The 72,089-nt window shown below is 37.5% G+C and overlaps 2 protein-coding genes and 1 pseudogene across 8 annotated transcripts in view; all 3 read right to left on the bottom strand.

Moving 5' to 3' along the window:
• The window catches only part of LOC139146182 (dehydrogenase/reductase SDR family member 11-like), a 6,220-nt gene extending 5,575 nt beyond the window's left edge, over positions 1–645 (bottom strand). The window contains exon 1 of the mRNA XM_070717591.1: positions 507–645. Within this exon, the coding sequence (XP_070573692.1) occupies positions 507–638 (132 nt within the window). The 5' untranslated portion in view covers positions 639–645. The remainder of the gene's footprint in view (positions 1–506) is intronic.
• A 16,656-nt stretch (positions 646–17,301) lies between these two features.
• Positions 17,302–43,506, bottom strand: LOC139146181 (dehydrogenase/reductase SDR family member 11-like; annotated as a pseudogene).
• Positions 43,507–44,424: 918 nt separating this feature from the next.
• On the bottom strand, positions 44,425–68,353 carry LOC139145386 (dehydrogenase/reductase SDR family member 11-like). Of its 7 annotated transcripts, XR_011554913.1 has the most exons (13): positions 59,327–60,378; positions 56,396–56,605; positions 55,297–55,391; positions 53,037–53,166; positions 52,498–52,593; positions 51,058–51,123; positions 50,545–50,795; positions 47,193–47,402; positions 46,599–46,693; positions 46,155–46,284; positions 45,676–45,771; positions 45,353–45,418; positions 44,425–44,632 (listed from the first exon to the last, which is right to left on the bottom strand). XR_011554913.1 is itself a non-coding variant. In XM_070716522.1 (8 exons), exons 1-7 carry the CDS (start codon positions 68,289–68,291, stop codon positions 50,754–50,756), a joined length of 780 nt encoding a protein of 259 aa, XP_070572623.1. In that variant the 5' UTR covers positions 68,292–68,353; the 3' UTR covers positions 47,269–47,402; positions 50,712–50,753. The 7 variants fall into 7 exon arrangements, 6 of the variants coding, with proteins under 6 accessions (XP_070572621.1, XP_070572624.1, XP_070572620.1 ...); XM_070716522.1 differs by lacking the exons at positions 44,425–44,632; positions 45,353–45,418; positions 45,676–45,771; ... (1 more) ...; positions 46,599–46,693; positions 59,327–60,378 and adding an exon at positions 68,151–68,353 and having other exon boundaries at positions 47,269–47,402; positions 50,712–50,795; XM_070716521.1 differs by lacking the exons at positions 44,425–44,632; positions 45,353–45,418; positions 45,676–45,771; positions 46,155–46,284; positions 46,599–46,693 and having other exon boundaries at positions 47,269–47,402; positions 50,712–50,795; positions 59,327–60,377.
• Positions 68,354–72,089: the final 3,736 nt, after the last annotated feature.

The raw sequence follows: 72,089 nt of genomic DNA, 5'->3' as shown, positions 1-72,089 counted from the left end.
CATGCAGTGACCCTTTGGCAGACTTGGATTTCAGTTCCTCAGAATGATTCTGCGGAAGAAATGAGGGCATTACTTTTATGCCTGGAAAGTATCAATCCCCTTCTCATTCTCTGAAGTACATTTATTCAAGCCTCTTTAATGATACTTTTGATATTGCGTTGTCCATCTTTTAAAGTACGAAAGCAACATAGATGATTATAATGGTAAAAGTGGCATTATATACAATGGTTCATTTACATGTAGGTGTGGCAGAAGTATATTTAACACTGTGGTAAGAAACACACTATATCTGCAACATGCACTTTATCGCGTGGACAGATGAATGTCTTCCACTCCTATTCTGAAAATCGTGAATCACATCCGATTCCCATATATGCACAATTCCTTTCCTTCTAAGCTAAAAAACTACCTATGAATTCTTTCGGTAATCATATATCTCGAAGACCACTGGGTCCCATGTTAACGCGTGAGCACAAAATATCTGGATTATTCGCCTCACAGCTCACTTTGATTTTGTCACATTCTCTTGCGCAGCCGTACACGATCATACCATGTTCCACTAAAGCTTGTGAAATTGTTCTTCCGAGACCGACAGATGCGCCGGTGACCAGAGCAACTCGACCGACCCAACGTTCCATATTGTTATGGCGTACTAACCTGTTCTATCTCGTGAATGAAACGGATTACCAACGGAGCTTGTCTTTCATTGTTATAAGATATAAATAGCATACAAACATGTTAGCGATTGTTTCTTCTCCCACTATATGTGGAAATGATTTTTTAATCATTAGAGTAGCTAATTATATCAAACATCTTTATCCTATGCCCCAGCAAAATGGCAACGTCACTTATTCTGCGAGATACCGCCGACAAAGCCAGACAGAAAGTGTTAATAAAAATCTAGCTCGTGTAGTTTGTTTCGATTAAAAGATACAAAATGTAAATTGGCGTCTTCGATATCATCAACGATGGGCGGGAGGGCTTAATTTTTAAATGTTGGGACGGTTTACGCGTACTTTTAGATGACTTGCTTGAAAAGTTAAACGAAATGCGACCGTTCCGGAATTGAACATCACTGTCAACCAAATGATTGCACAAACCACATCTTCACCAACACCGGTCTAGAGAACGCCCATTGTTTCTGGTGTAAATACGCTAACTATATTATTTGTATGGATTGATGGCGGAATGTGCCATGCCTTTTCTGGTCATCGAGAAGTGGACGACTTGCTAACCGTGAATAAACTGGTGATTCAAAGCTTTAAAAATGTATGGAAGTATTTTTGAATGTGCGGAATCAAAACTTTAGCATTAAATTGAGAAACTTTTGAATACTCGAATCGTTTTCTACTACTTGACATCCTTTGTAAAGTGATTACAATGCATGAATTTGATCATCCCTTATTTTTATGACGTGCAAGTGCAGTATACACAAAATTTGTGTTGAAGAAGAAAAGGCCCCAGTGTTGCGACATTTTACACACCATGGACCATGTTTGCCATTCAGCCGGTAAAAATTATCTGCGAATAACATGCACAGCATTCACTAATGTGCTGCCTATTGTTTTATTGTGTTACCCTTTATGTCTTAATCATATAACAATCTTGACAACAGTACTTTCATAATATCACTTTATTAAACAATGTATAACATTCTTCCTCCCTCCCAACATTTCTTAAATGCATGTAATTGCCTTACTACACTGTGCACAGAGTAAAATAACAGTGTTATTCTTGACACATGAATTATAGTCAAGACGATTTGTTGTCAACAATGACATTAGACAATTTAATGGTTGCCTTGATATTAGGAGTACGACAAGTAATGGTATTTAACAGACAGCAGAAAATACTGGATTGTACACCAGAGGTTTTTGAAATAGAGCCTAATTATCGGTCACTTTCATAAACGTCTGTTTTGGTTTCAACCCGACAGCGAATCACAGCTGCTGCACTGTATCTCTAATTTTTATATCATTGATCGAACATCAGAAATGACAATGCATGATTTGGGTGACAACAAAAATATGTGAAATATTTTTTTATGGCCGAACGTCATAAGTTATGAGAAAAATACTTTGAAGACGGCGCTCGAAATCCCAGTGCGGCCATCTTTATGTACTCGTACCCGTGAACAGAACAACATTAATTTTCTCACTTTCTTTCAGTTGCACATGATAAAATTAAAGATTGTGGTCGCGATGATACGTTCACTACACATTGACCTGTCAATGTAGCAAAAAACGAAAGATCATGAAAATCAAAATTTTCTGACTTCTGTGCGAACAGCGCCCTCGTCACTGCCCCGAAAGAACTGAGAGGTTGTCATTGTAAAACAGTTTAGTATCGCGCATAAATTGTACAAAGTTAACGCATCAGAGAGTGGGAAGATATCTTTTAAAATGACTACATGTTGTAAAAGACACCCCTTTGAATAAGTCTATGTCTACCCTGTCTCAGATCTACATCAAAAGAAAGCCAAACAGTCGGTTTTGCTTTTGTTTCTAATTTACATCTTTACTTGCTCAAAAGCCCCTTGATGAATCGGCGTGACAATTGTATTCATTGACCGTCCTGGAATTCTCATGTCAGATGACCAACCACCTGATTCTTGTATGCAATAGTTATTCAAATGTAAAACTACGCCACTGTTCCTAAACGAAGAGAATTGTGTTGGCACCATCAACGGTACGAACAAAGGAAATGCTATTAATCCCACCTCCATATTAGGCGGAGCTATTGACTATTATAAAACCATGTCAGCAATAACCTTCAATAAATCCATGTCAGCAATAACCTTCATTTTAAATGGCTACTTTCAAGAAAAATTATGACTTATTCTAATTGTATAACTAGGTTCACATTTGTACGCGGATACGAGTAAATCCACCATTGCCTGTATACGGATAATGCTTTCTTTTAAATTACAATTCGATACTGCTGACATGGTGTATTGCCACGGTTACTGTACTTCAAACGTATAAAAACATAATATTTTTGAGTACAGATAGACTGTTTTGATACAGGAAAATACTACGAAGCCGTAATGCTGTTTTGACATGTTCCATTGGATTGCAATTTGGAATTTTTAAAAAGTGCTTAGTGGCAATTATGAGGATACCAAGTAGACGGTCAAATTGAAGGGCCAACATAATATTTTACGTCATATGCTTTTCAGTCGAATAAGACTTTCGTAAATTGGCTCTTCTCACACGCAAATGCTGGCCTCACTTAAACATGTCGGTACCAAAGGCCGAGACACTTGATTGTATGTTCAAACTCTATATACAAGAAGAGCCTTGTGTCTTTATCCTAAACACTTCAACCTGCCATGACATTTCTCATTATTATCATTTTGAATACAATCAATGTTTTACGGAAAATTACAACTACGTTTTTGCAGATCAGTGATCGCTATATAAGTAAGAATATCTTCGTTGCCCAGGGTTGCAATTTTTCAGATTTTTTTACATTGACCAACGACAGCACCCCGAGATAAAAAATATCAACATGTTACTGATGATTATTACGAACACTAAGACTGTACTGTACTCGATCATGTGATGCCTCACAAGTGGTAACTGGAAGTGTGCGTCGGTTCCCGAGTCCTGTGGAACTTTGCTGTGTAAATAGTACGTTAGAAGACTCAAAAGGGTATAAATAGTCGGCTAAAGTCATCATCTTTGGACTGTGAAAGTTTGAGACCATGCGACAGAAAGGTTTCGGGAAAAAAGGCAAAGGAAGGAAGAACGGTAAAATAACAAACTTCATGGACAAGATGGCTGAAGGTGAAGACAATGAAACGCAGTCCCCGTTAGCAGACACCGACATGGTTGAAAACATAGACTGTGGAGATGAAGAAAATTTGTCAGTGGTAAGCTTGTTCAAGATGATGAGAAGAATTGAGAAGGAAATGGATAAAATTTTTCATGACCTCGGCAATATGCAACAACGGGTAGAGACAATTGAAAAGAAACAGACGGAGCTGGAACGTTCATTGGAATTCACAGCTGCAACGTGTAGTAAAAACCAGTCCATAGTGGAAGCACTGAGAAAAGAAGTGAAGGAGATGAAAATAGTGACTCGAAAGACCGAAGAAGAAAACTTGAGGTTGTAGAGGTATACTAGGAGTTATAATGTACGTATTTATGGTCTGAAAGAAGAGGAAGACGAGAAGGAAGAAGGCTGTTGCTTTGAAAAAGTACGTACTTTATTGAAAGAGAAATTTGAAGTTGAACCGAGTGAGGTTGAGAATGTCCATCGCATGCCACCGCGGCGCCATCTTGACCGAAGAAATTTGCGTAGTACACCGCCTCGACCAGTTCTGGTGAAGTTTATTTATTGTCAAACCAGACAGAAGATTTTGAGAAAATCGCGCAGAGTGCTTGAAGGTTCTGGAATTCGTGTCAAAGAAGATTTATGTCTACAGGACTTTGAGAAGAAAAAAGAGTATCTGCCGATAATGAACAAAGCGTATGCAGAAGGCAAGCGGGTAACGTTTCACGACGGAAAAGTTTTCATAAACGGTCGAGTGTGTAATCCAGACAGTAAGTCGGAGAATGCAGTTTGAATCTACTTTCGGATTCGGTAAACGATAAACATTGTACTCTGAATTTTTCTGTTTAAGGTCTCGTTAATAATATAGTTTCCACGGACTCGGGTCCGACTTGGGCGTGTTTCCTTTTTTTTGAATGAGCACGTGTTTTGTGGCATTGGTTTTTTTTGGGGGGGGGGAGTGAGGCGGTTATGGGTATTTTGTGTTGTATTGTAATTTGGGGATTTTCCACTCTTTTTTTTGCTCTCTATCATCTTGAGAGTGTGGTGTTTTGTGGAACTTTCCCAGGTTTTGTTTCTTGTCGTTTCGTCATGTCTGTTGTGTGATGCGTTTTGTGTTTCTTGTTGTGTCAAAATGCAGTCAATTGTTTTCTTTTTTCACTGGAAAATCATTAGAATTAACATCTATATTTTATGTCAGATACTGATATTAAACTTTTATCTTTGAATGTAAGAGGACTTGGTCTCCCAAAGAAACGTAAATCAATTTTCCGTTGGATCTCAAAAAAGAATCCAAATATCGTGATGTTGCAGGAAACACATAGTATAGTGTCAAGCGAAAAATTCTGGTCAATCCAGTTTAAAGGAAACATGATATTTTCACATGGTAAATCCAATAGTGGGGAGGGGGGGGGTAATTACTTGTTTGCGTAATTATGACTACACAGTTAACAAAGTTGTGTCAGATATTAATGGAAGATATCTTATTCTAGATGTTTCAATGAAAGATAGACATTTTCTTTTAGTAAATTCTTATGCACCTACGGATGAGTACCAGCATGCATGTTTTTTGAAAAATCTGTTTCAGACTGTTTTGGAAAATATGACTGATCCGGCTATTTCTATCATTTGGGGAGGTGATCATAATTTTGTTATAGATCAAAACAGAGATCGGAAAGGTGGAAACCCAAGAATTTGGAAAAAAACTCTCTTACCTTAATGCATGATTTTATTGAATCCTTTGATTTGTGTGATGTCTGGAGAACTTTACATCCTGAAGAATTGTCTTTTACTTGGAAAAGGTTTACCCTTCCATTATTCAAAGTAGAATTGATTATTTTCTTGTTAGTGACAATATTCTTAACATTATTTCTGATTCTTCTATTTGCCCTTGTATTTTATCTGATCACTCAGCAATTGTTTTAGAACTTAAAGTTGAACCAACTAACAGAGGTCCTTCATATTGGAAGTTCAGTACAAGTTTATTGCATGATGAACATTATGTGAAAATAATTTATGATAATTTTCCACATTGGATTGAAGAAAGTTCTGTCCTATCAAATATCTCCTGTGTATGGGATTGGTTGAAGTACAAAATTAAGGTACAGACTATCCAGTACAGTAAAGAAAAAAGTAAAAGAAGGAAAAATAAGATTGTTATTTTGGAAAAAAAAATATTTGATTTGGAGAAGGAATTGGCAGTCAATCCCTCTCCACTTGTTTTAACTCAGTATGACTTTGTTAAAAATGACCTTCAGATTGAATATGATTATGATATTGAGGGGGCAATCATTAGGTCACGTGCAAATTGGCATGAATTTGGGGAATAAAATTCTAAATATTTTCTAAATCTAGAGAAAGCAAATGCAAAAAAGTCCCATATTAATTTTTTGATTAGGTCAGATGGCTCTTTTATTTCCGCCACAAAAGACGTCAGTGTTGAAATTAAAAATTTCTATGAGAAGCTTTATTCTTCCTCTGTAAAAAATGAAGAAGGCAATTCTGGGCTGCATCATAAGTTTTTACAAAACACAGATATTCCAAAATTGAATGTTGGGCAGAAGGAATCATGTGAAGGTATGATAACGATAGATGAAGCTTGGCAAGCAATTAAGTTAATTCCTGCTAATAAAACTCCCGGAAATGATGGCCTTCCTACTGATTTTTACAGGTTTTTCTGGCCACTTGTAAGTCATTTTCTAGTGAATTCTCTAAATAACGCATTTCATACTGGTAAATTTTCTATTTCTCAAAGACAAGGTGTAATAACTTTGCTAGAGAAACTGGGCAAACATAAAAGATGTATTAAAAATTGGAGGCCTATATCTCTGCTTAATGCGGATTATAAAATTGCTACAAAGTGTTTGGCTAAAAGAATGGAAAAAGTTCTTCCCACAGTTATTCATAAGTCACAAACCGCTTTTGTCAAAAACAGATTTATTGGGGATACTGTCAGACTTACAGATAATATTTTGGATTATACAGACACAAATGATGTTCCAGGGATGTTGTTGACAATAGATTTTTGAAAAAGCGTTTGATAAACTTGAGTGGTCCTTTTTGTTTGAGGCACTCAAATCTTTTAATTTTGGTGAAAGTTTTATACATTGGATTAAATGTCTTTATTCAAATATCTCCAGTTGTGTTATGAATAAAGGTACAAGTACAGGTTATTTTAGTCTATCACGTGGTGTTAGACAGGGTGATCATATTTCACCATTATTATTTATCCTTGCTTTGAAAATTTTTCTTGTAAGTTTGCGTTCTAATCCAGATATTGGGGAATAAAATTTGATGGGACAGAGCTAAAGAGCTTCTTATGCAGATTATTTTACATGTGTTTTTAAAGATATCACTTCGGTCCGTTGCTTATTTAAACTTCTTGAAGAATTTCACTCAATTTCTGGTTTATCTGTAAATAAGGAGAAATGTGAAGCTCTTTGGTTAGGTAAATGGCGGGGGCGTACTGATAAACCTGTTGATGTAATATGGCCAACAGGCTCAATTAAAGTTGTGGGTATATTTATTTCTTGTGATAAGAAAGCCTCAAGAAGTTTTAATTTTGCCAAACCCATGGAAAGTTTACAGAAATGTTTGAAGTTTTGAAAAAATAGTCATATTTCACTGTTGGGAAAGGTTCAAATTATCAAATCTCTTGGCATTTCACGCTTTCTTTATGTTCTTAACCTTCCTGAACCTAATATTGATAGTCTAAAACGAATTCAAAGTTTGTTGTTCTCCTTTTTATGGAATGGACCTGACAAAGTTGCACGTAAGACGGCGGTTGGTAGTATAAATCAAGGTGGTTTGGGAATGCCAGATATTTTTGCAATCTACAAAGCTCAGAGGATAAACTGGCTCCGTCGTTTTTTTTTTGACGATGACTTTTCACATCCTTGGAAATTTTTCTTGAAAGAGAAATTAAAAAGTGTAGGCGGTATCAGTGTGCTTTTGAAATGTAATTTTGATATTAAATTATTGCCTGTCTCTTTGTCAGATTTCGAAAGAAATTTGTTTACAACATGGAGAGAATTAACTAAGGAGACTGAGTCAGGTAAGTATTTCTTGAATCAGTGCATATGGAATAACCAGCACATTTTGATAAATGGTAAATCTGTGTTTTATAAAGAAGTTTATGATGCTGGACTTTTTTATGTAGGTCAACTTTTTGATGATGTAGGCAATATTTTGCATTGGAATACTTTTGGGAACAGACTTCCACAATATTCCTTTTTGAAATGGTGTGGTATTATTCATTCGCTACCAAAAGAGTGGAAAAAACATACTGACATATCTAGATTTAACGCTGATGATATGAATGAAAATGATTACAATATTAATTTTTTAGATATTTCCTTAAGTTTACTTAAAACAAAAATTGTTACTCCAAGTATTATTTCTAAATTTTTTAAGGTTCCAACATGCGCAGCTCTATTATGATCATGTATTAGGTACTTCTGTTGAAAGTTGGAAAGAAATATATCAATTGCCTTTTAGAATCACACTTGATGTTAAGCTTAGAAGCTTCCAATGGAAATTGACCCATAACATTCTTATGACAAACAGAAGATTGCATAAAATAATTCCATCTAAAGTACCTACCTCAAATTGTACCTTTTGTAGGAGTGATATTGAAACTGTTCTACATTTGTTTTATGAGTGTGAGGTAACTAAGAAATTTTGGTCTACTCTTTTCCAGACCTGGGGAATATATTTTCACTGTATGAATATTGTCTCAGCCAGAGTTATTTTGTTAGGAGATCCCGCATTACCAGAGCTATTAAATTTTGTTTTATTAGTTGCCAATAGATATATTTACATTAGTAGATGTGAAGAGAAAACACCAACATTTGTCAATTTCAAGTCCTTTATTTTCACCATACAAAAAATTGAACGTTACATTGCTATTCGAAAGAGTAAACTCGACAAACATATTAAGAAGTGGGGAGACATGTTACAAGTATTGGAAGAATCTTAATTTTCACCTTTTTTATCTGTGAACCGTAATATTTGTAATCCAGTGAATAGTGAAGTATAATGTATTTTCTTTCTTTTTGATGACTGCAATAAAATAAAAAAAAGACTGTACTCAAAGCGATGCTGATTGCTAATGCGACAATGCTGAAATACACTTGGTTCTTGATTAGCTGCAATGCCGTTAAACATAATCGAATGGTGTATGTTTGTATCCACACATTTCATTCACCATTGAAGCAACCTTTACACAGCAATAATTTCTATGGTAAAGGCTATGTTGTCCAGTATTGTTCAGGATGCCACTAACGCATACAACTACATTGCGGAACAAGGAAATTTCTACATCTTTTTGTGTACCATCCACGCCTTAAATGGACACCGGATTGAAGTTAGTTTTTCATCAAGAGAACGTATGAAAAAATCCCTAACTTCGACTACATCTGGAGAAACACACTCTTAGGAAAGAATAGTAACTCTTTCATTGACAAATATGAAAACAATGTTCAACCTCAAAGTACTGCTTGAAAGAAATTCATTTTCTTTGCTTAGGCAAACTTAAATGAAGTTCAACTGAATGCAAGTCATATACGTCTGATAGGTCAGCGACATTAGATCTTATATCTACACATTTCGTCGGCATCTCTTTGTTCAAGTAGTAATTCACAGATGCAAATTAGGCATGACTGATATCAGTGAAATGTTCACCCTATTTTTCCAATGTTTAAAGCTTGGCACATGGTCATTTATGAACATCAATAGATGTGCATTCTATGCAGCTACTGAAGACAAACCAAAAAAGCGAGACCTAGCTTTTGTATAAAATCCTGCAAAAATTTTGTTCAAATCCCGAAATTTAAGTGACTCACTGAAACCTAATTCTGAATGATCTTTAGGAATAAACACGATTGGAAGTATAATTGTATTTTCATATTTTTCAAATTTCTCAAAAGCGTTGGGTGCTCTATAGCTGAATATTGAAATATTATAAATTACTCATCAAACAAGTGTAAACCCAAAAAAAGAAAAGATGGTTGCCTTACAATCCGTGACAAATTACGTCCACTCCTTCTGATGTCGTGATTCTTGATATATCATATTCTAAAACACTTGTTTTGACATTTTCGATTTGAAATTTTGATGATCTGAGTCGTGACAATGCCCCAGTCCTCAAACGTTCACAGTGAATAAAACAGAAGGCAGATGCACGACATCCTTCTTTTTATATATATAAATACAACGGCACCAGACTTTAAATCAAATAAGTCAAAACGTCGTTTTATCGTGACCAATCACGTCCAGGTGATGTGTCATCTTTCAGCTGTTCTGGGCTATCAACGGGCCAACTATATCATTGGCACATTGCTTTTATTCCTTCTGGCCTATACAAATTTAATATTCGATAAGGTACACCTTCTTGCATGTGAGTTTGACCCTGGTTTGACCCAGAGTTTGACCCAAAGCGCCCTCTATCGTTAATTTGATGGAAACGGGGCAGAATACATGGCAATCATGTTGCTAAAAGGCTTTGCTACAGCACCAACTTTAATCTTTCATTTTTTCAAATTGTAAAGATGTCATATATATAAAAATTATTTTATGAACGTCACATTACGACCATCAAGATTTTAAAAAACTAAAATTTCGCTAGTTATAAAATGTACCAGTCAAGCTCGAGCACGGTAATGAGATCACCCAGCACGGGCGGCCGGTCGCAGCTGTTGACCGGCTTTCATTGGCAGCACCCGCGTACTCGTGTGCGGGATACAGGGTAGCTGTACGTATCCACGGAGTTGTTGTGCGGTCGGTGTTAGTTTCCAGTTTTTATATGCTTGCTAGCTACCAGAATGCGAAAACAGCGAAAGAAAACACTCATAAACGAAACAGCACTGCTAAACAAATGTCAGTACGACGGGTGTCGTACTAAGAAGCTGCATGGCTGTGTGTTACGGAGTCATACGGCCCCCCACCACAGCCGGCTGACTGCCATAGACAAAATCGCTGGTAGCACCTCGGAAATACGGCCCGCAGTTTCTCCGCCGAAACAGCCGATTTTGAATCCAAAACTTGCATTGATCTACTTTTTCGAGCACACCCACCTCGCTTAGGTACATGATGACTGTGCTTAGCTGCGCTTGTAAATTTACGCAGAGCCCAATTTTCTCTCTAGGCCTATATGCGGGGGAAGCGTTCGTAATTAGTGTGAGCAGTTTTATTGCAGTTCACTGCAGTGGCTTCGATATCTATTACTGAAAATGGTTGTAATCTGATTCAACCCATGAGCACTCGGGCGAAAACCAGCCCTGCAAACAACATGAACAAAAGAGCATCGCGATATCGAACTTCTAAAGTCGACGTTCATCGAGGAGTGCAACCAGAGAAAATTATGAAATATGTAACAAATCTGATGAGAAAAAAGAAAAATATTTACAGGATAGAAAATGTTCATCGTCGATAGTAAATAGCCGAGTGGTTGTTAGAAATAATGTTAATTACAGACTGTTACATCGCGATGTTCATTTGTTTGCAAGGCTGGTTTTCGCGAGAGCTTGGCCAGATCTTTAAGGTTGCGAAATCATCGATATATATCAGAAAGTATTTACCGCGATTTGAAAAATCTGTAGTAACGTCCGTTTTTCGAAGTTGGGGTCGAACTGAGGAAGTCGTGCTTGCTCAGATCTGTAAAGTGATGAAATCTTCGATATAAGCTTATATTGGATATTTACCCGCGATATGGACAATCCAGTTATGAGTATCGTCTATCGCTGTAAATAATGTATTTCGTGGAAGACCAGCCAAAACTCCCGATGATGTCCGATCGGTCCTCTGTCCAAGTCCCGATCGTCAAGTAATTTTTTTAAAGCCTACATGTAAAGAATGTATTTCGTGCAAGGCCCTCCCGGAAACTCCCGATGATATCCGATCGGTCCTTTCGACGAAGTCCCGCTAGTAATTATGTGTATGAAGTTTCGTGTGGACATTTAATGAAAAATTGCTTTAAATGTAAAAATGTATTTCTTGCATGAATAAATTTAATAATGTAAAACATGCAGGATTCTTAACTACCGGCCATGGATGCTATTTTTGAACTAAGAGTCGGACAGAGGTAGTCGGGTGGTCAGATCTGTTAGGGAGCATTCGTTTTTTACAGGGAGGGGTCGGTGGAAATCAGGGGGGGGTTGACTTTTACGAAACCGTTTTTAAGGGGGGGTCAAATTTTGCAATCAATGATTGGAAGGGGGTCAAATTTTACAAAGGTTTGTATGGAGTTATGGAAAAATTTGACTTTTGAATTTCACAGAAATGTTACTTGGTCCTTCATACAAAATCTATGAGTAGTCTATGAGAAGCTATGAATAATTTCCTTTAAATACAAAACTAGCTAAATCTGTGTTTTTATAGAATCTTGATTATTGACATTAACGTTCTTGATTAGACTAGGGCGATTACAAGTTCATGTGTGTGCAAGAAATTTGATTTTGGAACGTCACCAAAAATTGATTCTCTTTAAATTGTGGTATGTGAGGAAACTTTGAATATATTTTTTACAATACAAAACTAGCTATTAAAATCAGTGTTTTAAAAAAGTTTGACAATTGATATAAATGTACGTGACAAGAATATTATATTTAAAAGAGCAGATCTGAAAAACCAATATGACAATTTAACCCAGTGATTATTTGTAAAGTTCAAAAAGGATTCTTTGAAAGGTCAAAGGTCAAATGGGAAATTATAATTCAATTAAGATATTATTGATACGGACTTTGACATCTGGGGGATGGTCGCTGTTTTTTGTGCATGAAAATTCAAGGGTGGGTAGCTCTTTTCTTGCAAACACTTTTGAAGGGCCTAATTTTTCAGCCCAGGGCCATAGGGTGCGAAGGTTTAATGAATCAAATCTGATGATTTTTTGAGGGGTCACATTTTACAATTGATGAATTGAGGGGGGGGGGTTAAATTTTAGAAATTTGATTTGGAGGGGGGTAGCTTACATTTTCATTTGTCCCTCAAATTCCACCGACCCCCTCCCCGTAAAAACGAATGCTCCCTTAGGTGGTTAAATCTCCGATATACATTGGATATTTACCCACGATTTGACAAAGTATCGTCTAGTATCAGAGTTAAAGTCCGAAATCGCCTATATTTATCGGGTTAATATTGGTGATTTTGAAGACTCGGCGTGTCGAGACACAGTGCAAGGAAATCTAGTATGATCGTTTGGTATCGATATTAGAGTCTCGGAATTGCCAATATTTATAGGGTAAATATCAGCTATTTCTCAGCGTGCCAAGAAACGATAGGCAAGAGGTCGTTCTAGGCTGAGGTGTAGTCCCGAAATTGCCCATATTTATCGGTTTATATCGGCGATTTCGCAGACCTTTGAAAGGTGCAGAACATAACTTAGTATCTTGACAGTTTTTAACATTTTAGGCCCTATTACCTCCGACTCGCCGGACTTTCTTTAGCCACTGTCTTCGAAGGAGCTGCTCTGTGGGAAAACGGTAAAAACTAACACCGTTTTTGTTCTTCCTTTAGTCGTTTTTGCACCCAACTGCACTTAATTCATTCTTCATTCTACTGAGCATTAAAAAGTTGTAACATGCAGAACTATACTAGACAGTCATAGACTCCAATGCTACGGTAAGCTGTACACACGATAAAAATTACAAACGACCTCAAAGAGGGCTAAAACTGCAGCAAGTGAAAAATAACCAAAAAAAAATTAGGTCGACCAGCGAGAGATAATACTTGCTAAAACGCAGAGGATAAAAACTGCAACAAGTTAAGGTAAAGGGCGACAATTCGGACGCGCACACGCTTTAGTACGTTTCTGCGCAGATTTAACTCCAGCCTGTCGCAAAAGGGTTACTTTGTAGCGCATGTATTTAACATCACCTGTCATTGTTGAAATTGCGCTTTTACCAATTTTTTGACCCAGTCTCTTAGAAATACATGTGACCTATGACCTTGTCATACTTTGACCCCCTAGGAAGCTGGTTTTTATTCAATATGAACGAAACATTAACATTTCTCTCCCATTTACATGGCGCATATTACCCATTCACCTGGAGATATTGTAAAAAGTAGCGTGGTGACACCCTTTTATTAAAAGTGTAAACTAAATGGTAGTATGTCAGGATTTATTCGCCAAGTTGGTCAAAATGACACCATTCAAAGCGACAGGAAGAAAGTTCGAAAATTATGTAGTGATATAATTTCGATATCGTCATTTTGTAATCGATACTTATGTTAAAATTTCTTTACAAACATCATGGAAACTATACATTCGATAGATATGGATCTTAAGTCTTGGTATTTATTAAAATTAACTCATTTGCTAAGCTTTTTATAATTGCTTTCTTTAGTTTAAGTGAATTATATCATTTTTATTTATTTCTAACGACGCCATTTTAACGTCCGTTTCCATGGAAACGAGCGTGGTGACCCCCATTTTTTTTTTTTTTTTTTTTGCACTTGCACAACTTCCAAGAATATTTGTGCAAAGTTTCAAGAAAATGACACCACAACTTAATTTTGACGTAATTCGTAGTACTTCACCTTAAGGTGAAGTACGACGAATTTCTTGAAACTTTGCACAAATACTTGTAATTTTCTTGAAACTTTGCACAAATATTCTTGGAAGTTGTGCAAGTGCAAAAATAAAAATAAAAATGGGGGTCACCACGCTCGTTTCCATGGAAACGGACGTTAAAATGGCGTCGTTAGAAATAAATAAAAATGATATAATTCACTTAAACTAAAGAAAGCAATTATAAAAAGCTTAGCAAATGAGTTAATTTTAATAAATACCAAGAGTTAAGATGCATATCTATCGAATGTATAGTTTTCATGATGTTTGTAAAGAAATTTTAACATAAGTATCGATTACAAAATGACGATATCGAATTATATCACTACATAATTTTCGAACTTTCTTCCTGTCGCTTTGAATGGTGTCATTTTGACCAACTTGGCGAATACAATCCTGACATAATACCATTTAGTTTACACTTTTAATAAAAGGGTGTCACCACGCTACTTTTTACAATATCTCCAGGTGAATGGGCTAATATGCGCCATGTAAATGGGAGAGAAATGTTAATTTTTCGCTCATATTGAATAAAAACCAGCTTCCTAGGGGTCAAAATATGACAAGGTTATAGTTCACATGTATTTCTAAGAGACTGGGTCAAAAAATTAGGTAAAAGCGCAATTTCAACAATGACAGGTGATATTAAATACATGCACTACAAAGTAACCATTTGCGACAGGCTGGAGTTAAATCTGCGCAGAAACGTTCTAAAGCGTGTGCGCGTCCGAATTCGTCGCCCTTTACCTTAAAACAAATACAGTAAAATACTGACCGACCAGCGGGATATAAAACACTTGCAAAGCATGAGAAAACGCAGACGTTTCGGGTGCGACCCTTCGTCAGTGTCGCACTCGAAACGTCTGCGTTTTTATTCTCTGTGCTTTGCAAGTGTTTTATTTCCCGCTGGTCGGTCAGTATTTTACTGTATTTGTTTTAACTTGTTGCAGTTTTTATCCTCTGTTTTTTTACTGTCACACACGCTCATGTATCGCCGATGACATCACGCACGCTCCTCCCATGAGCCCTTTCGCGCCCATGGGATTTCGAGTTTATTTTCGTAAATGTCGTCTCCTTCGTCGCGCCGCAGTCGCTGGCGGGTGCAAACATGTGGCAAATTTGAGCTGCATTTTATTCAAGGTGGATTTTAGAAGGGATAAATGGTGACACTCCCTAGACTTAGGTTTCCCTTTATCGGTTTTCCCTCCATCGGGGAGATTACACAGCACGGAGATAAATTTCCCACAGCGCGGAGATTTTTACACAGCGCGAAGATATTGACACAGCGCGGAGAATTGTCGTTTTCGTCCACGGTACAAGAAACATTAAACAATCTCACTCTCTAGCTAAACCTTTTTAGCAATGATGATTGCCCTGTATATTCTGCCCCGTTTCCATCAAACTAACGATAGAGGGCGCTTTGGGTCAAACTCTGGGTCAAACTCACATGCAAGAAGTGTACCTTATCGAATATTAAATTTGTATAGGCCAGAAGGAATAAAAGCAATGTGCCCAATGATATAGTTGGCACGATGATAGCCCAGAACAGCTGAAAGATGACACATCACCTGGACGTGATTGGTCACGCTAAAAAGACGTTTTGACTTATTTGATTTAAAGTCTGGTGCCGTTGTATTTATATATATAAAAAGAAGGATGTCTTGCATCTTCCTTCTGTCTTATTCACTGTGAACGTTTGAGGACTGGGGCATTGTAACGACTTAGATTATCGAAATTTCAAATAAAAAATGTCAAAACAAGTGTTTTAGAATATGATATATCAAGAATCACGACATCAGAAGGAGTGGACGTAATTTGTCACGGATTCCTTACATTTTGCAGATAAGCCGACATTATTTCACAACTCGAATTATCCTAAATTAGTTCTAATCGTGTAAATAAATAGGAGTTTTTTATGTCACAAAATGTATAAAAATATCCAGATTCACATCTCTGGTGACACTATTAATATCTCATTGTCTATCTAAAAAGGAAGGAAAGCAATACAAAATAATACAATATGATATTTTTAGTCATTGCATACAATTGTATTTTGAGATATGACATTGGTATATTTAACATTGCAGTAAGGGCAACTCTATGTCTTATCACCCACTAGCTTACACGTCTTCCACTTATCCAATGAAAATTATAAAACATATGTATATATTCCGCTTATTCGGTAGTTATTGAAAGCAAGTCCACCATACGTCAAGGCAATGAGTATGATACAATGCGAAGACCACTGTGTCTTGAGCAGGCGAAGGACAACAAAATAAAACGAGTCATGGATTGTACACTGTACAACATTTTTGGTTTTTGAAGGTGAAATGGCCCCAATGTTGCGACATTTTACACACAATTGACAATGTTTATATTCAACCGCTAAAAATGACATGTAAATAATCACATCCACTAAGGTGTAAATCTTATTTTATTGAGTAGCTCTGGTCCTACTACAATAAAACAATATCGTTGGTAACCTGTAGGTCCATGAATTATAAAGATAAAATATATGTATCTGTAGTTCTTGTGAAGAAAAAGTTTCTTTAATCACTATAACCCTGATGACTTGGTCACATGACAATCTTGTTTTCAGGACTTTTAGTTTCAGTTAGTACTTCTGTTTATTAGATAATGTAAATTTATTCTTCTCAAGAAATTTTTAAATGCAAGTATTTGTCTTGCTTACACAGGGCACTTGAGTACAATAGCTGTGCAATTGTTGACTCATGAATTATAGTTGAGACAGGAGTTAAGTTGCCAACAGTAATATTGGACAATGCACTCATTTAGGCCGTCTCGACAAGGTCAGTGGTTGCATTGATTTTTGGAGTACAACAAGCAGTGAAATTTGATGGACAGGAGAAAATGTTGGCTTATACACCAGAGGTTTAGGGAACTACAGACTCAATATCGGACACTTTCACAGACGTCTTCCTTGATTTCAGCTCGGTAGTGAATCACAGCGGCTGTTCGGTGCCTCTTACTACTTGTATATCATGGATCTAAAGTCGAACACAAAAAGTACATGAATTTTGGTGAAAACGAAAATACCTGCAATAATCTTAGTAACTAAAATTGAAAGTTCATGAGAAAAATAGCTTTTGAATGAAGCACTCGAACTAAACGCCAGTCCGGCCATCCTTATCTACTTGTTATCAATAAACAATAGCATTCAATTGTTCTCACGGCCTTAATTTTACATTTTAGCACTGAAAACTGGCAGCGATGATACATGCGCCATATATGCATCTATTAATGTAGGTAACATGACACAAACACAAATTCTGAGATCCATTTGAACAGTTCCCTCGTCAGCGCCCCAAAGGATTGAGAGGCTGTCATTGTGAAATGGCTGAAAGAACGAACTCTGGCTTGGTATCGTCAATTCATTGTAATAAAGTATTAGAGAGGGAAAACTGAAAAAAGTAACTAGAGCTGTCTGATATAGCCAACTGCTCAGATTCTTGTGTGTAAGTTTTACTTACACGTGCAATTACACGATAGAATAGAAACTGCTTTTCTTTATTCCACCAATGAACTATTCTGGAAAAAAAACGTCTGGACCAACAGCACTAAAAAGAAACATTTTTACCCTACCTCCATATGCGGTGGGGCTGCTAAGATGTATACAACCATGTCAGCAATATCCTTTGTTTCCAATGGCTACACACAAATAGCAATTTCAAGTGTATAATTTAGTACTTATACGAGGCAATAGATGCAAGCAACTCTACACTGCCATTGCAAGGTAAAAAATGTAAAATTTTGTTTCAATTAACAAACCTTAACTCTAATAAACTTATGAATAATTTCAAATGTATACATCTAAGAAAACGGTAATTCTTAAGAAAATCATGCTGGACTTTAATTCAACTTTGTTTCTAAATTGCGATAATTTGACATCCAGACAGAACAACTGACAAATTTGACAAAAATTTAATATTATATCGATAATGGGGACCAAAAAACAAAATATCAAGATCGTGCATACTTAGACTATACTGAGAGTGATTCGAATTACTGATGCAGAATACAGAGATGTACTGAGTTGATGCTAAGCGGAAATACCTTTTAACATTATCAAATGGTATTATGTTTGTATTCACAATACTACTAAAGCACCTCGGACAAACACTAATTTCTACTGTAAACACTATGTCGTCCAGTAATGTTCAGGGGTGCCGCTAACACACTACTACATAGCACGAAAGGAGAATTCATACACTCTAATTATATACCATGCTCACCTTGAAAGGAAACCGGACTGAATTTACTTTTTCACCGAGTGAACGTTTAAACATTTCTGTACCCTTGACTAGAGCTGGAGAAACACTGTTAGAAAAAACTATCATTCCTTTGATTGAAAAACATGAAAACAGTGTTCAACTGCCAAGTTATGTACGTAAAAGATGTGCGATTAGCATAAACAAACCGACAAATAAAATTCAACTGAATGCAAGTTATATAAATTTATGATAACATCATTGTCAATTGTCCATAAGGTAATTCGCAGATGCAAGAAAAGCATAACTAACACCTGTGAAATGTTCACCTTATATTGTGTTGTGTTGTGTAAATTATGAAGCTGTGCTATATCTTCTCACAATTATAATCAGAAAGACCGAGCTAACAAACAAACAAATAAACAAAGAATGAAGGAAGTAAAGTTAAGAAATTGGCAGTTTGTACATTAATTTTTCCAATGTTTAAAGCTCATCGTAATGGATTATTTAGGTGTGTAAAGCACACAATAGAGTATGTGCGCGAATTTTGTGGTATTAACCATAATCAATGTTGAACATTGGCAAATGTTACATCGTGCATTCTATACAGCTACTGAAGATCTGCCGACAAGATTTGTATATAACCCCGTACGTAATCCTCTTTGAAGTTCGCAAATTAAGTAACTTACTGACGCCCTGATGTGTGATCCCATTGCCCTTAACTCTCGTCGCAAACCTTCAGTCAAGGCGGTGACCATGAACTTGTTGGCAGTGTAGAAGTGTGCACCTATTAAAGTGAATCTGTGACCGTGCATGCTAGAAATAGACGGGAAGTAACAAGTGAGCGATTGGAATATACGGATAAAGTATCAAATGTCCTCATATTCTTTGCTGACATTAGAAGGATAGTGCTACAGTAGTTACAAAGAAACGGAAAAATAGTGTTTGTCTCAATAGTTTAAATAATTTGACTGTTGTATCAAAGGTTTTTAGAATTCCCGTAATGGTAGGAGAGTGACTGAATAACCGAGACTTTCATCGAGTCTGTGCAGACAAGGTCAATAAGAATAAACGGTAGATAAAGATCACTTTTCATCTGATCAAAAAAAAACGCTGCCTACATTGCACAGGAGTTACTCGCTTTGTTAAACGTTGTCTTTATCAGCACAAATTCTATTTGTACAGCTACATCATGTACGTGAACTTCAGCATGGCGTAAACGGCTAGCGGGACTTGTAAAAATTAACCCCACGAAAAACGATTTACTTTCTTTTATTTGTTTTTTTTACCACATAAAATACAGATTTAGTGAATACCTTCAGCAGAAATAGTACAATCAACATTTTAATTGAAAGTGCCGCAAGGTTTTTTATTTGATTTGATTTTTTCGGCAAATTATTCCGTACAAAAAGAAAAGAAAATTTCTAAAAAGACATCTCTGACGATTACATGTAAAAGTCACTGAAAAACACTTGCCGAGGATTACACAAGAATGTTAAAATCTTATTTTCATTGTGGTCTTCAAATTAAAATAGACAATTAAGTCACGTTATCCAGCAACCCTAGACGATAAAATACATAACTTTATGTGGCTTAAAATAAAACAGGTAAAAGAAAAATTCAGATTACATCAAAAGGAACAAATAGATACCTTCAGCCTTCGAGATTTGAGTACAGATAAATTTTAACCTACTTTTTGAAAGCCTGTAAACAATGACTTTAGTTAGGAATGCTACATGGAATATTATTCCACAATTTAGCTCCTGAAATCATGAAAGGTCGGTAATTGAATGAAATACGAGCTTGATCTGTTGTGGGATGAATTACAGTGTACTGTTAAATTAAATGTTCAGAAAAATGAGGGCTTTATCATTCACCGCCTTGTAAACATGATTCAATTTAAGTTGGTCTACGTTTTGTTCAACAGGCAGCCAACCAAGTTTTTTGAAATTCTTAATTGATACGAGTTCCTTGGGGTAAATTAAGAACAAATCTGTCAATGACTAATTTATTTCGGGAGAAGGTATCATCTTTGCTCGTTGAGACATTTATCTTGCTGCCCATTGTCCTGCTGGTCCGATGAAAACTATTTTCCGAAAAATAAATTGATTTCTTATGAGGTATTAAAAGATAATAACTTAAAATCCCAAGGTCATCTTGTTGCTTTGATAAACTAAATTTGGATGCCGCTATGTGGAATGCACGTTCTCTTAAAGGTACAATCAAGGCCATTGCACTTTGCTCGAGGGGAATCAGGACATCATGATCATCACCAAGACCTGGCTAAAGAATCAATTTGACCCGGTCATTGCTGAATTTAACTCTATAATCAGAGGGCATAACTTCTCATCAGTCACGCTCTCATCGGAGAGGAGTAGGGGTAGCTGTCTTGATTTGTTCAAGCCTAAGACTGGTGGAAAAAAGAACTACAGCGTTCCAGTCCTTTGAATCACTAGACGTGACATTTAGATCTGCAAGTTAGTTTCTACATATCATCGCTGTGTACCGTCCTCCAAAATCATCGAAGAATAAAGCGACCATCAGTGACTTTATTTCAGAATTATCGACCCTTTTGGAATCAGCCATGGTCCATCTTTTAATCGCGAGAGACTTTAACCTCCCATAGTCATCTGACACGAGCATGTTGACAGACCTTCTTGACTCAGTGGGCCTACAGCAGCATGTTAAAATATCAACACACAACAAGGGCCGTACTTTGGATTTGCTCATGATGCGATCATCAGAACAACTGGAGCAATCGATTCACTCTATCAGATCCAATGAGTCACTCAACTCTGATTATAGCCTCTTACATTTTGCGCTGAATGTCCAACGACCGCCCAATAACAAAGTAACAATTTCACATCGTGACCTACGTACGATGAACATTGACAGTCTGAGAGACATTCTCTCAGCCAAACTGATCAGTCCTCCTAGTTATACCAACAAAGGAGATTTGCATAATTGTTTTCAAAGGGTTGTTACCGAGGTCCTCGAAACAGTTGCCCCAGTCGAAAGCAAGCTTTTTGCGATTTTCAAGTGATACTCTGATTACAATATCGAGCATTCGATGAATAGCAAAGTTAGACTCGAACATTCCTTATCCAGTGAGAGATAAATAACATTTCCCACATTACTTAATATAAGTTTTTAGGTTTCATATTCAAACAATTGAATGGCCCGAAATGTATTGCACATGCTATGACGATCGGGAATGTCCCATATGCCGATCGTGATACGGGCTATCGATACATCAGTATATAGTGGGATTGGCCGAAAATGCAAGTGTACAAATCAAGTAGGAAAAGAGTTTATTGCCGAAATACCGATATGTCGATATACCGGTTTGCAATTAAATACGTCTTTTGGCCGCGAAATGTCACGCATTTTTGCCAGTGTTCTTCGGGTATGGTCAGTACTCAAAGAGTCGAAAGAGCGCCACCTACCTGTTCATGTGTATGATGTGTCCATCATCAACGTTTCTTTCCTTCATCTGTTTTACCGCTTCCCTGGTGCATATTGACAGAGCCAAGACATTTACCTGGACAAAATTTAAGAGATGAGATCCCCAATAGTATTATATATAAGTTAACAATACTTTGGAGAGATAGAAAACGAGAGATGACGGACACAATTTCAATACCGGCTACAATTTATCACTCGTTTTAGTTTTTTAGTACATTTCAAATATTTTCACGATATTCTCTTACACCTATATGCGTCCAAAAATTTACTTCCAATACAATTTTATATATAAGTCACATTGTATTAAGTTTCTTAATGAAGCCTGTGCTTCGTCCATTTTGCATCAGAGAGATGTTTATTTTATCCCATTAAGTATTAAGCATAGGCCTATTCCATTTGATTTTCTTAACTTAATTTTTATATCTTACAGACGCTTTCGTACGTTTTTTGCAAATAAATCATTAAAACTAACGACATTTAGTTGTTTCACAACAATGATTGAAAATGCATAATGTGCTGTGAATTTTTGGTCCAAAACTGCCAGCTTTATATTGTTTGTACATTTCCCCATAAGAACATTCAATTTCAATTTCTTGGTGATTCTATCCCTTACATCCAATCTGTCAATCAGTGGTCCATCTGAATATTCTTTGCCATCTCAATGTGCTTCCCGGCTATGCGCAATGGCCATGTAACATTTTGTATAAATCCCCTGTTCTTACTTTTCTACTGAATTTGTCGCTTATTTAATCAAATGCATTCTTTCTGGCGGTATTGGTCACGAAAAGTGTATATCATAAGGTCAACATAATGGCAATTGTATGTTTACAATGCTTCTGATCCCCTGCTTATGGTTAAATTTATTCTATACATAGCAATAGAGAAATGGTAGTCTTGAAAGGACAACTTCCGATAAAATGCTCTTAAGCATCACAGCTCTAAAAGATAAGATTTCTTTTGCTGAATTTCCTAAATAACTTGGGTACGATTTCCATTATGCAAACGTGCAATTCAAAACGAGCAATGCGTTATGTATTCTTACGTTCGAAAAAGTAGACATATCATATCAATCATTTCCCTAGGCTATTTGTTATTAATTAGTGTATAAATTTATCAACTTTTTTCACGACGTTATATATTTATCGAATGCCAACGCCAAGTATGTTGATAATGTTGATAGATAAATTGCAAGCGTTTTAACAATGAGCACTGTTTCTAAAAAATTGCAGCTCTCTTGCACTAAGACTTCAAAATACGATCAAACGTTACAACTTTTGACTTCCCATGTAGATGATGGCATTCTGACAGTATCACTCTATCATAACTATTGAATGACTCATGACCTGTCCTAAACAAGCAGCGGAAAAACTAACTTACATCCAGCATACTTCTCCATTGATCAGTGCGACCTTCAAGCAAAGCCGAAAAGAAGTCAAGTCCGGCATTGTTAATGCACACGTCGACACCTCCATGGTTTCTCTTGATCTCATCAAACATTGAGAGAATTTCCTCTTCGTTTCTGAGATCACACTTGATAGCATGCAGTGACCCTTTGGCGTACTTGGATTTCAGATCATCTGAATGACTCTGAGGAATAAATATGAATTATTATTTTCAAGCTCTGAAATTCATCATGTGTCTCCTATTCATTATAAAGTATATTCTAACATTTCTGACGATACTATTCATATCCCATTGTCCATCTTTAGTGTAGGAAAGCGGCACAGAAACATAAAAATGTTATATTTATGCATTCCATACAATGGTTTATTTAGGTGTGACAGTAGTATATTTAACTTTGCAGTAGGGCGCACACTCTATCTGCAACATGAAGTTCACCACTTCTGTGTAGGTACGCCTTCCATTCCTCTCCCGCTAAATAGTTAACCATACAAAATCCTCATACATGTAAATTGCTTTCCTTCTAATACAAACTACCGATGAATTGACTCGGTAATCTTGGGAAGAAAGCCAAAAACAGTCCAAGACCACGAGAATAGTATCATATACCATGAAGACCACTGGGTGTTGAGAATCGACCGACCATAAGTACAACAAAGGCATGGACTTTCTGCAGTACAACCTACTTTGATTTTGTCAACATCTCTTGCGCAGCCGTACACGATCATACCATGTTCCACTAAAACTTGCGAAATTGCCTTTCCGATACCAACAGATGCACCAGTAACCAGAGCAACTCGACCGACCCAACGATCCATATTTGTACGGCGTACTATCATTTACTATCTTGTAAATGAAGCAGATTACCAACAGAGCTTGCATTTATATGTTATAAACTATAAAGATATTAAAATGCATGACATTGTCCTCCCCCACCGAAAATAAACGGAAAATTATTTTCGGAGATCTAATTAAGATATCTGACCTTGGATACAAAATGGAGCAAGAGGAGGAGTCACTCACTGTGTAAGATGACCCTAACCATTCCTCACAAAGAGAGCTCCAGATAATGTATTTTTTTTTAGTTTGGTGCCATTCAAAGCTTAAAAAAGCCAAATAAGATTTATCGATGCCAGCGCTAAGGTTTGAAATCTGGCACCAGTTACACGTAATGTTTGACAAGTTAGACAAAAAGCAACCATTTGTGAGTTGAAAATCGTTGATTGACAACTTGTGAAAACCAGATTTGCTCCATCATCGGCCTTTAAAAAGCCCAGTATTTATGATGTGAATAAACAAACTACATGGGCAAGGTTTGATATGGATTGGTCGTGGAATTTGTCATAACGTTTGAAGTGAACAACTTGCTAAACTTTGATAGATTGGTAAATCATATTTTTAAAAATGTTGCTACCAACAGAAATTTTTCCCTTATATATTATTTTGTAATCCCGAAGTAGGTATAAAGGTCAGTAAACGATAGGAATTTACCTTCATCTTGGGAAACTTCGTTGTCAAAGGACATAGATTGTATTGACGTCATTGACACTCAATTTTAAGGGTTGTAAAACAGGGAAGATGCGTCATATACACCTAATCCTACTTCACGACGCTGGGAAAAGTGCACAAAGAAAGATATGACATAGTTATGGCATAGTATATTTAACCGTTGTAAAAGACATACAAATTATATAAATGTCATATATTTGATCCCAATGAGAGAACATTTAATAGTGTATTTTCCAATGAGAGAATATTTGAATTACGTTTATACCAATCAAGAATTTTGAGTTCAACAGTATTTGGAGAATTACAAGATCAATCTTCATACAATGAAAGGATTCCCTTTAAAAGGAGATGAAATACACCATCTTTAGCTGGGCATCTTTGATGTGTATCCCTTACACTTCAGCATTCAATCACCATCGATTGATCTTCAGCTACTTTGTGAGTCTCTACTCCGTCCAAGATCCCGATTTACCTCTCTGTAATGAGCGAAACTCCTCAGAACGACTACAATGGGAATGAAGTGAAATATTCTTTGATATGCCGGGTAAAAATGTCAGCATTTAACTGAAACACCTCTGAATGCTCCCTGTCTAAATCAAGGTGTTGCCAACACTGTCAGGCGCAACTATCAGCTAGGCAGTATAATCAGTCAATTACAAAGAAATCAACTCTGTAAAAGGTGAAACACTGAGAAGGTCACACATATTAAAAACAACACCGCTACATATACCCACGCACACCCTACAAACTGTCCAGTTCGTACCAATTGCTGTCAGGTTTAGTATATTATCAAATGTAAGGATTTTCCCATTTGCAAATTTCTTAACTGACAAAAAAATCACACGGGCCTCGTTAATAAATATGCAAGTATTTTCTCAACACATCAAACTTTGATGTGACGGAACTATGTAAAAAATTCAACTTGGGGTGGTGTTGTTTTGACTATGCCTGACCTCCTGCTAGACAATGTTTGAATTTTTGCAGAGTTGATTCCTTCCTTTATGATCGACACATACTACCGTCTAGCTAATAATTGCACCTAACAGTGTTAGCAACACCCCGATTTAGACAATATGTCTAGTTCAGCTAATGCCATTGGGTCAACGCAAAGCACTGTAACACCCTTTGAAGGCTGATTACATGCAGTAATTTTGTTACACCTTATATTTGTTACGTTTGCGGCATACACAATTTCTATTGAAAGTGAAATGGTCCTAAATGTTGCGCTATTTCACACGGTATGAAGCATGTCATTCAACCGGTAAAATGGCATGCGAATGATATACCATCATTCACAAAGGTGTTACTAGTTGTTTTATTTAGTTACACGTGTCCTATTACAATAAACGAGTACGTCGGACAACCCTGTCTGCCCATTAGTTATATAAATAAAATATAATGCATCTGTAGTTCTTGTAAAGGAAAATATCTGTAATTTTATAGAGCCTGATGACTGAATCAAACAACTATATTGACATCAGTACTTTTACAACATTTGCATTTTAGCGTATTGAAAAACTGATAGGAGCAACAGTAAAGTCGATGTGGCACGACAGTAAAATCGAGGTGTCAACGATTTTTTAATTTCGTCTTACGACGACAGACTGCATCACATTAAACTGTCAGGTGCAATTACATGAATCAGCTATAGGCGGTAATATGGGTCGATCATAGAGGATTCAACTCCGTCTGCAAAAGTTGAAACATTGTCTAGCAGGAGGTCAGACTCCCGTGTGTTTGGATCGGCTGTGTTGGTTTAACTACGTCTGACCTCCTGCTAAACAATCTTTCAACTTTTGCAGGCGGAGTTGAATCCTCTATGATCGACTAATATTACCGCCGTTGATATTGTTAAATACAAGTCATTTTTGTGCATTAACATCAAATCGAATGTTTGCAACTTTGTTTCTTAGTAATTCCATCTTGCCAAACGAGTGGTCGATCTAAACATTCTTTTCAAACTTAAGGCGCTTGCCGGCAATGCGTAACGACCTAAAGGTTTTTTAGAAATCTCTTGTTCCTAATTTTCCTGGGCTTTCCGCTTCTTTATTTCCGTATGTTGTTTTGTTCAGGTTTGTTCACCAAACATATACCTCCTAATCAATAAAATACAAAATTTGTCATTGCAATGCTCAAGTGCCTATGGTTGAATTAAGTTCCACGATCTAACAGAGAACCAGTAGCCCTGATAGAATAACCTCCAATGAAATACTCTAGACATCACATCTCTTGAAGATGAAATTACGAGAATGAATTTAATAAATAGATTAAATAACTAGGGTACTCTTTCCAGCCTCGTTACCTAAAATTGTTATGCGAGCAATCCACACGGCGAATGTGTACTTACTGTCTGTAAAAAAAGACACATCACATCCACCATCGAATAGTAGTCGAGCTACACATTGTCCTTTTCATTCTTCCAAGCCCTTTAACACGTAATTAATATATTCTTCGCATAATGTAATATTGGTATCGCTATCATTTTATGCCAAGTATGTCCGGTTGATGACGTAGAACAGGGGTAATTCGGATTTCTTATCTGTCCTGTTCTACGTCACACAGGTGGCGATTCGAGCCAGTTCATGTGGTGATGTACAAAATCACAGCTTTCTTATTAGAACCTATACAAGCTCTAAAGCACTCGTATGTGGGACGGTGAGATGTGAAGGTCAGTAGGGCAGTGTTTTTATCTGCTTTCACCTTAAATAGCTTTTTTTCTGAACATATGAATAAATAATCATGTGACCGAAGTTTGCGTTGTTGTTTTTTAATTGTTTCGAGAAAAAACGCACAACTGTATTCTTCCAAGGACCGGCGGGCAGGAAGAGTCGTATTCACGGCAAATGCCTTTAAACTGAAATGTTTGAAGAGGTTGCCTTTGCTGCAAATAATTTCTGTCATTCAGGGATTAGGACATAGCATTTTAGATGCAGTGTAGTGGAGTGTAGTGTAGTGCAGTGCATTGTAGAAGTGTAGTGTAGTGTAGTGTAGTGTAGTGTAGTGTAGTGTAGTGTAGTGTAGTGTAGTGTAGTGCAGTGTGATGGTATAAAGTCAAGTGTTGTCCTGTCATATGCAATTATATTGTCAAAGGCACCGTAGAGAAAAGAAGAACAAAACAGCGATCCAGATTTTTGCTATATTCTGCGTTCTAAAATCGAGTTACTTTCCTTGTCAACTTAAGGCAATTTTCCCCATGCTTTAAAGAAAGTTTATCGCACTTGCTTAAGTTGTGTCAAATTGGAATATGCCCGAAGTGTGATTCAGCTATCTATAATCTGCTCGTCAATATTGCTGCAAATTGCACGGTTATAGTGACAACAAAGAAATAAACTTTGACTAAAATTGATTTGCGGCACTGGTTTGTATTTATCTTCTTATCTATATAATTTTTCGGCATACTTTTGTCCTTCTAATGCTTGCTAACATGCCGATAGTAATTACACGAAGAAAAATGAATTGCTGGTAAAAAATGATGTATTTTTTAAAAAATTGCTTTATTTACCAAATGTCGCGTTTAACATGCACTGTAAGATTCTATCAAATGTGATGTGACAGGTCATTAGTAAAGAGAAACAAAGGACCAAGTAACAACAACTGAAAATATATATATAGGAGAATCAAAACGAAAAGTGAAAGTGAAAAACGCCAGATTAAGAAAATGCACAGGTAATAGAATTGTATACACAAAGAGTAAGGTATAAGATGTGGTGCTCGGTCACACATAGTCGCTAATAATGATAATGTGGATATTATTCGAAACATCATATTAAACTCAGAAAATACCTCTACAACAGTAAAATATCCAAATAGAAATTCATATTCTGCCAAACATATGTTTCGACGATTTAAGATATCAAATTCGACTTCAAATAAATGAGATCATTGTATACATTTCTTTATGTTATCGTAAAGATTAAAAGACCTTTTAACTGTTGTGACAGTCATAATGTACCCCTCGATGCAATCAACTTTGAATGGTTTTGTGTTTATAAAGGAGAATGTACAAACTTGATTAAATGGCTGAACCCTTAAATATCAGAAAGAAAATGGTATGTCAAAAGTAAAATGTCCATGTATTTAACAACTTCATGTCTACTTACTCTACAGAAAAGACACGGGTTTCTCAAGAGAAGTTTTAGCTTTAGGAATGGTAATTCCTGAAGAGTAGTTCACATCGCCAAAACCTCTGAAACAAGTCAGACTGTCAGTGTCTAAATAAAAGAACAGTCACCGATTTACATGCAATCTCATAGAGAAAAGGTATCAACTGAAGAAATGATTAACCAAAGTGAAGTAAAAAGTGCTACCTAAAGTTAGACCAACTTTAACTGTAAAAAGTGATATTTCAAGCTAGTTTTGTGCCACTTGTAACTTTACAAACGTTTAAATACGGTTTCATTTCAAGGTCTTGTTTTAAAATCTACGATTCCTGTATAATTTGTCCATTAAATATCAATGATATTTTTGACCTATCATTACTGCTATAACCAGTTTGTCCATTATTGATTACATGTTTGAAAATACGCGTAATTCCCTATGAACAGAGCATGACAATCTCTAATCGAATAAGCTGGTAGAAATTAAACAAGATTGCAATTTAAAGATCAGTGAATACACGAGGTAACTGAATAAAACACAGATCCTTCAAAGTTAAATTTTACAAGAAAAGAACACTTTAAATCGCAGTTGTATCTTATTCACTAATGCAAAGCTGTATCGTATCATTTGTCCCGAAAAGAGTCAGCACGTGCTTCACATGTACAGCCCTCCTTTTCTCTTGCTTCTTCTATTAAAAGCTACCAATTTTGAAGCAAAGTCAGTATATACAGATGATGCAAATCGAAAACTATATCTTGCATTTGCAAATAGGTTTTTCGTGAATGTTCATTACCAAATAGCATCTGTCAATCAGGAACATGCGAAATTTATACTCATAACAAACTTTGCAAGAATCGCAGCATGAAAATGAAGATACCCTGAAAGTATTATCTCTGTAGTCTATCCCTCATCCTCTTTGAACGAAGACGCAATTCTTCATATGATTTTGAGTCTTTTCAATACATCACTTGATCGATTACCGTGGTTTTCCTACTAGCAGGTAACTTACATATTCGTTTCAACTGTAAGAACTACACTAGCAGCAATTCCATCCTTTCTTCATTTGATCGGTTTTCAGGCTCGTTAGTTATTGCTCCATATCTTGATATAGCGTATTTTATTCGCCTATTAACTTCTTGGTCGTTAGGTTCAACAATTAGCCTTTTGGAATACACGTAAACACTGACAAGTTTTGGCAGCGAACCGAACACTGCCGTCAATATGAATTCCTTAGTGCCCTCAAATTGTTGCATCACAGCGACGACTAAGAGCAAGAAAAGCCCGATTAGTATAAGTTTAAGAATTTGTTTTGTGAAATATTTGTAAACGGGTCTGATCTGATAACAAATTGATTGAAAAAGGTTGACTGGGATATGATTAATGCTTGATCGAGTGCGTAAATTTGGCACGTCTTTCAGGAGGAGGATTTCATTATTGACGAGACATTGGGATGCATGAACTTCCCCATGTCTGTAGTCGGACACAAATGTAGCGCATTGATTATCATCGAGATCTGAACAAATTTTAAATGTTTTGCGCTTCAATTGTTGGTAGAAGCTGGTGAACGAATAATACGTATCAATGACGTAAAATACAAGGATTATGACAGCTAAAAGAACAGGCATATAGGTATCGCTGTTAAGAATCACCACAGCCGAAATCCGAACAAAATTTAAAAACAAGAATGACATAATATACAAAAGAATACCATACATAGACATGATATAGGTCAATGACAAAACCAAAGAGTAGAAATTTTCGGATATCCATTTTAGTTCGGAAATGCTTAAACACCTTCGCACAATGCAATAAAATGTGATAAACAATCCATTCAATATAATATAATTACAGGGAATATATAAAATAATCAATGGAATCAAAAGAGTTGTTTTCCAGGTTAATTTAAACTGTTTCCATGTATTTTTGTCAAGTATCTTCCAAACACGAGTAATTTGCTGTTCAGCTAACATTTCGATACGACTTACGTATAGTTTTGTGGGCTTACGTATATTCTGTCTGGAGAGAAAGTCTCCATAGACGTCCGTCATAGGACTCCAAAGAGCCAACCATCCATTTTCTTTTGTCGAACATTCCTCCACCACATCGATATGGTAATCATTATGGAAAAGGGCGAAAATAAAATAAAATACCACGTAAAGGAAAACGAATATCCAGCATGCTAAGAGAGATGAAAAAGACCGGAATGGAACATAGCGTGCCAGGTGTAGATTGTGAATAAAATACAACAGTCCGTCTTGTTTCAAGAAAAATAATAACAAAAACATTACAATGGGAATACAGAGACATAAGCTTCGCAACAGATTTCCTATGCGTTTACAAGAGTTTCTGCTCGTACGATATTCGGGACTTGGTTTGCTTTCACCGTCTTGCCAATAGGAACATATCGTTCCTAGGTGCACCGGATGCTTTTCATCGTCGGGTAACAACTCCTTTTCACTGTACACGATAAGTTTGCCATTTGCAGAGAAGGCTTTCAGCAAGTTTGAGTCTTTTGAAAGTGCGTACCATGGTAACAGGGGTACGAAGATAAGAGCGAAAAACCATCGTAAAAAGTAACTAACTGACTTGAAAACCTTTACCCAGCGTGAGTTAATGCTTGCTGGTTTTGAGCATTCGGAAAAGTTAAACTTTTCATCGTAACACGAGTCATCGAAACATTCATAATATTGATAGCTGTCAAAAAATGAAGAGTCACCCGTGATTACTCTGTCTGAACAGCGCTTGACACAGAGCTTACCTTCCTTATTACTATCCCTAGCAGTTATACGTGTCAATGTCTGATACATGGCATCCATGTAACATGAACAGGTTATATTACCTGGCGATAAAACGATAGGCTTTGACGCATGCTCGAATGATATTTCGGCGGCCATAAATGTTAAGATAGACTCGCCTTCCTGGCCGTTCACCCAAGCCCATTCTATCGGGACCTTGGGCTTACAGGTGAATGGTTTATTTACTCGAAATGTAATGACTATGGATTTGGAATTCAAATACTTCTGAAATTCGTCCATCGGCTCTTCCAAGTGCAGCTCATACGTTTGGTTTTCATTGGATGAGTTGTGACATTTTATCATGAGTTCGTCTGGCGGTGTTTCCAACGTGACTTTACTTGACAACACGAAAGGCAAGGGGTCGTCGTAAAAAGCAAGAAATACAACTGTCACAGCAAACTTACGAAGCAATATTTGAAAATCCATTATTGGAATCTTGATCTCTGTCTTCCACTTTGAGTTCCCGTCTTGATCTGGAGATGCCGACCTTCCAACGGAGGAGATACCCAGGTTCAAGGAAGACTTTTGTCCGTGAGAAAGATTGTTTCGAAAGTCCAATCGGGGCAAACCCGATGTTTAGCTCTAGTACCTATACATCATGCAAAAATGAAAGTCAAATCTGTTAGAATAAGCTTTAAGGTAATATACGCCTTTGAAGTTAGCTCGGTTATTAAACCACTCTTCAGGATGGTGATTTAGCCGAGCGGTTTTGACTGTGATGTCTTGGCTAGGTGACTGAATCATACTTTGTGAGTTTGAATCTGATCGAAATCTACTGTTTTGTATATTGCCGAAATAAGATGATTAGCTACAAATTTTGCTGGCCCACCTCTAAGCTTTCTGTACGCTCCGTAACATTTTATTTCACTGACTTTGTTACCAGTAAGTTAGATACTTATTCCGAATATACTAAATAGTACACAAAAGTCACTGTAATATTATTAATGCCATCTTAAACATATGTAACTTTTTATTTCCCTGACTTTGTTACCAGTAAGTTAGATACTTATTCTGAATATACTAAATAGTACACAAATGTCACTGTAATATTATTAATGCCATCTTAAACACATGTAACTTTTAATTTCACTGACTTTGTTACCAGTAAGTTAGACACTTATTCTGAATATACTAAATAGTACACAAAAGTCACTGTAATATTATTAATGCCATCTTAAACTCATACCAGATGATAACAACTGCTAAGGGTTTCAGCTTTGATCGACTATTTGTCAAAAGTTGACAACAGACGGAATTGATGGAAGCTCTACCAGATACTCTGTATTGAAAAGCCGCGTGCGCATGAACATATGGCGATTAATTGCAGGATTTGAGTGTTACCCCAAAAGCTCGGTCCTTCTTTCTGGAAGAATATTGCTGATTCGAATCCGTGTAACATGTGATCTCTTTCAAACGTCAACTTTAATGCGCTACAAGCTGTTTCATCGAGTAATATGACTGAGAAGGGAGATTCTACCACTTCCTGCAAATATTTTATCACCTGTCGAGCAAAGCTTGAAACATTCTGATAGCGATGTCGCCTATGACGAGTGAGTTTTTTTTTAAATTAAATATTAAACATTTTATGCACCTGGATGGGAAGACCGATCAGACTAAATGTGATGTGGGCAAATTTAAGCAGGCCAATTGAGAGGCTGCATAAGAAATGACAATTAGAACTGTACATTTATGACAGATTAGTAAAGCAGGATTGAACATTAGTAAAACCTAGTTTCGAGTTTGGCATGTCAACAGTTAGCTGCAAATAATATTATATGGTGTGCATGTATCAAAGTTTGTAATGTACACATTCCTGGCTACGCATGTACAACGTTGCTTGGTGCGCGATAAAAGGTTTAATAATCACGTCATCAGAGTCACGTGATCGTGTTGACTAGGTGACTATTTAGTGACATGGACTTCAGACGCTGTCAATGCTCTATCAAGGTTTGCGTGACCCCTGGTTATTTTATTACAAAACAAAAGTCCATCATGGAACCGTATGAAAAACAGGAAAAACACTTCTCTACTCCCTATTGCTATTATTTTGAACAGCAGAGATATTCTGGCAGATGACATATTATAAAAAAAAATCGTCACACTCAGAATTGCTTGATGCTTAGATAATGTCAAAGGTCAATTTCACACTCCTCAAACTCAAAACGCGTTGAATTTGAAACGAAAGTTCCGTTAGGCATCGTCTCCCACTGTGGATATCTATTTTACTTGCCAATGTTTTTTCTAAAGTGGAAGTCAAACCGAAACAATCTACTAGCCGGAGACTGCATGAACAGGATATTTCTAGGTGGTTTGGTATATAGAAGGCTGTATGGCCGGGGTCTATATCTAGGGTCATTGTATCTATAGTTCACCTAAACAGGGACACGATAGAGCGATTCAAAAGTCAAACACTGTCTATAACTCACCTTTCTTACAATACCCAGACCTTACTACCTACCTACCGACCTGCAAATACCTTCTTACTTACCTAATGAGCACCGATAAAATCCTTACTTGATGTCCACGTGCGGGAAGGTTTTCACTCATTGCTAGTTTTGATTTTAATATGCAAATTGTTTTCGAGAGAGCGACGAGTAGCAGATGTACTGTATCAGAACATTTTGACGTAATGTCCAACCTTCCTATTCATATAAAATCACTCTCAATACTTAAATAAACAAAAGTTGTAGTAATTCAATGTAAGCCTTATATTAACCGGTTTCTAAACAGTGTTGAAGTTCGCACTATTTTTTGTTGCTCGCGCGAAGACAACACTACGTAGTGTGTGAAACCATCAATATCCTTATCGTTCCTTCAGCTCAGAAAGGGCAGTGTTTACCGTTGAGCCATGATGTACCAAAGTGGGGCGCCAAATGTAAAATAAATAGTTATCCATTTAAAACACATTTTACACAGGCACACAGTCAAATAACATGTGTCACATATCATCATTTTACAACCCGTCGACGTGCATGTCAACATCGTTTGCACATATAGCTAAACAGTTACATCATATAAATGTGTATGCGTACATGCAAACAAATACATCAATATCAACTCCCCAAGCAGACACACGGTAAATAAGTCGCAAGAGTAAACTCATTTGTTGTCTTTATCTAATCTAGTTTTTAACATCAACAATAAGTAACTTATTGCAGTCCTTATAACTGTACAAATAAATGGTTGCTGCGAATAGAGCGCAGTCAAGCAGAAATAGTGTACTATGGTGTCGTTTGGTGTCCTCCGCTGTAGTCAAGAGTTGCATAGTATTATATCAAGCAGGGCCTTGGATTCCATCCTGACCTCCATTCCTCGGGAATCCTGCTCGGTTCCCAAACTTTTGGCCTCGCAGGATGGTTCCAAACTGGGGCAGTTGCCTGACCTTGCCTCTTGGTCATCGACTGCCCTTTCAGTCTGCTGGCTTGACTGCAGAGCGCCCTCTCATATTTTTTTGTTTTGACACTTAAAGGTAAGGAACTCGATCCCAGGATAGAGTTTGTTCTAGTGTGTAAGAACATATGAAGGTGTCATAACCTTTTGTTTTCCACCGAAATTGTAATCTAGTAAGCAAATTTCCTGGCAAGACAATCCGACGCCTGAACCATGCCTTTAATCAAATGGTATACCAACAGCAATACAGGATAGGATAGTCTCTCCTTCCTGGTCGTTCACCCAGACCCAGTGATCCATAAAATACAGGGTCAACTGACGTCACAGTCAGGGCACCCGAAATATATGATTATAAGTATGTTTTGATAGGTACTGAAATGATATGACAAGTCGACCATAAATTAGAATTTTAATATCTCAGAAATATATTCTAGTAAGTTTGTGTAGGCCTTGCCATGAACAAATCAACCGTGATGTTCGTATTTTGGGCGACCTGACATGGTATACTGTGTTTTTCCCACTGTATGTCCACTTTATTTGACATTGCCAAGGTCAAGGAGCCAGAGTAGGAGTTCGAAAAACTCAGTCCCTTGAAAAGTTTAAAACACTGACCGCAGTGACAATATTAAAAAACATCTATCGATGTCTCCTCGTTCTCTTTCAGGTTCGTGTTCTTAAAAATGCAACTCTACCGAAACAAAATGTCAAAAGTAACGAAACACGACTACGAGCATGATGGGATACAATGTTATCATCGATGAAGATTTTGTCTCGCACGCCAGCGATGTTCACCGTCTATATATCTAAAAACCACATGAAAAATTATATTATTAAATACAATAAACCTATAATGGTTATGTGACATTAGGATATGGTATTACGCCAAGCCTATAGAACAGGAATGCGATTCTTATAGAAACTCTATACAGAAATTGTGAAGGGCTCTTATTGGAACCCTCTATAGGACATGTATGTATGTAGGTCATTGAGATGTGAAGGTTGGCAAGTCAGTATTTTATTATCTTTCGCCTCAAACACCATCAGAACTAATTTGGGATAATTGGATCTTCACATTTTTCGAATTTCTCAAAAGTATTAGGTGCCCTATAGCTGGATGTTGCAATATTACAAATTACTCATAAAAACAAGTGTACTACTTAAAAAGAAAAGCAGATAGGCTAACATTGGCAGATGAAACCGACATTACTTTATTATCCAATTATCCCAAATTAGTTCCAATCGTCTTCTCAAATAGCTTAACTGAATATATGAATTACTAGACATGTGGCAGCAGTTTATGTTACAACTGTGCAAAGCGCATAGTTGCTATCTTCCATTGATTGGTAAAAATAAAAATACACCTTGTTGAAAATTATACACCGAAGAGAGTGGCGGGAAGACTTGTTTTCAAGGTTGAATCCCTTTACACAGAAACATTTCAAGTAATCACTCTGGCTAACAGTGATTTCTATCATTCGGTGAATTGTTAAGAAAATAGCCTACTTGATAGGTCTTGTATGGATACAATAAACAGAGACGCCACAGAGAAGCTTTACAACGGTATATCATTCATTAATTTCACAACCGCCACTGGTGGTAATTAATGCAAAGAAGTTTACAAGCGTATCGCTACAATGTAAATCACGAAATCAGAAGCGAAACCAAACTGATTACAAGAGCAGGAAAGAAGCTACAACGCGAGTCTGACGTTCTGTTAAAATATTTGCCCTTTCATGTTGATATGGTGCGATATCAACTTATGCTTATTAGTATTGTGGTCACAGGAGAACTAGGAGAGAATAGTCTAAAAAATATGATACCATTTTCGAAATTATAAAAACAATCGTAATTATGAAATATTGATATCGCTAAAATCAAGTTATTTTGTTTCATCCGGGTTGAGCTTCCTTTCAACGGAGCAACACTCGATAAAATCGCTGTACGTGTATGAGTTTGCCGTTTAGTATTTAGTATATAGATAAATCATAAACAAATTTTCGATAATAAATAAATATAAATAAGTAAATAATCATGATCAATTTAAAATATTTTAAGTGTATAGGTTTATAGACGACGACAATGAGACTCTAGCTCTATAGGAAGCCGTGACAAGGAAAAAGAAGACAGACGACGTTTTGGTTTGTTCGAACTTTTCTCTGAAAAAAATTGTTAATGACATCTCATTACTCTAATCCTACCTCAACGTGTGGTGGCGCTGCCAAGATGTACATCACCATGTCTGCAATGTCTTTAGGTTCCACGGCCTGCAAATCACGGGAAGTCATTGAATAAATAGATGATCGAATTAAGGAATAACCCTCCGACTCAGCCTGGTATACATGACATTTGGATACAGATATATGCTACTAGGTAAATGTTATTTGGAGCTATTTGGCTTGCAGAGGGCAATGTTGATATTATCGTAAATCGATTATTTTTTTGCGTATACTGTTAGTATTTATTGGAAGACAGATAATTTTAAATTTGGACAGGTCCATGATTATACTGAAGAGTCGTCATTAATGTGTAAAAAACACGTTTGTCCAAACTATTTGACGAGACTTGCCTTAGGGAGCTTTCAGTTATTATTAGAGATAGGTCGGAGGGTACCAGAGGTGTTTTCATAATGTGCAAAGTGAACCTTTCCCCTCCACTTTGAAAAACATGACACTCTACCCGTATCCGAATAAATAATAATAAATATCAAAATTTGAAAGCTTGGAATACGTGTATGACCTTGATAGAACGCTGAACTTTGTTATATGCATATATAAATATAGAACTGGTCAGCCATCTCGGAGTTGGAACAATGCCCTCATCTTGGCCTAATCTATTTAAGGGAACAAGCACTATTAAATGGAGGGGCAAAAGAGAAAACTGGACTAGTACGCTTACCCATTCCGGACACCTGGTACCACCACTAACTATCATGGTTCAGGATGGTCCTAGTTAAATTTGTAAATCTCAAACGTCCCATGGACCTGGTAATGTATTACCTTGAATGAAAATGATTATTAGATCAGTTTTATGCCATATTGATATCTTCCAGAGAGCAGTAAGGGCCAAAGTCAATTTTTGTCAGATTTTTGCCAACATTTTGATAAAAAAACAGTCGCCAATGTAATGTTGTGTTCATTTGGTTCAAAATTATCAGAAAATTATTAAATTGGTAAAATGTTGCACTGAAATTTTGGTGAAAAAAATACAGCACTCAAAGGGTTAATATATTACATGCAAATCATACAGATACATCACTGGATCGGTCAGAAAACAGTTACATCATAAACGTTCTCGCGTTATACGATGAAAACGAGGCCGTCTTACAATGCCTGACCATTATACTAGTAATTAAGCAATAATGGAGAATCTCTTCATCTCTAAATCGGTAACAATTATCTTTGTACCCTAGTTAGTGCATCTTAACACTAACCCTAGCAGTCAATATGTAGGCATGAGAACGACAGCAATATTTGAATACCAGATAGGGGCAGTTGAAAAGCGGAGAATGGGCTGTGAAAAAGAAATTTATGCTTATCAAATTCCTGATCTTTTCAATTCTCATCTCTTACAGTACTCCGTATCACTACTTTCTCATAAATAACCAATCTGGTTTCCGAAAAGATATTCTTTTGAAACCCATTTTGCTCTTGTACACATTATCGATGACGACAATTTAAACGGTCCTGTCTTACTTTATTTTTCGACGGCTGTCGATGTCGTGAACTATGAGATTTTTTTAAAGAAACTGTTTATCTACAATATGTCCGACGCATTTATTAGCTGGTTTAAATTTTAACTTTGAGATCGTCAGCAAATTGTTAGCTATTAAGAACCTTGCTCAATGCATGAGTTCCACATAGCTCTCTTTTATATTCGTTTTTATTTACACTTTTCATAAATGATTCCCTTTCCGTAGATTCTTCCCATTGACACATTATGTGAGCAGATGATCAGACATAATTATCACATGGCAAGCTAGATGATGTAAATTAGGCTATCAATAACAAGATTTCATCTAAAGAGCGGTGGACCTTCTCTAACCCCACGTATCTAGTGTCAAGGAAAGTGAGTATCTTCTAAGTATAACCTCTTACAAGCTCAATAGTATAAACAAGTGAGTATCTTCTAAGTATAACCTCTTACAAGCTCAATAGTATAAACAAGTGAGTATCTTCTACGTATAACTCCTTACAAGCTCAATAGTATAAATGAGTGTGGTGAATCTTTATTTTGATCGATTCATGATGGAAAACCTAACTTAGATGAGGACAGTGTCTCTGAAAGCGTTTGTCAAGCGTTTTTCAAACAATGTTATGCATTTTTTCCTATTCGATAAAATGTACTCACCTTCTGCTTTGAAACACATCCCTAACTAAATTTACATTTCCATCACTTGTCCGTAGCAAAAACTCTGTGTCACTGACCAAACCAGGTGATATGCACTGTAACATAAAGAAAAACATTACATCATTTGTAAGGAACGTATAGTTTGCACTTAACATTGAACCAATTTATTTGACCATCATTTTGATATGATATGATATGATATGATATGATATGATATGATATGATATGATATGATATGATATGATATGATATGATACGATATGATATGTTATTAAGAGGTTATTTAAGCAATAAAGCACACCCAGCGACGGTATACCACGAGATTTTGACCAGTGCACGACATATATGCACGAGCGATAGCGAGTGCATTTATGAAATGAACTGGTCAAAATCGATTGGTATACCGTCGCTTGGTGTGATTTAATGCTATTATTTCATAACAGTATGTTGAAATTATGGCGTGGAACGTTAAACGGATTTTTGCTCAAGCTGAGAGCTCGCGCGTATGCCAGCCGTGGTATATCGCCAATATACAACGGTTCTTTTCGCGTCTCGACCAATCAGATCGCTGTATTTGCGCCATCAATATACTGGTATGATACAATACCCAATATCGCATGTTCCTGTGTCGTATCAGCATGACCAGCACTAATGACACGAATACTCATACGACGCAAGGAACTGGCGATGTCGGGTAATAAACGATTTATCATACACTTATGCCAAGAATTTTAGAAATGATCTGAAACACCTTAAATTTTGTGGCTCTACTTTATTCCACCATGTGCATGAATATGGAAATATTTGTGTAAATAGGCTCAATTCATAAACTACTCGCAGAAGATATCAATAGCGTGCGCAACAAATCCTCCATATCATAAATGAACCCCGTAAGGAAAGATACCAGGGACTCACTGAAAATAGTCGCACGGGAAGAACTTTTATGGTGCAATATGTTAGTACAATCGTAACCGATTGAAATTTCTGATGCTTTAAATCTGTCCCGATACGGAGCGGAGAGAGGAAGCCATTTTGTTTGTTTAATTTATTTTACTATCAAATTGCAAATGTAGTTCGGGAACACTCCAAAACTGATGACGTTTATTGTGCATATCTCAACCTTTTAACCGTAAAATATCGCGGTTGAAATTTAAGGTACATGTCACCAGGTTGGAGCGATATGAGCATGGGTATATGATAAGATATATCATGATGTGATATGATATGATGTGATTCGATTTGATTTGATTTGATAAGATATGATGTAATATTAAAATAACATTGCAAATGTAACTTCATTTACAGTATCAAAATACTGCTCATAGTTTCTTACTGATGCCCTTATATGCGAGCCCATTTCTCTAAGTTCTCGTCGCAGACCTTCAGTCAAGGCGGTGACAATGTATTTCGTGCCGCAATAGAAGTTAGTATACCCCATCGTTGGCATTCTGTGTCCAGACATACTGTAGAATAGAAACAAAAACATAACAATACTTACACTTGGCATAAACATAAGGAATCGTTCCTTAGTTCTTGAACTTACATAGGCGGAACTGTGAACACACTTCCTGATAAAACAAAATAGCGTAGCCGTTGACAAATGCTACGCACAGGCCTGTAGGCCTTCGCTTACAAAGATTAAAGAATATGAAAAAAGTTACGCAAAAGCTGAATCGAAGAATGTTGGTTTGTTAAATTGTGTTTGGTTATACATGTAGTTTATTGAAAATCAACGTTTGAAAATGCGAAAGAACTGTACACATCTATTGGTTAGATGATTGGCCATTCTCTCGGCCACTTTTCGCTTTATTTATTACAAGGAGGCTGACCTATTGAGATGTATAATGTGTCCATCGTCAACGTTTCTTTTCTCTCATTTGTTTCACTGCCTCTCTGGTGCATATCGACAGAGCTACGACGTTGACCTGAAAAGAAACGCGTTGCAAGAAGAAAACAGTGGGTTTAGATGAATATTTTAAATAAAGGTAAGTCTGTATTTCACCTGATCAGATGATCTCTCAAAAAAGGCCTGATATTTTCTTTCATGACGAAGAAAGAATAATTGCTATTTTGGTGTAGTACATGAAAAACAACAGACCTTGTCACGACTAATTTCCTTCATGAACGTCTTTTCCGCTGAGTCAATGGAGCACGTGATGTGTGAAAGTTCCAACTTAATCACATTTTGATTCATTATGTCCCTTGTGGTCCAAAAACTTTTCTAAAAGTTTGAACCGTTACTTACGTCCAACATAGTTTTCCAGTCATCGTTTCTGCTGTCCAATAGGTTCGCATTGTTAATGCACACATCTACACCTCCATGGTTTCTCTTGATCTCGGCAAACATTGAGAGAATTTCCTCTTCGTTTCTGAGATCACACTTGACCGCATGCAGTGACCCTTTGGCAGACTGTGATTTCAGTTCCTGGGAATGAGTCTGTCAAGTTTGTAATCCAGGGCAATCATTGTCAGCGTTATTCCGTGAGTTCACAGAGGGCGCACCGGAAAGGATGCAGGTGTTTTGAACTGCTGTAGTATGCGCCTTGAAAGTGAAAGACCTTATTGCTCAAACTTTCCTCTAGTTAAGCTTATATTTCAACCCTCTTTTAAAACCATGAATAAAAATCGGCGCGGCGGTCACCGTGTAAATTTTGGTACTAGAGACACAGATTACTTGACATTTACTGATATTAAAATTCAAAATAGCCGCCGTCCCTTTGTTAACTCTATCACAGAGAAACATAGACAGTCTATGTTCGTCTGTGACTCTATGGAGAAAAATAAAATTTTCGATTTTCGAAAAACTAAGACGGTGAAAAGTTTTCTTCCACCAAGAGCGTTGGAATGAACCCCCACAAGAAGTAGATCAGAATAGAATTGATAAAGATTGAGAGCCCGAATATGTCCCCCGAAGCGCGATATACAACATTTGTGGATTTAGCTCTCTGCCAATAGAAGTATTCTAGTCGTTTTCAAATTTAAGGCAGATCACTAATCTTTGATAAATATAAAATCTAAATAATTGTCTAGTCCCAGCAAAGTTTCGGTAGCTTAGACTTAAAACGCTGCCGATTGCACCTAACATCGGCCCTTTCCCTTTGTCAAAAGTTTGGATTGACCGGTAGCATTTATCTTGTTTATTTCTACGTTTTATTTTTATTTCTTTACTGTAATTTTAATCCAGATCCCGTAAAGAGTGAGATTACATGACATGACATGACATGACATGACATGACATGACATGACATGACATGACATAGGAGCCTCAAAATTAACTGCCATGAGTACATACCTGTGTGATGTTACCACATCAAAATGGGTGGATTGGCAGGCCTAATATTTTAGACAACATTCAAACACTGCAAACGGGGGTTCATTCAAACACTGCAAACGGTACGGAAACAGTTTCTTTGTTGTCTTATGTCTGACTCCATCGACCGAAAATCTACCGTGGTGGTTAAATATAAATACTCACTTTGATTTTGTCCACGCTCCTTCCACATCCGTATATTACCATTCCGCGTTCTACCAGAGCGTGTGACATCGCCTTTCCGATACCAACAGAGGCCCCAGTAACTAAAGCCACGCGGTTTATCCAACGTTCCATACTTTAAAGCATCGAAGTGGAAATTTGGTGCACACGTAAAATTGCACAGTTACCTGGCAGTGAATGCAGTGAATGTGTAGTTTCGTTGGTACAAAGAGCGGGACAACACTGCAATACATGTATTAGCGATCCACAATGTGTCTACACTAAAAAAAACAAGGTCAGGCTCTATGTAGGAAATCCTTCAAATTTCGCTCTGAAGAATGTGTCATTGTTTGATATTATATAATCGAGACGGTAAACAAGATGTCGGTATCAGACTGAATATCACCCAGTTTCACATCATAAAAAGGCGATGATTTATCGTCGTTGAAATGGGACTTGTATACGTGTCAGGCATGGACCACTCAGTAAAAGCTCTGAATTTCCGCGAACTTGAAGAAGTGCTGGTGCACGGTGCCATAGGATGCAAAAGTGCAGCACTGTGCACCGTCAACTCATTCCATTGATTTCAATATTAGAATTGCTATTATGGTATTACAGTTTAACCTTTACATTGCCAAACACATACGTGCATTTGCCCATTGGTGTCCATATGTATATCTTGACGTCACGTTCAACGGGTGGTTCGGAAACGTGTGCAGAAAAAAATGGCATGATTTAAATCAGACTTCAAATGAAAGATCAAATTTGTCATAAAACAGAGTAAACCGCAAAAATCAAAAAAGGGTGGCGATGTGATGAATCAGGAAGAGTAGGTCCGGTTCACCACTGAGACGTTCTCATCATCGCTTTTACTCAATACTCATGGATTTTAGTAGTTCTACGTACGAGGTCTGAGAAGCAAGGAACAGATAGGGTTTTTAGACTACTTCTCATCTCTCTCTCTCTCTCTCTCTCTCTCTCTCTCTCTCTCTCTCTCTCCCGAAAAGAATGACATATGTCGTAGTAGTCATTACATCGCACAATACGATACCGTTTTATAGGATGTCACTAAGATGTACTATCAATGCTGTGTTGATTTGTCTTCAACCCCTCTGTAAGGGCCGACTTATGGGCGGGATGAAACTAGGATGGTGTACTTCGAAACTTCTAAACATAAACGGGTATGCAAATTACATTACAAAGTGCTGTCACGTCTACCAAAGAATTCCTCGTGGGTTCAGGGTAAATACTTGGTGTTCAATTTACCGTGTGCCTCCATTCTCTATAGTCTATGGTGCACCTCAAACGTAGAAGTAGACATTCATCATACCAAAGTTACGCATATAAACCAAACGTATATAACTTCATAAGTCGCTCAGGTAAATAGCAAATCTAATAGTTTTATTCGGAGGCTAATAGAGTTTAAAAACATGTAGTTCATATTCTGAAAATTGTCGGCAGTTGTAATGACCCCAGTGAGTGGCCTGCTATATCTGCACACACCGAACAAGATTTTCTTTTTGCCGTTTTCTTTTCTGAGATTCACTCATGTTTTCACAGCAATGCTTCGTACGATGATATCATTGATCTGAAAGAGAACAAAAGTCAATACGATGACATCAGCTTCACAGCAAGTATTTTCACTTTTCATCCACGAACACAAAATCCTCCGTCAGAAATTTACATCATAATCATACTATTAACCACAACTCATAGTGTTAGTGATTAAATCGACTAAATACACTTGCTAATAAAATTATCAGGTCTAGATGATTAAACAGGTATAGATTAAAAGAGGAGCACCAATGTGATGCTACCAGGTATAAAGAATGAGTATTAGTATACAATCTCTCTGCGTCTATCAACTTTTGGAATATATTATATATATATATATATATATATATATATATATATATATATATATATATATATATATATGCACAAGGACTTCATTATTCGAACATTCGGTAAACGTACTTCCATTTTGCCAAGTAGTAGAGTTGTGACCTCCACAAATTTGGTCACTCTACTGACAGAAAATAAATACACGCAAGGACTGATTGAAGGTACCAATCACATGATATGGCATCGGTACACAATGCCTACAATGTGATTTTACTTTATCTCTGACAGATAATATAGTGGATCAGACGCATACAGTACAGTCCACATCTTAATTCTTCCCAGTACTGCCCTCCAGTGGCTGCTATTTTCACAGTGCATGGCACGGTACACTCAGTCAGCGTTCCAAAAGCAAGACATTCACATTGTAAAGTGAGGTGGTGAGCCCAAAGTTTGTAAACCTTACCTCCATATGCGGTGGCGCTGCTAACGTATAAACCACCATGTCGGCAACATCCTTTGGTACCAATGCCTGGAGGTTAAAAATGGTATAATTACAAGTTAGTATCTTTGTTGGCCTTATAAATTTTGGTAAGGAATTAGATTTTGGTAGGGTTTTGTATATAAAATGTCGCAGGAAAAATTCAGTGTATCCTAGAAAACTCCATTTTCATAAATACAACCTCTACTATGTTAGATACAACATTATGGTAAAAAAAGCTGGATTAGGTGTTTTTCAAAACGATATTGAGTTACTAGGTTACCTGCAATGGTTTACGAAATCATTACCTCTTTGGAAGTAAATTTGTTCCTAACAAGTTCTTCATCTCCACTACTGGCACGAAGAGTAATTTCCGTGTCTCTCACAGTGCCTGGCGAAATACTCTGCAACAGGCAAGATTGAAAAGAATGAGAAACTGTTCAAGTTGTCAACGTTACTTTAAATCTGAGTACGCAAGTATTATGAAGTTTTCTTTCTGCTGCTTTCCCACTTGTCGGGTCATAATATACGATTGCACACTGTTACATTCCAGTAGGCTACATGTTAAATACAGGCTTGTTTCAATGACGAGGATTTAGAAAAAACAAATATATGCTGGGAAAACCACTCTATGCTCCCTCAAACTCTCCGCTGTCCACTTATCATTGCTGGCAGTGCAAATGTTATGGTATGTGACTTAAATAAACAAATTCTTCTCTTTACGAAGATAATTTTAAGGAAAACCGAATGTGCCATAAATACCACATTCCACAAACAAGTGACCTACCGTTACCCTTATGTGGGATCCAAGTTCCCGTAATTCTCGTCTCAGACCTTCGGTCAGAGCTGTAACCATGCATTTGGTGGCCGCGTAGAAGTTGGCCATTGGATCTGTTGAAGGGGACCGACCGTACGTACTGAAGTGTAAATGAAAAAAGTCACAGTGCATCACAAATGTTCTGCAATCTGAGCAGACTGTATTGTATCGCTGCAAACGTTTACTTGCATAAGCAAATCATGGTACCATGTCCCTGTGCCCAGCTTGAGTGAAATCGGTTCAGATACGTTACAGTAATTGCTCTAGGCGTGGAAAAAATCATAACAACAGGGCTGCCGTGCAACCATATTGATCCAAACACCTTTAATGTGCATGTTGACAACGCAACAGCCATTTTGATATCCCGATGGTTGCATGAAACACTTGCTTGACTATTTTAAGCTGGGCATATACCTATTGATATGTATGATGTGTCCATCATCAATATGTCTTTCCATCATCTGTTTTACCGCCTCTCTGGTACAAATTGACAGTGCCAAGACATTTACCTGCCGGGAAAACATTCATTGTGTTCAATGAATATCACAGAATTTTAGAAATCATCGTCGGATTTGTCATAGCATATATCACGGAACAAATAAACAGATGCAACGACCTGCCGTGACCTTGTGTCCTATTACAGAGATAGTATAATTAAAACGGATATCCTGCATCCTAAAACAAATCCAAGATTCGCGTATACTCAAAGATCAGAGTCAACGAAAGAATGAGATTTAGGATCTGCACAATGTCAGATATTCTACTCCAAAAATATTTATTGCAAATGAACCATGCATATAATAGAGTCAAGTAAAATTAGCCTTGCTCAAGTCGGCAATTCTGAGAGAGAGAGAGAGAGAGAGAGAGAGAGAGAGAGAGAGAGAGAGAGAGAGAGAGAGAGAGAGAGAGAGAGAGAGAGAGTGCATTTCACAGGTACTCTTCTTTTTACAGTATTTAGAAGAAAGTATTTTATAAGAATTGTAAGTGTATAAACAGTCACTGCCTTACATCAAGTATATTCTTCCAGTGATTTGTGTCCCCATTCAGTAATGTCTCACGGAAGTTCAACCCGGCATTGTTAATGCACACGTCTACACCTCCATGGTTTCTCTTGATCTCAGCAAACATTGAGAGAATTTCCTCTTCGTTTCTGAGATCACACTTGACCGCACGCAGTGACCCTTTGGCAGACTGTGATTCAAGTTCTTCGGAATGACTCTGTTGAAGAAGTACAACGTCATTTCGATGGCATTTTACATAAGCTTACATATTGTCCCTGAAGAAAATACAATTAATATTCTATCACAAGGCCGAAGAAAAACAAAGCATCGCACCGGTCAAGGCTCCTTTCCAAAAACGAGGCGACACTTTTTCTTAATTCTGTTTAGTTTGGGTCAGTCAAACAAATATTTAAAATTTTGATTTTAAGGTTCCAAGACAATAAATTGACCTTTTAAAGCTAACAATTCTCTAGTGGTTGATAAGCTCAGAACCCCCGTAAATTATATATTTTCTGAAAGCCTAGATATAGAGCAACATTTTGGGTACCATAGTGTTACCATTTTTACATAACTATCACGTGACAGATAATTTGCATAACCTTTCAAAAATCGGTTTTCCCTATGTTTTGTTTCAATGCTTTGAGATATATAGCTGAAATTTGTATGAAGGGAGCTGTTCCAAGGCAAGGATCTTCCGAAGCGTGTCTCAGAATTTTTTTAAAGTTTCTTAAACAATTTTTACGCCAGAAAAACTTCCAGAGGGGTGAATTTAACCCTAGTTGATTTCTTTAAAATTGTGCTGAAATAAAAACTAAGCAAGATATACAATATCTGGGACACTCTTTTGAAGAGCGTTGTAACAGCTTGCATTCCAGCAAGTTTTAGTCAGATATTTTGACGTATTGAGACAAAATATAGGGAAAACCGATTTTAGAAAGGTTATGCAAATTACCTGTCAGGTGATACTTATGTAAACAATGGTGACACTGTGGTTACCAAAATATTTCCCTATATCTAGGCTTTCAGAAAATGCATAATTTAGGGGGTTCTGAGCTTATTAACCACCAGAGAATTGTTAGATTAAAGAAGTCAATTTCTTGTCTTGAAACCTTAATCTGTTGTACTTAATTATGGTTATTTGAATGCTAGGTGAAGAGGTGGTTCGTATAAAGAACGCCATCTTGCGACTTTAATACTTCACCTCTTCATCGCCGGTCTCTGCTCCGACTTGAATCGATCATTGCGTGTTTTATTGCGTCCTATGGCATGTATAATAAATGTGGGTAAAGGTGTGTTAAGATATCTCATCAGCCAATTCGCTGACAGAAATTTGGCCTTTACCTTTCTGTGGTCCGAGGCGCACAATTTAATGAACCATGCCTAAATTATTATAGCGCCCTCGAGCACCGAATGTTCAATCAACTGCGCACGACACTCGTGGAAATTAATAAAGAAGAAGAAACGGTAAATTTAAGTACCTCTAGCTAATCTAGAGATTGCTTGTTATTTTGTAGGATACCATCAAAATAGACATGTACCTACCAAGCAGCATTTTGGTCCTTTTGGGTGAACAATTTGATGTCATAAAGGGGATTTTTGAACATCGAAATTTGTTGAAGGTCAAATGTGTACAAGAAATATTTACCTCTGTAGTACAGCTTCAAAGTAGGATTCTAAGAAAATGGCTACCAGTATGGTATAAAAGCTACAACATATTCTGTGTGTACTTTAGAAGAAAACGTGTGATGAACATGCAATTGTTCACAGCATGGCTGAAAGACCTGAATCTTCATCGTCATGCAATGTCAGTTATATAGTACGTTTCAACTAAGTTCCAAAAGATTCGACGCCATTCATTCGAATTTGACTTGTTGAAAAAGATCAGCCGAACTATACAGCGCGTGTGTGCTGCTAAGATATAGAAACCGGAGCTTAAAGTATATTGAGTTCAATAAATGGAACAAGTTTCGCAATTCGTAGTTTTATTAAATATTATTGACACCAAGACTAACCAAAATGAGTAGAACAAGCAAAACAATGAATAAAATGTACAACACGATTGGAACTTATTTGGGATAATTGGATCTTTCAAATTTATCAAAAGTGTTAGGTGCCCTATAGCTGAATGTTGCAGTATACAAATTACTCATAAAACCAAGCGTGCAACTTAAAAAGAAAGGTGGATGAGGTTACGTTTGCAGATTAGATCGACACTACTTCACCATTCCAAATTAGTTCCAATCGTGTTGTAGTGGAATAAAAAGAAAAACTAAAACGAACGTTGGGAGCAAATGTAACAGCAATTGCAAAATGACATTAAAAATCCGTGATAAATTGAAATTACGAAATTAAAAAACTTGTAACAAAGTAAAAAGCTTTACATTTGCCAGGATCGTGTGTCTGTGTAACGCACGAAGGTTGACCGAAGGAAATGATGTATTAGCATACTCAATCACATGTAATAACACACTCAATTCACGGTTTCATACCAACGATGGTATGAACGACATTGACGTAGAGCTGTCACCAAGTCTAGACCAATGTGCATCGGCTCGGTTTTAGCTGATTGACTGTTTTGCAATGACTTATTAATGCCGATGATATTCAGCCAACCAATAATAAAAGACCTTCCGAGACAAAGCAAATCATTCTCGAGAACTATTTCAATGGATATAATAAACGTATCTGGTTTATTGCCAACAACACATACGCGTAAACCAATGTTCAAGTGATCGCCTTACAACGCTCCAGACGAGAATTACATCGAAAAGAAGTAGATAAACAGATATGTTTGTATTTCTTGTGTGGAAGTACAATCTAAGAAAGTCTGAAAAGTTAAACATTGGAACGTAGCCAAGTGAATGCTTTCGAAAATTCCTCGTTATAATTCCTGGTCCTTTTGCTACCTTTAATGAGATACCGTTTCTGTCGATTGACAAACAGATTGCGATTAGCGATATATGTGTTGGTAAATCAAACCACTAGGCTTTTTCCTTTATTTCCGGCAGAATGCGCCTAGGAACAAATATTTGGACTCTCAGACTTTTACAATACTTTGTCGATAAGTTGCTTGTGTGTGGACTCAATTTGCAGCTAATGGAGTAGGCTAAATACAGCTTTCGCCGTCTTATTTAGGGGAATAATAGATACTTTAATTTTTTCCAAAAGAGTTAACATTCGGTATAGCGACGGTTTTGGATGTTAGTCATCGATGACTTCTGGATAATTTGTTAATAAATTGTCCGCGGGGATCCTAGATTTTTATTCAATAATGAGGAAGAGAATGTTTACAGGGTTCCTTGAGTTAGGTTCGTGCAAAAATTTGAAAACTTGAAGATTCGAGGCGCGTAATACCTAACCTAATAAGTAGTTTTAACTTCACCGTATCGTACATTCATACATATCTACTAATTTTTGTGAGGCGATTGCTATCAAACACTTCATTGTTCCATCTTAGATACTCCATAATCTCCCATCAGTAAGCTGATCATGCGATTGAATGACTCATGCGTTTGAACTACGGTACAATATTTCTGGGAACATAAGTCTCAGAGGATAAGAAGTTTACTCAGCTCTTCTGTTCCGTGGTTCTGACCAGGATATCGTTTATCTGAAAATGAAATAGAGACATTTATGGCAGATAACTATAAACTTACGACTGATTCAGTGTGAAAGGTTTTTCCTTTGACTTTTAACCAAACACAAGGGTACTTTCAAAACGTCATATCTACTTGGTCTTTCTTTCCTTTTTTCTTCATGTATATGCAATGACTGCGAGATGTACAGGCTACACCCACAGTTGGTAAGATGTTTATAACAAGGAAGATTAAGCCTTCCATAATGTTATACGATTACATTAGTTTTTTTCATACCTCCACATGTGGTGGAGCTGCTAAAGCATACACCACCATATCGGCTACATCTCTGAGTTCCAATGCCTGGAGTTGGAAAAATTGAAATGGCGACATAATGCATTTTTAGTCGTATGTACAATCCATTACCTGATAAAAAAATGATTTAGAGGTGTCCGGAAGATTCATGGTATCGAATAACGGGTCACCTTTTATGAATTTTTGCCTCTATTGAAAGATTGGGGTAGACACAGTGGATAGAGGGACTGTGGGGTAGAATATGCCTAACGGGACAGGTATTCGGTCGGACTCTCAAACTTAAACAATACCTTTTTGGTCTACCACTTAATTGTTGGGACTCATTTTGAAACTTAGGGAGTCAAAAAAGTTTTCCCTGGCTTATTTTTGTGAAAATTGACAATTTATGTTTTGTTCATCGAGTTTACACATGCATTGATGGCGGCCATTTTGAATTTCAAGTGTCAGGAAATATGTAATTTGTTCCTCTGGTACCAAATTTTGCGTTGGGGCAAAAGTCTAAGTTTTTCAATTTCGAAGCGCATACTTCCTTAAGGTTCCAAGACAAGAAATTGACCTTTGTAAGCTAACAATTCTCTAGTGGTCAGTAAGCTCAGAACCCCCGTAAATTATATATTTTCCGAAAGCCTAGATGAAAGGGAACATTTTGTTTACCATAGTGTCACCATTGTCACGTGACAGGTAATTTGCATATCCTATGATTTGTTTCAATGCTTTGAGATATGTGGATGAAATTTGTGTGAGTGCAAGCTATCCTAAGGATCTTCCAAAGTATGTCTCAGAATTTTTTTAAACCTTGTTAAACAATTTTTATGCCAGAAAAAACTTCCAGAGCGGTGAATTTAACCCTAGTTGATTTCTTTAAAATTGTGCTCCAAAGATACAAAGCAAGATATAAACAATCTGAGACACACTTTGGAAGAGCATTTTGGTAGCTTGCATTCCAGCAATTTCGAGTTAGATATTTTGAAGCACTGAGACAAAACATAGGAAAACCGATTTTTGAAAGGTTATGCAAACAATGTATGTAAACAATGGTGACACTGTGGTTACCAAAATGTTCCCCTATATATAGGCTTTCAGAAAATGTATAATTTACGGGGGTTCTGAGCTTATTAAGCACCAGAGAATTTGTTAGATTAAAATGGTCAGTTTTTTGTCTTGGAACCTTAACTCTGCAACAGCAAGTTCGAGCGAGACGTACCCGTCCGAAGTCACCAGTGTTTTACTTTTTCGTGTTAGTACCCATTTCATAATGAGTATCAAGTAACGTCTCGTTGTTTTCCAATTTTACCCTCGGGTCTCCATGCCGGAATATATCTCATTGGAATGTATTGACCATCGCACAATGATTAATCGCAACCACTTGAGTTTTAGTAGGGTTAGGGATTTCGGGAAAGTAATGCGATGACAGTCACTTGCCTTTTCAGAAGCGTTGAGGTTCCTCACAAGTTCTTCATTTCCCCCACTCGATCGAATAACCAACTCCGTGTCACGCACGTAGGCTGGCGAAATGCGCTGCACCGTAAAATATAAACGGAAATGGAAAGTGTTCATGATGTTCTGGGTTGGGTACAGCAACCTTTCATGTTTAAAACGTTAAACTTATACATTTAAATCACTGATCTTCAGAATTAAAAATTAGAGAGGAGTTTGTCTATATATTTTGTCTCCATCTGAAAAGAAAGGACCAACAATTACACATAAAAATGCTGGCTTTCTTTGAAGACGGTTTTATTGTATGTAATTTTTATCAATGTTCAGCCGTTTTCGTGGACAACATAAAACGGGGATCAGTTAGATATGGCCTATCGTTCGCTTGTCAGGAAACTTATAACAGCAATTTTGAACTGCCAAGTCACTGACAATATTGTCTAAAACTCCATGGCTATTCTTATTTGACAAAAAAAAATGAACATATGATTGATTACATAAAACAATTAAAATTTGATGTGACTCACAGTAACCCTGATGTGAGATCCCAGTTCTCGCAACTCTTGTCTCAGACATTCACCCAGGGCGGTTACCATGCATTTCGTACCGGCGTAGAAATGAGTCCTAGCATACGGTGTAATTCTATAGCCGGACAGGCTGAGAAACAGAAAGAATTTTACAATACATTCATGATAACGCTACCTTTGCCTAACACTTTTGCGTTATCTGTAATGACATTCAAATGAGACTGAATTTAGGAAAGAAAAAATGTATTTAGAGGCAATGTGTACCAACTTTTAGTGTGGATGAAATCTATTCACAAAGAGCTCTCATCCACATTTTTCAATTCAATTCAAATCTAAATGAAATTGCCAAAAGTTTAAGATGTAACAAACTCTCATAGCTGCATATTTCCATCGGTGATTGTTTCTTTGCATTGATATTTTGATTTTTTCTTGTGGCAACCAAGGCGTTGCAGCAGTTTAATTTTGCATCAGCATTTTCACATCGCGAGTATTGCCATATTTTTAATTAGTCCCCGCGGACGAAGTCCGACGGGGACTTATAGATTGGGTCCCGTCCGTGTGTCCGTCCGTCCGTCCGTCCGTCCGTCCGTCCGTCATCAACAGTTTCTCAGACACTGCTAAACTGATTTTGTTCAAACTTGGCACAAAGGCATAGGACTATGACCTACAGATGCACGTCGATTTATTTTGTGATACGATCCAATATGGGCGCGAGGCGGCCATTTTATTGCGATTTTTCATGTCTTTGGACCATAACTCAGACATCCTTGAGTACATTCTGCTCAAACTTGGCACAAAGGCATAAAATTATGGCTTTCATATCCATGTCAAACAATTTCGCGATATCTTTCAATATGGGCGCGTGGCGGCCATTTTGTTGCGATTTTTTCATGTCTTTGGACCATAACTCAGACATCCTTGAACAGATTCTGTTCAAACTTGCCACAAAGGTATAACACTATGGCCTACATATGCATGTCAAATTATTTTGTGATACAATCCAATATGGCCACGAGGCAGCCATTTTGTTTGCGATTTTTCGTGTCTTTGAACCATAACTCAAAGATCCTTGAACCGATTCTGTTCAAACTTGACACAAAGGCATAACACTATGTCCTACATATGCATGTCGAATTATATTTCGATACGATCCAATATGGGCATGAGGCGGCCATTTTGTTGCGATTTTTCATGTCTTTGAACCATAACTCAGACATCCTTGAACCGATTCTGTTCAAATTTGGCACAAAAGCAAAACATTATGCCCTTCATATGAACACCAATTTATTTCGTGATATGATCCAATGTGGCTGACAGGCGGCCATTTTTTTTGCGATTTTTTCATGTCTTCGAACCATACCCTAACTCAAACATCCTTGAACCGATTTGGTTCAAACTTGGCACAAAGGCAAAGCACTATAGCATACATATGCATGTATCAATTACACTTGCGATAGGATCTAAAATGGCTGCAGAACTGCCATTTTGTTGGAATTTTGCATGTCTTTTTTCATGTCTTTGAGGCTTAATCATATGCAAATATTCTTTAACCAATGTTGTTGAGACTTGGTACAAAGATAAAGTACTATGGCATACATATGCATGTCTACTAATTTTGTGCTATGATCCATATGGTCAATAGACAGCCATTTGATTTAAATTTTGGTGTGATTTTTTATGTCTTTGAAACATAAACATAGGTCACTGTCCCCCGATGGACTGCTTTGTTCAAACGTGATACGAAGATAAAATACTATGGCTGCATTCTTGTGCACATTAATTTGTTTCATTATATGATCCGAAATGGCTGATTACAACAACATACCCGATCCCATACCATTTCGACAATTCCACCAAACCATGTGTATAGTATGTGCCATCATGACACTGAAGGCAGTAAGGGCATCGTTATGTGTGATGTAATCAAAAGTTCCTTGAGTGGTCATTACCGGCAGAGATGAGTCATTTATTGAACGTTCCTCAGATTACTTTAGCATGCAAGTCACAGGCCTGATGCACCCGTTGCATCAATGTCATTCCACAGCTACCTAGACCACAGCTACCTAGATACCAAAGATTATAACAAAATGGACAAGCGGGGACTGTGTCATCAACGATGACTTGTCTGTTGTTAACTTCAATTCAGATAATTCTCCGCTATTTCGACAGGTACCATAATTCCAATGCCTAGTCGAGCCGGTCTTTGCCTAGCTGAGTGTTGTTATTGTCAGACCAAGGATTTGTAGCCTCGGGCACCTACCTATTGATATGAATTATGTGTCCATCATCAACGTTTCTTTCCATCATCTGTTTTACCGCCTCTCTAGTGCATATTGACAGAGCCAAGACATTTACCTGTCGGGAACGAATATAACAATACTTAAGCTTGAACCCGAGCTTGAGCTTGAAACCCTGAAATCTCACCTGAACGCTTATCGTTGACAATTATAATGCGCAGTTGCTTTTGGAAAGTGAAATTTGAGGGTTGTCAGACCTCATGCATCAACTCCTTGGTGGGTACTATGTGCAACTCTTTCAAAAAAAAGATGGGTACTATCATTTTCAAAGTGAATGGAATGCTGGAGCTGGTACATAGAAACGCTCCTTGTTGCAATACGTCACTCTTTAACATGTCATATGACAATTTGTGAATTCAAAAAAGTGCCGCAAAATAATCCACAGAATACTTTAATTTTAATCAAGAAACGTTTTGACGAGCCAGAAGGCAAGTAGCGTCGCACAATTGTGAGATGCGACCAGTTTAGAACCGATGGGATGCGGTGATGCTCAAATCGGATATCACGGGAACTTTTGTTGATTATGCGAAGAGATGCGTACACATCTTTCTCTAAAGCCAAAAAATGTCAAACCTGCTTTCCACAAATGTTTCCATATATGAGCAAAGTCCTTTCGAACATGGGAAATGCAAGCCAACACGTTATAGGGAAACGCACGTGTTGTCTTCATAAAGGAGAGGGATGTGCTTTCTGCCCTTCTGTCTGTCTGTCACTGTCTCTCAGTATGCATGTCTGTCTGTCACTGTCTCTCAGTATGCATGTCTGTCTGTCTGTCTGTCTGTCTCTCTCTCTCTCTCTCTCTCTCTCTCTCTCTCTCTCTCTCTCTCTCTCTCTCTCTCTCTCTCTCTCTCATATACACACGCTATTTTACGTGTAGTACAACTATCTACACATAACATCCAAATGGAGCGGGAAATTCGCCATGACTTTAAGGATATGTACTTCAATATTCAGTGTCCGGTAAATCACAGAAACGTAGACTATCACGTGCATTGTTCACCCCTCTCCCCGTTCGCATAGCATTTTACTAAAGGAAACGCACGATAATGATCTAAAACTCACATCAAGAACATTTCTCCAGTGATTGGTGTCACCGTTCAGTAGCGTTCCGTGGAAGTTGATGCCAGCATTGTTAATGCACACGTCGACACCTCCATGGTTTCTCTTGATCTCTTCAAACATTAAGAGAATTTCCTCTTCGTTTCTGAGATCACACTTGACCGCATGCAGTGACCCTTTGGCAGACTTGGATTTCAGTTCGTCCGAATGACTCTGTCAAGTACATATCCCGATATAGCAGTTGGCACAGAAATTTAAACCGATGCATGTATAGTCATATAAGTCAAATCATAGGTAGACAATGACTCACCCTTTCCCGATTTTATCGCCAGTGAGTTCAAAATAACTATATGCTGCGAAGACTTCAGTGTGGCAACAGAATGTCCACACGTATTGATTAGTTGCGACATTTTTATCGTCTCGAACTTTGCGAATAAAGTCCTTCACTCTGCAAGACCGTGGCACACCTTGAAAGCCAAGGCTGTGTTAACAAACATCTGCGGAGGGAGGGCGGGAGTATTCAAAAGGCAGTTTGAGCAATTGAGGGTATTCGGAGTGGGGACGACGCGAAAATAACACGATTGGAACTAATTTGGTATAATTGAATCTTCATATTTCAAATTTCTCAAAAATGTTAGGTGCCATATAGTTGAATGTTGCAATATTAGAAATTACTCATAAAAACAAGTGTGTAACTTAAAAAGAAAAGTAGATGAGCTTATATTTGCAGATTAAACAAACACCACTTCACCATTCAATTAATCCAAATTAGTTGCAATCGTTTTAAAATATTCTGTGTTTGATAGTGGGACTTGAAAAGACATAATGAAGACGATTGAAAGTATAATAATCGACCAATATTGAACAAAATGTCGCATAAAAATAAAGGTCGTAACCCGAAGTTCGACTTCTCAGTTGACCAGCCCACATTAAACCCGGACCAGGTTGGCCAAAAAAGTAGACCGTCAATAGTCATTTGTGCTATTTGCGTCACTGCAGTAACAATGGAAACGGCTAAGTCAAGGACCTACCTCTTGCCATTGGCTCTCACGGTCATGCCTTTGGCATTCCCGACTATCGCCTACGGCGCTACCCTTGTGACCCCGACTCCCATCCCGACTCCCACCCACCATACGCGCGAGAGAAAAGGCACAAGGGCCTTTCGACAGTCTACAAAAAAGGAAAAGGGAATAATATCGTACAACAGTGTTGCCGTTTTGTATAGTAATTACCATGCCTGTATAGATAGTATAGTATGTGCACGTATTCATCATGTACAGGTGAGGGAATGTCACCTAGTTTTTTTCATTTTCTTGTGATAATTGTTTTGCTTTCTTTAACAAGAGAAAGGTGAAACGTTTTTTGTCATGTGTTACGTTTGAATTAGCTTGTATTGAAGCATTTTAAAGAAACGATATATATACTTTCTAGTCTTCAAGGCCCTGAACTAAAGGATGGCAACCTCTCTGCCCACGATCTAGCTGTATTTATGCCATTTATGTGTTTATTTATTATTCATTTAAGACACACATAGGCCTACATCGAAAAGGAAAACAAACAGTGATAAAAGAACATGTATACAACGAGGATTAAAAATTTATCTATACATTACATTTCTAAAATGAATCCAAAGGGATAAAAACAGCAACGAGTCAGAATCCATAAAACTGCGAATTGAACATTCTCACTTTCCATCAGATGAACCCTGAATTTACAAAGAGCTTGGCGTTGAAGTGAAGTAAAATTTAGAATGCTCCTCTGCACACAGGTGTCGCTAATACTACAGGCAAATTTAAATTGAAAGATAATTCTCATAAAATTATTGTACGCAACTCGTATAGTATTGATCTGTTTTACACAATAGTCACCCCAGATATTTTGGCAGTACACACTTAACATGAAAGCTCTTAAAAGAACATTTTCATCTCAAACGAACAATGACTAAAGTTACGGATAATAGAGTTTACCCTGGCATACATACACTTCATACTTCGGCTGTCTCTGGATGTCATTATTGCCATCTCCAGTATACGACACAATGTAGCCGAAATACCTTTTTACTTTATAAACGTGAGTAACTCTCCATAGAGATACACTTTAGATTTACTTTGATTTGACTCAAAAGCAAATCAATGTAATATAACGTCATCTGCATAGAGTAAATGGTTGATTGTATTACCTGCTATCTGGCAGCCCACACCTGACCCTTGCAAAATGTAATTTGAGATCGTCTAGATAGACTGCAAACAACCTTGGGGAAAGAATACTTCCCTGACGAACACACATTTCTGACACAAAACGTTGTTGAGGTGGCAGAAGTCCATCTAGATAGAATGTCTGATTACGATACCACCACTGTGACAGTAGCAATGAAAAGCGCTGGACCTCGATCAATTAATTCTTTTAAAATAGACCAACGGTTAACTCTATCGAAAGCATTTCTGGTATCAAGAAAGCAAGAGAAAACTTGCGTATTTATACGCTTTTCAGTAATATCACCCGGTCACATGGCATCAGGGTGTCGGTTGTCAAACGGCACGCGAGGTCAAGTGTAAAGTAAACTTTTTCACCCATAAAGTTCAACTACTTCTAGTTCAGTCTCTCTCATATGGGTCTTTAGACACAACCTTCTTCCATATGACGCATTCGCTTGAAACACAAAATCTGCCAAGAATGTGAGAGCGAGGTTTACCAACAAGATGAAATGCGTATTTACAATCTTTTACACTCTTTTCAATCTCTGCTTATCGTTATGTCAACCTTTTATCGGGCCAGTCACAGTAGTTAATATTTAAACCTAGAGTACCATTATGAAAAAGCAGAACGTATAGTCGTAAATGGTATGCCGTAGAAGTTAATGTGTTTTCGACGCGTTATCTTATATGCACAGAAGCATGTGCCTAACTTACGCAATAATAGCGGAAGAGTACTCACCTTGATTTTGTCAACGTCCCTTGCACAGCCATAGACTATCATTCCATGCTCAACCAGAGCCTTTGAAATTGCCTTTCCGATGCCAACTGAAGCACCGGTCACCAGAGCGACACGGTTCATCCACCGTTCCATTCCTGACATGTATGGCACGATACGCAGTATCTGTGGCGTTCACTTGTAAAGTATTGCAAATGTAGTACGTATGCTGTTCAATGATCTTCGACAACAGTAGCTATTGGACGTACTAAACTGGATACCGGTGTATATCATATGTCATACCCTCTCCTCCTCCGTGTTCCTCTTTCTTTGATAGAGGGCGGCCTAACGTATACGTCCTCATGGTATACAGAAATGGACTTGTGACTTTAGAACTTAGTCACCCAATAAGCGACTACCTTACAAATTACTTCGACATGAAATGAATTATTTTAACCATTCATTGCAGTAAATTATGTCTAAATTACTTGGCAAACAGAAAGGACACGATTCTTTTTTGAAAGCGCTGCAACGGACCATCTTTACTGGCGCAAACTCTACAGTTCTATATACTTCGATTGACACTCTTTTGCTGATCGTAGCGGCCTGTCAAGGCTTTTTATGACACAGGGCTAGATAGACTTGGTTCAAGTCCGTGTGATTTGTTACTGTTTGAGTTGGGTGAAGGCGATGACTGAGCAGACTAAAAGGTAACGCGTTCGATCGCCAGGAAAACCTGACCTTGACTGCCAAATTTCAAGTAGATTTGTTATGAAATAGAAGAGACACACTGAAGACAAACTATTGAAAATGATTTTATTTCATTCATAAATTCACCGACCTGCAATTGAACCAAGTCTAAGGGCCAGAAAATAGTGTCATTCATAGCGAAAGAATAAACAGTGTTTGTGTTATCAATAAATTATAAATATGAACATTGTTGATAAAAATAATATTTCTGTCATGATTGTTTACTTATATCAGCACCAAACCGCACTGGAATCCTGAATGACGTTCAGAATTTATGCCAAATTGGCGCTGTTGTAGCACAGATCCTCAGAAATAATATGACAGAAACCTATGGCCGGTGAGTGCAAGCGCGCCGTACTAGCGGTATTTGCACGAGTGCTGCTAGTACGGCGCGCTCGCACTCACCGGCTATGGGGTTCTGTTATTATTACATATGTTCTATCTTTTATTTGAATTATTTATCGAGAGAACCTACGATTAGTCGTGCGTACTACTTGTCTGTCAAAGCTTCAGGGCGACCCTGCAGAGTTATATAATATTGACATCACTGTAATGAGGCATCGAATCAGCTTTCACTTTTCATTGGTCAACGCCAAAACACCCTCTATTTTGATTGGCTAAAGTATTGTTTATTTGTTTATCAAGATTACGTAAGAGGAACGTCGGAGGGCTCGAACGCTGCTTGCGATTGCTCACACATTCCACAGATATCCAAACGAAGAGAACTTTGAACATGGAACGCTTTTGATTTTTTCACATTTAGAGCTTGAAATTCTTCTAAATGATCGATACAAATAACAGTTCGAAGATTTTTACGGGAAATTTAAGAGTACGGCAAAAAAAAGATACGGCAAACGTAACTTGTCGAACGATCCAAGTTCAGTGTTCACCGTGGCACACAAGCGCGCACTGTTATCAATAGCGTGTAGGACACACAAGCACAGAATAAACTGCATGCAAAAGTGACTTTCTATTGTAAACAGGGGATGCTCGGTGGGAAAACTACAGAAAAAAACGTCTCTGAAAATGTTAACTGTTTAATTGGCTCTGCTGCGCCCGCAGTTATGTGTGTTTCGATGTGTAATGGCCGCCGTAGTACGGCGGCCACCGTGTATCCATGGAGCTAGAAACGGACGTCGCCCGTTGTCAGCGTTTTTGCTTCGCTGACAAACTTACTGCTCTTCCGGATAATAAAAATCATCCTCACACTATAATAAGAACATGCAATTTTCTTCGCCGTAGTATTTATCGGTAATGTCATGCATTTTACTACAATTAGGCCTAGCATCAAACCAAAGTGAAATAAAATCTTGTAGACGACATTTTTTGTGTTTACAAACAAAAATGGTTCCGGGTCAAAATTGGTAAATACTCATTAGGGACCGAGCACAATTAACGGCAGGGGGGCCGGAAGAGAAAATGGGGGGGGGGTTACGAAAAAAAATGAGTGTTCTTGGGATTGGCCATGAAAATTCCAGGGAAGGTAAGGGGTGGGCCACCAAAATTTTTTACACCATGGCAGACAGAGAATATTTTTCAGCATTTTTGTTCCTTGTTCAAGCTGGAGTTCCTTGTTAAACTTCTTGTAGCATGATGAAATACCAAGTCTTAAACCTCACAATGCAGTTGTTATGTGTAAAATGAGCAATATTATGATTGAAAATTGACTTCATTTGTCAACAATAATAATGGTTGGTAATGATACAGAGGCTAGGTTTCATCATGCTATAGGAAGAACTAGAATCCATAGTTGACACACAGGGAAAAAATACTGCAAAAAGGAGAAAAAAATGGCATTAATGGGTCTTTTATAGTTAGCCCATGAAGGACTATTCCAATGGCAGACTGTCATTACAGTGGAGTAACATTGAATATCTTGGGAAGCCATAGAAAGGCAGACACTGGGTTGTGGACAGTGCATTGAAATCACAATGGTCATGTTATACAGATGTTCAAAGTGTGTTCTACTTTGATCTCCCGCCTTGGAGTATGCATCATTTGGAAAGGTATTGAGGGTCAGTAGCTGTACATAATTTGGCTATTTTTTAGTGTTTTGTGTTCTGTGTGTTTGACTTGAAGTTCTTATTTTACTCAGAGTATGATGAAATGCACAATATTGAGCTTGTTAGACTAACTTGGAGATGCATATGTGCAGTGAACACTGTCATCATTAAAAATAATTCATGTCTAAATCAATGCTTCAACTATGACAACTATAACAGCACTGAATGAACTTGTAGATTGTTTATAAGGTATTTGGTAATTTCATCATTCTTTGAGATTAAAATAGCACAACACAATACTGAAAAGTAGCTGTAGGTGTTACAAGTAGTACAGCTTGAACATATGTTATTTTGTTTGTTTATTATTTATATATTTATTTGTTTATTATTTATTTCAAGCATGCAAGAATGTTGTTTTCACTAAAGCATATATTAAAAGTTATAAGGATTATATATGTGTGTACAACTTTGTACCTATGTAATCTTTCTTTTTTGGGGAGGGGGCCACAAAAATTGTGTTGCCGGTGATGGGGGGGGGGCACTAAAATTTTTGCTGGTGTTTGGGGGACTGCAAAAAAATATATGCACCACATAATTTCTCTTCCAGCCCCCCCCCTGCCGTTAATTTTGCTCGTTCCCTTAACATAAAGGAATGGCATAATGTTTTTGATATTGTACTGCAGTGCAAATACCGGTAGTACGCGCGCGCTTCGATGCGAATAAACTGTGGTACATATGTAATAATTGCAGATATTGCATACTGATGTGATGTGATGTCATAGTACTGCCTTGGCAGTCTTTTTGAACAGTAAATAATAGGCTGCATATGCATATGGACAAAATAATTTGATGCTGGACTAACAACAGAAAAAATTACTATCAAAATAAACTTCCTCCATCCCCCAAAATAAATCACATGGTTCTCGCCCTTAAGGAAAGAAAAAAGACACGATGAGAGATACCGAGGGAATAGCTGAGCACTGTATAGTAGTAAAATTAAATTGATAACCTGATCATAGATGTGGTATCATAAATGATTACCAAATTTTAGGATTGAGATACTTCATGTTATATTCTCCCCTGTTGATATTTGTAATATGTACAACAGAGGAAAACAACTCACAAAAAGTAGATAGTTCAATTCTTTCGAGTTCTATCTCTCTCATATGGGTCTTTAGACCTAGACTACTCACGGGCATTCTGTTGTTCTTAAATGATGGTGTATAAGCGTGTAAACATGATTTCGTATTTTAGTTTCCGTTTGCCGCTGGAAAACTTACATCGTGAATTAAAATAAAAGCCTCAACAAAAATGAGGTATTATTAATACAAAAGAAACAGTCGCATTCTGCTGGTTCACCCAACTGATTATTCTTTCTCTCACATCCGGTCATTCTCCACCGCGGCATGCATGGCAGAGTTCTCACCAGCGCGTATTTACCGCAATTTTGAAGCGCGTATTCGAAGTGCGGCGGAGAAGGACGATATACGTATACTGTACGTTGCTATGACTGCCGTGTACATGAGCGCGCTGGCTGGAATGGAACGTGCACGCGACGACAGCTATGCACGCGAGTCGTCTGCTGTCCCGGCCTCAGAAATGTACAAAGGTATGCCCATGTGAGCATGGAACCTGACGATGTGCGTTACAAAAAAGGGGGGACAGGGGGGACAGATACTATTACACTCTAAAACGTCCGCAAAAGATAAACAATTTTTTTTATTTTTTGCAATGTAACTCACTGACGCGTCGATAGAACGTAAAATATAGAATGAAAACAAAGAAAAACATACATCCGCACATACCCACAAATATACAGACACTTAGACTCATCATATAAGCTCTTTTTGGTATTTATATATAAAACCAAATATGAGCTAAAAATGTGAAAATGTAACCCTTGACCTGCAAGGCTTGTTCACGACCAAAACAGACTGAGTAAGAAGAAATGCACATTTGAAAAAATCTTTCGGGTTCAAGTGAAAGGTTTTCACTAAAACGGAAAAAAAACTTAAATGTTCTTCTTTGAAATATTATATTGAAAGGTTTTTACTACGAAGAGAAATAAAAATTTAAAAAAATATGTTCTTTCTTCTGCGCATGACGAAACCACGGAACGGCATTTGCTATATTAGCGTATTTTGCGACGTTCGAGCATCCAAAGCCGATGCCGCACAACGGCAATTTGTAACGCACATAGTCAGGATTAGCGACGCATTTATTCTAGGTCGTATTTCGAATATATACTACAGGTCTGTCATTTTCATAACGTGGCGTGTGCTACGATACCATTTCAAATTTCATACGTCGTTTTCGCGACGGAATTCGACTCACATCATCAGTAAAATCACATCGTCCGGAATGATTTGCATACCCTTGTGTATATATATCACTATGTGAAACGATACAGCACATATCGCGCGAGCGTACATAGTATACGCGTATATGCGTGCGTCGTTCCGCCGGGGCATTTAGCATCGAAAGAATGCGGTCGATGTGGTCGCTAGTGACCTTCAAGTAGACACCGTCCGGCGTCCGACCTTGATCAGGTATTGTAGCTAAGTCGGCATTTCAATCTGAATGGCATTCTGTTAGGAATTTCTTACACTTTATCATCAAAGTTATCATCAAAGTTCATATTTACATATAAGCAGAGGTAAAAGTCTTCAATCAACTGTATCCAAACTATATAGCTCATTGTTGAATGGTAGGATTTTACAGTATTTCGATGAGGGTAATATTCTAGTAGATGAACAAAATGGCTTTCGTCAAAATAGGTCATGTCAGGATCATATATTTGTTTTATCTTCAATTCTTAGAAATAGGTTTGTCCATGGTTTGTCAACTTTTGCTACATTTATTGATTTCCAGAAAGCCTTTGATTATGTGGATAGGGATGCTCTATTATACAAACTGTTACTAAATGGTATTGATGGCAAAATGTATAAAGGTATAAGTGCCATGTATAGTAATACAGAGGCATGTGTAAAGGTCAATGATTTGTATACTGAATGGTTTGACACAATATGTGGAGTTCGTCAAGGCGATAACTTATCACCATCCTTATTTGCCCTTTTTATAAATGATCTAGCTGTAGAGTTAAAATCGTTCCAGAAAGGTATTATGGTCGATAATTACAATGTATCTATTCTTTTGTATGCGGACGATGTTGTTATAATTTCCGACAATGAAACTGATATGCAGTTCATGTTAGATCATGTAAATGTCTGGTTCTCTAAATGGAGACTTGTTATTAATAACTTCAAATCAAAGGTGATTCACTTTCGAAAACCAGGTTATAACAGGAGTGATGTACAATTTCATATAGGTGAAAATATTGTGAATTATACTGATAACTACAAATACCTAGGTATTGTACTCAATGAATTTTTAGACTTCTCTGTTACATCATCTTATCTGGCTGAGTCAGCCAAAAGAGCACTTGGGTTTATTATTTCAAAGTTCAAAATTCTTAAAATATGGGTTTTAGCACATATACTAAGCTTTACAATTCATGTGTAGCCCCAATACTGGACTATGGTTCAGCTATTTGGGGTTACGGTAAACATCCAAAGTGTGACTCGGTTCAAAATCATGCTTTACGGTTCTTTTTAGGAGCTCATAGATTTACACCTATTGATGCTGTATCTGGTGACACAGGTTGGAATTCATGTCAGGTGCGAAGATACACTTGGATACTCAGATATTGGAATCATCTTGTTAACCTTGATGGAAACAGATTAACAAAGAAAATATTTCTCTGGGACTATGCTCTTCAGCAGTCTAATTGGTCTTCTGATGTATGTCATATTTTTGATGACCTGAATTTTGATACAGATGGACTACTTCATGTAAACTTAAGTCTTGTCTCAAGTCGTTTGCGACTTGAACATTCAACTGCTTGGTGTGAAAGTGTAAACCGAAAACCAAAACTAAGAACATATGTGCTATTTAAAACTGATTATAGTGTAGAATGCTATGTATCGATGTGTCTCTCTCGTAGACAGCGATTTTTATTGGCTCAATTTAGAACCGGTGTTTTGCCTTTGCGAATAGAAACTGGAAGATATAGGGGAGAAGCTGTTGACAATAGAATCTGTATTTTCTGTAATCAAAATGCTGTAGAAAATGAGACGCACTTTCTTTTCCATTGTAATCTATATGACGTTTTGAGGGAAATGTATTTAAATTCAAATACTGATTATCAAACTTTGACATCAGATACTGAGAAATGTAAATTTTTGATGTCTAGAAACGTTAGGGGAATATCTAAGTTTATTGAACATGCATTTACAAGGAGAAAAGAGTGTTTATATGTGAATGTTTGAAAGCGTATTGTTTTCCGCTTACAATGCCCTCGTGACCTATATTTTGAATTGTCTTAAAAGTGACATATAAGCCCATTGGGCTGGGAGGTGTTAACCTTATGCTGAATTGTATTCTTTTTGAACCACTTGTATCTCATGTCACTATAATAAACTTAACTAACTAACTAACTAACTATAAGCTGCTTAGTTTATTCAAATCAATTCAGAACAACAGAGTGCCCGTGGACTACTATGGTCTTCGTAAGCGCATACTATACGCTCTGAATCACACAATCTGCCAAGAATGTGAGAGCAAGGTAAGTGGAGCAAACACCTTACATTACAACTGAGATAAAATGCAAATTTGTAATATTTTACACTCTTTTCAATCCCTCCTTATCACTATGTCACCTAAACTTGGTTCAAGTCGGTGAATTTAAAAAAAAATAAAATCATTTGCAATAGTTTCTCTTGTGTCTGTTCTTCTATTTCATATCAACCTAATTGAAATTGGCAGCCAAGGTCAGTTATCCGAGTAGCGATCGGACGCGTTACCTTTGAGTCACAGGCGCTCCTTAGCTGGGTATTCTGCAAAGGAGATCGATTTTCGGATCGATCTATTGATCCCGTAGTCGATATGCCCACCACTGCAACCAAAATACTCACAAGGTGTGCAACACAATCACTCAAAAAAAAAACGCGATCCGGGTTTTCAACTGGCCGTGCGCTCACACAAAACATTCAGAACTACACTCCCATATATCTAGTTGGATCACAAATTTAACCATCTCCTTAAAAATCACGCCGATGAACGTGTTACTCGCATCGTCTTGAAGAAATCGGTCGTGTTTTGAGACCAAGCGCAGTGAAATGTGGCCTGCAGAACGATTCTACCATATGAAGTACATGTAATTTATTCCACTACTGATTGGCTAATCAACGGCCAAAACAAAGGTCATGGCAAGACGTCACTGGTGTAGTATAGTTGAACCAATCAGCAGTGGAAAAAATGACGTCATATAATAGAATCGTTCTGCAGGCCGCATTTCACCGCACCTGGTCTCAAAACACAGCCGATTTCTTCAAGATGACGCGAGTAACATATTCATCGGCGTGATTTTTAAGGAGATAGTTAAATTTGTGATCCAACTAGGTATATGGGAGTGTAGTTTTTAATGTTTTGTGTGAGCGCACGGCCCGGTTCACAAATCAGGTGGTGTGTTTTTTGAGTGATTGTGTTGCACACCTTGTGAGTATTTAGGTTGCAGTGGCGGGCATATCGACAACGGGATCGATAGATCGATCCGAAAATCGATCTCCTTAGCAGACTACCCAGCTAAGGAGCGCCTGTGCTTTGAGTCTGCTCAGTAGTGAGTTAGTTTCTGCCAGATTCTGTGATTCCGGGTGAAACTCCCCTATATTGCATTCACTCCACTCATCAAGGTCATCCCACTCACACGTTTCATGTGAAAGCAGAACACAAACCATTGCCCCCGCCCCAAACGTTTACAAGTCACAGACTTGAACCAAGTCTATATGTCACTTTGATATCAGCCTTTTCCGGCCAGTCACAGAACAGTTAATCACAGTCCCTCCGTGAGTTAATATTTGAAGCTGGGAATACCATGCCAAGGCACGGTCCCTCCACAAACCTTGGCCAAGGGTATGCCGTGGCACACGTACACGGAGGGCTTGAGCATAGGAGTTAATTTGATTTCGACACCCTATCCTATATGCACAGCACAGAAGCAAGTGCCTAAATTAAGCTAAATAGCTGCAAATACTCACCTTGATTCTGTCAACGTCCCTGGCACAGCCATAGACTATCATTCCATGCTCAACCAGAGCGTTTGAAATTGCCTTTCCGATGCCAACTGAAGCACCAGTCACCAGAGCGACACGGTTCATCCACCGTTCCATTCCTGACATGTATGGCACGATATGCAGTATCTGTGGCGTTCACTTGTATACACTCGAAAAACTGGGTAGTGAATTTGCATATTTCATTGAAAGCGGAGCCTCGCTTTTGAATGCGCGGGTGTTGTCAACATGGCAAACCACAGACCTCGCCGCTGAGGTAAACCCATTTTAAGAAACGGTTTAGGGACTGGACACAAATTACAGGGGGGGGCGGTGATTTTTGGGGGTGGGTCGCCATTTTTCGCGCAAGCATTTTTGAAGGGTCATAAAATTTTGTGCAAGCCTATGGGGGAGGGTCATCTTTTTTATGCATCAAAGCTGAAATTGCATGTTTACATATTAAAGAATATGGAATACTGAAAAAAGAAAACATACCTCCTTGCACTTTCATTTTCTGTCATTTCCACTTTCGGCGCGCCCTTCGGGCGCAAGTTTAAGGGTATAATAAGCAATGTATCAATGATCCAAGCAGCCACATTGATTTAAGTTGTCATGATTTCTACTTATCCAACTCCTCTATTGTACATATAAACTGTCCCAATAATGACGCTTTAAATAACAATTTGGGAGATCACTTATTTGATATCATTCTCCCATTGACAATACATTGGGTATAGGTCAGTATCAAATGTTCATGAAGCTGTATGTACATTTTTCATTTTTTGAGAGTAGTAAAGAAAGGGTGTACTTTTGGGATGAAGTAAGAATTTTACACCCATTTTATTCATTTATCTACATGAAGCGAAGGAAAATTTAACCATCCATGTAACTAAAGTGTGACCCTGACCTATATACGAACTCACGCATGCGCGGTGCAGCCTGAACTAAGCGGGAAATTCCCTTCTGAGCATGTTTATACATGTACGGGAAATTCCGTGTGAGTCAACCGGGTCATCAAACTAGCCTATATAAAGGAGCTTTTTTACCCGTGTTGTCAGTCCGGCCGGGGAGTCTAGCTGATGTTGAACTCGGAGTTCCTATCGGTGCGAACTAACTTTCATATCCATTCAATCCATAATGTCTTAAATATCTTTCCAGAGGTGGACTAAATCCTTCTTGTCTTTGTATTTCTAGCGCCTGATGAAATATGTTCTGAATAAGTTCTGACTCCGGAGCCTCCTCGTTCCGAAGGGTTGCGCCTTTTTCTTGTATTTGTGTAAGCAGCTGTTTATATTGAACATAATAATGTTTATATTTCTCTCGTCTCTTTGCTACACCAGTTTTCCCTTGTATTACATCAATAACAACACCAGGTATAGGAGTTAAGGCTAACAGTACCGGAACTGTTGGAATTGCTGCTATTACAGCAGAGCTTACAAGAATTCCTTTAGTATATTAAGAGCCATATCAATTCGACCCATTAATTTATAACTTCGTCGATATGCAGCACTTGTTCTTTCTATGTAATCAGCCAACTGTTCAACGCTTTCAACAACTGAGATGTGCATTTTTACTGTATATGTAAGGGGGGATAAAAAATAATTGTAGTAATATAGAAATACAATATGGCAGAAGGAGGAGAAGATATAGAACTCAATGATTTCGATGCAAATTTAAATGGTGATGATGATTGCTACTGCTGAACAACTTTTTCCTATGATGATGATACCTTTGCAGAAGCCAGTCCTTCCCAGGCTGGCTCAAGCGCGAAGAGCCCGCAGGTAGATCCTACGACTAGATATAAAGTAGAACTTATAAAGCAAGAGGCTGAACGACTCTTAAACAAATATAAGATTACTAATAAGGATGCACGAACCGAATTTATTTTAAATGCTAATATTGAAGGTGATGAACTGTATTATAAAAAAATCAGAGTTACAACAGATAAAGGAAGTAGATTTTTAGAGAAATCCACATTAAAAAAGAAGGCAGGAGGTTCTGAATTCGTAAATAAAGTATACGAATGGAGTGGAGTCGAAAGCGCAGAGCCCGAAAATGTGAGTCATACATCGCATTCTAAAGATGTGATAGCTGATAAAATACGGCTGAGAATATGACGCCAAAAGACATGGGTATATACAAAGATAAACTGACAGAGTTACGGCAAGATGCTTCCGGTAATGCAGATAAAATACAAGCTTTTGAAAATAAAATCGAACAATGGAACAATCTAAACCCTGAATATAGAGCTTTTGTTGATGAATTAAAGATGGCAATATGCGTCTTGATGAGCTTTACAGTGAAAGAGATAAAATTATGTCAGAGCAGACAGAACTTACACCTGAACTCAGAACAAGACTAGCTAAAATTAATAATCGAATTGAAGTACAACTTGATATGATCAGTGGGGCACGTGAAAGACTGGCTACGACTAGGTCTCTTCGTGATGTAATTTCTGATCCAGAATTATCACTGAGACTGAAGCTGACAGAATTATTTAAACGAAATGGTATAACAATCGTTGCAATACTGACTGCCATTGGAATGGCAATATCAACAATTGCCCTGGCTGTGACTAAAGGAGGAGGGGGAGCAGGAACTGGCGGGTCTGGTTCAGGTCCACCCAAAGTATATACAAAAGCGAAAGAAATTGTAAAGCAATTTGGCGAATGGTTAAAAAACTTGGCTGCAAAAAGTGCTGCTGCAATACCAGGTTTAATCGGTTCCCTCGTCAGTTTTCTATTAAAAACAGCAGGATCGGTGGTTGGATTTGTTGGAGAACAGCTATGGATATTTTAACTGGTTTAACATTAGTCATTATAAATAAATTATGTATTAATATATGACACCCCTACAGCATCAACATGTTTGGTGAAAAGAATATTGCAAAGTTTCTTTCTAAAATAAAGACCTGTTTGGTTTCTCTGTCGAATTGGAATGGTGCAAACTCCGACGAGTAAATCGACATATACTTCGAGCAAATCCAGGTGTCCGACTCAAAGATGATAATCTATATCATAACATTTTAGCTTTCGTGAAGGAATGTCAAAAGACTAACTTCTTTAAGCGACTAGAATTCATAGCTGTATTCCAGGATACTGAGGATGACCAAGAGGCTCATCATCTCCAAGAATATTGGGTTCTTCGATTGATTCGCGACACAGGCAATCGATTTATCTTTCAGTCAGACGGAAATATTTACGTAAAGATGTGATTTTTTCTTCTAAGTCATTATATACACGAAGTGAAACTTAAGATGTGATTAATTTTCTTTTTTTCTTCTACTATATACATTACACGAAAATGGGGTACGATAGAACATTATCACCGACTTTCACCAACCGAATACCGAATGGAACAAAGTCAGAAAGAACTCATCACGTGATTGCTCATAATCCAAGTGAGGCAGATCCAGGCCAGACACTTATCATACGATGTCCGAAGTTAGAAAGCGGAGTACTCTTAGTTCCAGATACTTTCGACCTGGTTTTTGATCTCGAAGTAATGGGAGGTGGAACTACCCGTGTAGTACAAATGTTGCAAAAAATTTGGTGGAGCGTATGAAACTCACATTTGAGGGCCAGGCACTTTCCGATTTGAGTAAATATAACCTCATTGAATGCTATCGTGATCTCTTCAAACATAAAAAGGAGAGATCGAACATGACACTGTACGGAATTCAGAACGAAAATCTAAGAAAATTAAGAAGCGGTGCAGCCAATGCAGATGCTGATGTCGTGGGCGATAAGTTACTTTTCGACACATATAAAACAAAATATGCTATTCGTCTCACTCACCCCCTAATAACAGGTCATGGAGTTGCATATCCAAAAGCGTTAGGGAGTCATATTGAATGGGAAATTACGTTGGCACCCGCCCCCCAATTAATTGTCAGTAATAAACTGATTACAACCAATTATAAATTAA

Source organism: Ptychodera flava, chromosome 12 (assembly GCF_041260155.1).
Source record: "Ptychodera flava strain L36383 chromosome 12, AS_Pfla_20210202, whole genome shotgun sequence".
Classification (NCBI taxonomy): Eukaryota; Metazoa; Hemichordata; class Enteropneusta; family Ptychoderidae; genus Ptychodera; species Ptychodera flava.
The sequence above is the reverse complement of the archived record's forward strand: the minus strand, read 5'-3'. Positions and strand labels throughout refer to the sequence as shown.

Bases quoted from the DNA above. Each gene is read 5' to 3' on its own strand.
- LOC139145386 (XM_070716518.1), bottom strand. From the start codon at position 57,666: ATGATGAATACGTGCACATACTATACTATCTATACAGGCATGGTAATT. The intron at 56,606-57,423 runs GTAGGTCCTTGA...TGTACTTGACAG, and splicing joins GTGAGAGCCAATGGCAAGAG to AGTCATTCGGACGAACTGAA. The intron at 53,167-55,296 runs GTAGGTGCCCGA...TCTGTTTCTCAG, and splicing joins CACATAATTCATATCAATAG to CCTGTCCGGCTATAGAATTA.